The sequence below is a fragment of the Ranitomeya imitator genome, chromosome 1 (assembly GCF_032444005.1).
Source record: "Ranitomeya imitator isolate aRanImi1 chromosome 1, aRanImi1.pri, whole genome shotgun sequence".
In the NCBI taxonomy this organism is placed as follows: Eukaryota; Metazoa; Chordata; class Amphibia; order Anura; family Dendrobatidae; genus Ranitomeya; species Ranitomeya imitator.
The window spans coordinates 539,164,933-539,237,021 of NC_091282.1; positions in this window are offsets into that span (position 1 = coordinate 539,164,933).

The following is a 72,089-nucleotide window of genomic DNA, read 5'->3' on the forward strand; positions in this document are numbered from 1 at the left end:
AAACGAGGTTTAAATTTAGGAGAGGAAACCTTCATAGGAATATGACGAGAAGATAACCAAACCAGATCCCCAACACGAAGTCGGGGACCCACACGGCGTCTACGATTAGTGAAAAGCTGAGCCTTCTCCTGGGACAAGGTCAAATTGTCCACTACCTGAGTCCAGATCTGCTGCAACCTGTCCACCACAGAATCCACACCAGGACAGTCCGAAGACTCAACCTGTCCTGAAGAGAAACGAGGATGGAACCCAGAATTGCAGAAAAATGGAGAGACCAAGGTAGCCGAGCTGGCCCGATTATTAAGGGCGAACTCAGCCAACGGCAAAAATGACACCTAATCATCCTGGTCAGCAGAAACAAAACATCTCAGATATGTTTCCAAGGTCTGATTGGTTCGTTCGGTCTGGCCATTAGTCTGAGGATGGAAGGCCGAGGAAAAAGATAGGTCAATGCCCATCCTACCACAAAAGGCTCGCCAGAACCTCGAGACAAACTGGGAACCTCTGTCAGAAACAATATTCTCAGGAATGCCATGCAAACGAACCACATGCTGGAAGAACAAAGGCACCAAATCAGAGGAGGAAGGCAATTTAACCAAGGGCACCAGATGGACCATTTTAGAAAAGCGATCACAGGCCACCCAAATGACCGACATCTTTTGAGAAACGGGAAGGTCAGAAATGAAATCCATCGAAATATGTGTCCAAGGCCTCTTCGGGACCGGCAAGGGCAAAAGCAACCCACTGGCACGTGAACAGCAGGGCTTAGCCCTAGCACAAATCCCACAGGACTGCACAAAAGCACGCACATCCCGTGACAGAGATGGCCACCAGAAGGATCTAGCCACTAACTCTCTGGTACCAAAGATTCCTGGATGACCAGCCAGCACCGAACAATGAAGTTCAGAGATAACTTTACTAGTCCACCTATCAGGGACGAACAGTTTCTCGGCCGGACAACGATCAGGTTTATTAGCCTGAAATTTCTGCAACACTCTCCGCAAATCAGGAGAGATGGCAGACACAATGACTCCTTCCTTGAGGATACTCGCCGGCTCAGATAACCCCAGAGAGTCGGGCACAAAACTCCTAGACAGAGCATCCGCCTTCACATTTTTAGAGCCCGGAAGGTACGAAATCACAAAATCAAAACGAGCAAAAAATAACGACCAACGGGCCTGTCTAGGATTCAAGCGCTTGGCAGACTCGAGATAAGTAAGATTCTTATGATCAGTCAATACCACCACGCGATGCTTAGCTCCCTCAAGCCAATGACGCCACTCCTCGAATGCCCACTTCACGGCCAGCAACTCTCGGTTGCCCACATCATAATTACGCTCAGCAGCAGAAAATTTCCTGGAAAAGAAAGCACATGGTTTCAACACTGAGCAACCAGAACCTCTCTGTGACAAAACCGCCCCTGCTCCAATCTCAGAAGCATCAACCTCGACCTGGAACGGAAGAGAAACATCTGGTTGACACAACACAGGGGCACAGCAAAAACGACGCTTCAACTCCTGAAAAGCTTCCACGGCAGCAGAAGACCAATTAACCAAATCAGCACCCTTCTTGGTCAAATCGGTCAATGGTCTGGCAATGCTAGAAAAATTACAGATGAAGCGACGATAAAAATTAGCAAAGCCCAGGAATTTCTGCAGACTTTTCAGAGATGTCGGCTGAGTCCAATCCTGGATGGCCTGGACCTTAACCGGATCCATCTCGATAGTAGAAGGGGAAAAGATGAACCCCAAAAATGAAACTTTCTGCACACCGAAGAGACACTTTGATCCCTTCACGAACAAGGAATTAGCACGCAGTACCTGGAAAACCATTCTGACTTGCTTCACATGAGACTCCCAATCATCAGAGAAGATCAAAATGTCATCCAAGTAAACAATCAGGAATTTATCCAGATACTCACGGAAAATGTCATGCATAAAAGACTGAAAAACAGATGGAGCATTGGCAAGTCCGAACGGCATCACCAGATACTCAAAATGACCCTCGGGCGTATTAAATGCCATTTTCCATTCATCTCCCTGCCTGATTCTCACCAGATTATACGCACCACGAAGATCAATCTTAGTAAACCAACTAGCCCCCTTAATCCGAGCAAACAAGTCAGATATCAATGGCAAGGGATACTGAAATTTAACAGTGATCTTATTCAGAAGGCGGTAATCAATACACGGTCTTAGCGAACCATCCTTTTTGGCTACAAAAAAGAACCCTGCTCCCAATGGTGATGACGATGGGCGAATATGTCCCTTCTCCAGGGATTCTTTCACATAACTGCGCATAGCGGTGTGTTCAGGCACGGACAAATTAAATAAACGACCCTTAGGGAATTTACTACCAGGAATCAAATTGATAGCACAATCACAATTCTTATGCGGAGGTAGGGCATCAGACTTGGGCTCTTCAAATACATCCTGAAAGTCAGACAAGAACTCTGGGACGTCAGAAGGAATGGATGACGAAATAGACAAAAATGGAACATCACCATGTACTCCCTGACAACCCCAGCTGGTTACCGACATAGAGTTCCAATCTAATACTGGATTATGGGTTTGTAGCCATAGCAACCCCAACACGACCACATCATGCAGATTATGCAGTACCAGAAAGCGAATAACTTCCTGATGTGCAGGAGCCATGCACATGGTCAGCTGGGCCCAGTACTGAGGCTTATTCTTGGCCAAAGGTGTAGCATCAATTCCTCTCAACGGAATAGGACACCGCAAAGGCTCCAAGAAAAATCCACAACGTTTAGCATAATCCAAATCCATCAGATTCAGGGCAGCGCCTGAATCCACAAACGCCATGACAGAATACGATGACAAAGAGCATATCAAGGTAATGGACAGAAGGAATTTGGACTGTACAGTACCAATGACGGCAGAGCTATCGAACCGCCTAGTGCGCTTAGGACAATTAGAAATAGCATGAGTGGAATCACCACAGTAGAAACACAGCCTGTTCAGACGTCTGTGTTCTTGCCGTTCAACTTTAGTCATAGTCCTGTCGCACTGCATAGGCTCAGGTTTACTCTCAGACAATACCGCCAGATGGTGCACAGATTTACGCTCGCGCAAGCGACGACCGATCTGAATGGCCAAGGACATAGACTCATTCAAACCAGCAGGCATAGGAAATCCCACCATGACATCCTTAAGAGCTTCAGAGAGACCCTTTCTGAACCAAGCCGCCAGTGCAGATTCATTCCACAGAGTGAGTACTGACCACTTCCTAAATTTCTGATAATATACTTCTACATCATCCTGACCCTGGCATAAAGCCAGCAAATTTTTCTCAGCCTGATCCACTGAATTAGGCTCATCGTAAAGCAATCCAAGCGCCTGGAAAAACGCATCAACATTACTCAATGCAGGGTCTCCTGGCGCAAGAGAAAACGCCCAGTCCTGTGGGTCGCCGCGCAAAAAAGAAATAATAATCAAAACCTGTTGAATAGGATTACCAGAAGAATGAGGTTTCAAGGCCAGAAATAGCTTACAATTATTTTTGAAGCTCAGGAACTTAGTTCTGTCACCAAAAAACAAATCAGGAATAGGAATTCTTGGTTCTAGCATAGATTTCTGATCAATTGTATCTTGAATCTTTTGTACATTTATAACGAGATTATCCATTGAGGAGCACAGAGCCTGAATATCCATGTCCACAGCTGTGTCCTGAAGCACTCTAATGTCTAGGGGAAAAAAAAAAAAAAAAAAAAACTGAAGACAGAGCTGAGGAAAAAAAAATGATGTCAGGACTTCTTTTTTCCCTCTATTGAGAATCATTGGTTTGGCTCCTTGTACTGTTATGCTGTGCTATCAGGCAACACAGTGTGCAGTAATCAGCGCACATACAGTGATATGGCAATAACCCAAAAACAATAGAACAAGCTCTGAGACGTGGAATCTCTGCAGACTGCAATACCTGAACCTATCCTCACACAACTAAAAGCAGCAGTGGATTGCGCCTAACACTACCTATGCAACTCGGCACTGCCTGAGGAGCTGACTAGCCTGAAGATAGAAATACAAGCCTGACTTGCCTCAGAGAAATACCCCAAAGGAATAGGCAGCCCCCCACATATAATGACTGTTAGCAAGATGAAAAGACAAAACGTAGGAATGAAATAGATTCAGCAAAGTGAGGCCCGATATTCTAGACAGAGCGAGGATAGCAAAGAGAACTATGCAGTCTACAAAAAACCCTAAAGCAGAACCACGCAAAGGGGGGCAAAAAGACCCACCGTGCCGAACTAACGGCACGGCGGTGCACCCTTTGCGTCTCAGAGCTTCCAGCAAAAGAGAATAGCACAGCTGGACAGAAAAAACGGAAACAAAAACAAAGTAACACTTATCTAGCAGAGCAGCAGGCCACAGGAAAGATGCAGTAGCTCAGATCCAACACTGGAACATTGACAAGGAGCAAGGAAGACAGACTCAGGTGGAGTTAAATAGCAAGGCAGCCAACGAGCTCACCAAAACACCTGAGGGAGGAAGCCCAGAGGCTGCAATACCACTTGTGACCACAGGAGTGAATTCAGCCACAGAATTCACAACAGGGAAGGTCCTGTTCTTGCTGCAGCTATAAAAGGTTCACATGGCCACACGGCCATGTGCTAGTGTACATTTGGAATTGTGTGTGTGTTGATGAGTGCAAGTCGTTCTTTAAATTCCCCTCCCTTGTATATGACTGTTCGCAAAAGGTGGATGCTTGCTGTCTAGCGCCCAACTGAGCTGTCAACATAAAGACACACGATACAGCGTCTATTGCTGTAATCACCAGTGCGGCGCCATACGCTTATAGAGCGCTTTCCTATCCCAAGTCTGAGTGGTTAGTGGCGTCCACCAAAGCGGCACAGCACGCACTCTTTTGCTTTTAGTTATATTTTTTGTTGCTTTGACATCCCAGTTGCGGTGTCGAGCGCAATGGTCTGAACGTACTCTAATCCTGTGTCTTGGGATAGAGTCCTGAGACTCCTTGCTGGCGCTCTTGGTGGGGTACTGCAGCCCTGTGACGCAACAGGGTTTGCTTCCTTCACACAGGGTGAAGTTAACCTATGTGTGTATCCACATTGTACCGCCATATAGTCCGTCATTACTCAGCAGCAGGTTCCATCTCTGCACGGTGGACCCTGGGCTGCGAACGCACCTTATACCATCTCTCTTATAATTTGGTGCGTTCCGCTAGCCCTAACACTAGCTTGAGTTATTAAGTAGACTGTTTACTGGATGAGTGTTCTTCACTATATATCTTTCAGTCTATCATAGGGTCTTCATAGGGTCACTTAGGGACAGCAGCCTTTGAGCGGGAGGACCATCTCTCGTTTATTAATAGGGTGCCAATCTCCGCTGTTAGGCAAACCTAGGATTTTAACAGGGTTTATGTCTATATATGTGTATTGTTTGTTGTTTTTTCTTTTTTTGTTATACTCAGTAAAATTGCAAATTTTAAGGTTTTTTATGTTTGTAGTGTTTTTGACCTTAGTATTACATTTACACTTTTTTAAGACTATGTATAGGTATGCTAGTAAAACATATAATATACTTACAAGAAAAGTGACTTGTACTCTTTTACTCACTGTACCTCCTACTGTGTTTTGTCTTTTATTAAGAAAAGTAGTAATATAGTCTTATAGGAACAAAAAAACATATGCTGTTGTTCTTGGATGAGCTAGATCAATAAAGTCGATCTTAACTAAATTCTGCAATATCATTCAGTTACCTAAACACGATAGTATCCACTGCATTCATTGCTTTGCCTGTTCTCACTAACATCAAATGCATTAATCTTGCTACTTTTGACAGTAAAGTATACAATAAAAACCTTTTGGGATTTGAGAAAAAATGTAAATCATATTTCATATTGCAGAGAAAAAAAAATAATGCACTATACTCAAGGTAGTATACAATTGTCATGATTAAAGTTTTGAAAATAATACATAGATATTTCATTTTCCGTTTAAGGCAATGGTTGATATTGCCAGAATGGTCAACAAATGTCAAAAATATAAGGTTATCTGAGATACAATTTTATTAATATCAAATGCAATTACTGATGTGAGTTAACATTCAAAGGAATTATTCTTAACAAAATGACTGAAGGCTGACCTTTGATCCTTTTAGTTATGCTTTTTTTTCTATATCACGGTATCATCAATTCAATATTGATACCATTTAACTACTTTTGCAAAAGCATTTAACTCTAAATCATTTAAAATTTGTTTCTATTTTAACCCCTTAGTGACAGAGCCAATTTGGTACTTAATGACCGAGCCAATTTTTACAATTCTGACCACTGTCACTTTATGAGGTTATAACTCTGGAACGCTTCAACGGATCCCGCTGATTCTGAGATTGTTTTTTCATGACATATTGTACTTCATGTTAGTGGTAACAATTATTCGATATTACTTGCGATTATTTATGAAAAAAAATGGAAATATGGCGAAAATTTTTAAAATTTGGCAATTTTCAAATTTTGTATTTTTATGCCCTTAAACCACAGAGATATGTCACGAAAAATAGTTAATAAATAACATTTCCCACATGTCTACTTTACATCAGCACAATTATGGAAACAAAATTTTTTTTGTTAGGGAGTTATAAGGGTTAAAAGTTGACCAGCAATTTCTCATTTTTACAACACCATTTTTTTTTAGGGACCACATCACATTTGAAGTCATTTTGAGGGGTCTATATGATAGAAAATAATGAAGTGTGACACCATTCTAAAAACTACACCCCTCAAGGTTCTCAAAACCACATTCAAGAAGTTTATTAACACTTTACGTGCTTCACAGGAACTGAAACTATGTGGAAGGAAAAAAATGAACATTTAACTTTTTTTTGCAAACATCTTAATTCAGAACCATTTTTTTTATTTTCTCATGTGTAAAAACAGAAATGTAACAATAAATTTTGTTATGCAATTTCTCCTGAATACGCCAATACCCCATATGTGGGGGTAAACCACTTTTTGGGCGCACCACAGAACTTGGAAGTGAAGGAGCGCCGTTTGACTTTTTCAATGCAGAATTGGCTGGAATTGAGATCAGACACCATGTCACGTTTAGAGAGCCCCTGATGTGCCTAAACAGTGGAAACCCCCCACAAGTGACACCATGACACCATTTTGGAAACTAGACCCCTTAAGGAACTTATCTAGATGTGTGGTGAGCACTTTGAACCCCCAAGTGCTTCACAGAAGTTTATAACGTAGAGCCGTGAAAATAAAAAATCGCATTTTTTCTACAAAAATGATCTTTTTGCCCCCAAATTTTTCTTTTCACAAGGGTAACAGGAGAAATTAGACCATAAAAGTTGTTGTGCAATTTCTCCTGAGTACGTCGATACCCAATATGTGGGGGTAAACCACTGTTTGGGCGCACCGCAGAGCTTGGAAGAGAAGGAGTGCCGTTTTACTTTTTCTATGTAGAATTGTCTGGAATTGAGATCGGACGCCATGTCGCGTTTGGAGAGCCCTGATGTGCCTAAACAGTAGAAATCCCCCACAAGTGACCCCATTTTGGAAACTAGACCCCCCATGGAACTTAACTAGATGTGTGGTGAGAACTTTGAATGCTCAAGTGCTTCACAGAAGTTTATAATGCAGAGTCATGAAAATAAAAAATATTTTTTTTTCCACAAAAAAGATAGTTTAGCCCCCAAGTTTTTATTTTCACAAGGGTAACAAGAGAAATTGGACCCCAAAAGTTGTTGTTCAATTTGTCCTCAGTATGCTCGTACCCCATATGTGGGGGTAAACCACTGTTTGGGCGCACGGCAGAGCTCGGAAGGAAGGAGCGCCATTTTGGAATGCAGACTTTGATAGAATGGTCTGCGGACGTTATGTTGCATTTGCAGAGCCCCTGATGTACCTAACCAGTAGAAACCCTCCACAAGTGACCCCATTTTGGAAACTAGACCCCCCATGGAACTTATCTGGATGTGTGGTGAGAACTTTGAATGCCCAAGTGCTTCACAGAAGTTTAGAATGCAGAGTCGTGAAAATAAAAAATATTTTTTTTTTCCACAAAAAGATATTGTAGCCCCCAAGTTTTTATTTTCACAAGGGTAATAGGAGAAATTGGACTGCAATAGTTGTTGTCCAATTTATCCCGAGTACGCTGATGTGCCATATGTGGGGGTAAACCACTGTTTGGGCGCACGGCAGAGCTCGGAAGGAAGGAGCGCCATTTTGGAATGCAGACTTTGATAGAATGGTCTGCGGACGTTATGTTGCGTTTGCAGAGCCCCTGATGTACCTAAACAGTAGTAACCCCCCACAAGTGACCCCATTTTGGAAACTAGACCCCCCAAGGAACTTATCTAGATGTGTGGTGAGAACTTTGAATGCCCAAGTGCTTCACAGAAGTTTAGAATGCAGAGTCATGAAAATAAAAAATATTTTTTTTCCCACAAAAAAGATATTGTAGCCCCCAAGTTTTAATTTTCACAAGGGTAACAGGAGAAATTGGACCACTAAAGTTGTTGTTCAATTTATCCTGAGTATGCTGATGCCCCATATGTGGGGGTAACCCACTGTTTGGGCGCACGGCAGAGCTCAGAAGGGAGGGAGCACCATTTGACTTTTTGAGCGCAAAATTGGCTGTCGTGTTTGGAGACCCCCTGATGTACCTAAACAGTGGAAACCCCCCAATTCTAGCTCCAACCCTAACCCCAACACACCCCTAACCCTAATCCCAACCTGATCCATAATCCTAATCGCTAACCCTAACGATAAACACAACCCTTACCCCAAAACAACCCTAATGTCAACCCTAACCATAACCCTAATCAAAACCCTAAATCCAACACACCCCTAATCCTAATCTCAACCCTTACCTCAAACCTAACCCTAATCCCAATACACCCCTAATCACAACCCTAACCTTAACCCTAATCCCAAACCTAACCCTAATCCCAAGCGTAACCCTAATGCCAACCCTAATCCTAATACCAACCCTAATGCAAACCCTAACCCTAATCCCAACTCTAACCCTAACTTTAGCCCCAATCCTAGCCCCAACCATAACCCTAGCCCTAAGGCTACTTTCACACTTGCGTCGTTTGGCATCCGTCGCAATCCGTCATTTTGGACAAGAAACGGATCCTCCAAATGTGCCCGCAGGATGCGTTTTTTGCCCATAGACTTGTATTGCCGACGGATCGTGACGGATGGCCACACGTCGCGTCCGTCGTGCACTGGATCAGTTGTGTTTTGGCGGACCGTCAGCACAAAAAAAGTTCAATGTAACGTTTTTTTTGTACGTCGCATCCGCCATTTCTGACCGCGCATGCGTGGCCATAACAATTTTCACAATGTGCGTCGGTATGTCGGGCCGACGCATTGCGATGGCCCCGTACTGACGTAAGCGTGAAAGAAGCCTAACCCTAAATTTAGCGCCAACTGCTGTTGTCCTGCCGGCCGGCAGATGGAGACAGATGGCGGGCGCACTGCTCATGCGCCCGCCATTTTCTTTTCCCCAGAAGACGCCGGCGGCCAGGAGGAGCAGCAGGAGGACCCAGGGACACCGGTAAGTATGATAGGGTCCCCGAATCCCCCTATTTCTCTGTCCTCTGAAACTCGAAACCCAATGCAGTGCATTGGGTTTCCAATGGTTCCCAGGGTCTGAAGGAGAGTAAACTCTCCTTCAGGCCCTGCGATCCATATTTAAGTGTAAAATAAAGAATTAGAATAAAAAATATCGCTATACTCACCCTCGGACGCGCCCTGGTACTAACCGGGAACCTTCCTTCCTTCGAATCAGCGCTTGCAGGACCTTGCGGTGACGTCGCGGCTTGTGATTGGTCACGCGACCGCCCATGTGACCGCTCGCGCGACCAATCACAAGCCGCGACATCACCGCAAGGTCCTGCAAGCGCTGATTCTTAGGAAGGAAGGCTGCCGGAAAGAAGCAGGGCGCGTCCGAGGGTGAGTATATTCCTATTAGGTATATACTCACCCTCGGATGCGCCCTGTTTTTTTCCGGCAGCCTTCCTTCCTAAGAATCAGCGCTTGCAGGACCTTGCGGTGACGTCGCGGCTTGTGATTGGTCGCACGAGCGGTCACATGGGCGGTCGCCCGACCAATCACAAGCCGCGACGTCACCACAAGGTCCTGCAAGCGCTGATTCAAAGGAAGAAAGGCTGCCGGTTAGTACCAGGGCGCGTCAGAGGGTAAGTATAGCAATATATTTTTTTTTAATTCTTTATTTTACACTTAAATATGGATTCCGATACCGATTTCCGATATTGCAAACATATCGGAACTCGGGATCGGATTTCCGATACCAGATTCAGAAGATCGCCGACTTCAAGGCCGACCCCACACAGGGGTCGGGTCGGGTTTCATGAAACCCGACTTTGCCAAAAGTCGTCGACTTCTGAAAATGGCCGACCCGTTTCGCTCAACCCTATTCAAGACCCCTGATCATTTAGAGGACTTTATTCAACTATGCATCTGAATTCAACAGAGCCTCACGGAACTAAGAAAGGAAAGACTGCGAGTATTTGAAAACACTCCTAACTGTTGCTTTACTCATTCTGCATTAAAAAACAACAGGAAATGGAAAGTTTACCTGAACCTATACAAATTGATGTAATCCATAAACCTCTCTCTGTAGTAGAGAAGGAAAGGCAACGTACAGAGAATCTATGTCTCTATTGTGGGGGTTCTGGAAATTTTGCCATCAACTGTTCTAATGAAAGAACCATAGCTTTCACAAATTCCAAGACTGAAAGTGATTTAGACCTTTTTAAACTGCCAGATCCAGTTATGCAGACCATCTGCAATGCAGGATAAAGGCAAAGAGCAATCACCATAGTCTCATTTTGTCGTTCCTATACAGGTTATAACTGGGAGCCAAAAAATACAGTGCTCTGCCATTCTGTAGCAGGAGGGAATTTCATGGACTTACAATTCACACTTGATAATAACATGGCAAGAAGGATTAAATCCATGTCAATTGATATGGAAATTGTGGATGGATCACCTTTATCGTCTGGACCTGTTACGAGATGAATGAACTGGAAATCTGTATTGAACCGAATCATCATGAAGTAGTTAGCATTCATCTTATTTCATTTCCTAAATTTCCATTTATTCTAGGAATTCCTTGGTTTTAAATCCATAACCCATCTATCAACTGGCATCAAGGACCCGCTGAGTACTGTAAGAACAATTGCCATGCTAATTTTTTTGTTTACAAGCAAATCCATGTTTCTGAGATTTCTCATCAGAATGTTGATACACTACCACCTCATTACCAGCAGTGAGGTCTGCCGTAAGAAGAAAGCCGTTCAACTGCCTGCTCATTGTTCTTACGACTGTCCCATTGAATTACTTCCTGGAGCGTCCATTCCGTTTGGGCAATTTTACAATCTTTCTGAGCCAGAGTTAAAAGTACTAAAGGAATACCTGGACTAAAATTTACAGAAATGTTTTATTTAATCTTCTTCTTCGCCAGCAGGAGCACCATCGATTTTTGGAGAAAAGAAGGACTCAACCACGCAGCTATCTATTGATTATAGAAAAATAAATAAAATTACCATTAAAAATCGCTAACCACTCCCCTTAATTTCTGAGTTGCTGGAGAGACTGCATTCTGCCAGAAATTTTACCAAACTCTATCAAAAAGGGGCTTATAATTTCATACAAATCTGCTTGGGAGATGAATGGAAAACTGCTTTTACAACTAGATGCGGACATTTGGAATATTTGGCTATGCCTTTTGGCGTTAGCAAGGCCCCTGCCATCTTTCAGCACTTCATTTTTTGTAGTCTATCTCGGTGACATTCTTATATTTTCAGATTCCTTGGAGGAGCATAGAAGACATGCCCAGTTAGCACTGGAACATCTACAGGAAAACCATCTCTGTATCAAACTCGAAAAAATGTGAATTCGAACAAACCAGAATTCAATTTCTGGGATATACTGTATCATCTCCCCAGAAGGCCTGAGCATGGATCCCAGTAAAATCAGAGTGGTATTTGACTGGACTACCCCAAGAAATAGGATTTGCAAATTTCTACAGAAGATTCATTAAAAACTTTTCAAAAATAATTTTACCTATTACATTAATGACAAAAAATTTTCTGGTCTTCAGAGGAACAAGTGGCATTCAACAAACTAGTAAAGACACTTTTTACTTCTGCACCATTAGTAGTTCATCAAAATCCTGAACTGATGTTTGATGTTGAAGTAGATGCCTCAGACTCTGCGGTGGGAGCCGTTTTATCACAGCGAGTTAGAGATGAAATGAAGCCTCATCAATGAGCATTTCTTTATCATACCATGTTATCTGCAAAAAATAACTATGACATTGGAAATAAGGAACGTTTAGCAATTAACCCCTTCATGACAGAGCCCTTTTTTCATTTTTGCATTTCTGTTTTTTGCTCCCCTTCATCCCAGAGCCATAACTTTTTAATTTTTCCGTCAATATGGCCATTTGAGGGCTTGCTTTTTGCAGGACAAATTGTACTTTTGAACATCTCCATTGGTTTTACCATACCGTGTACTCAAAAGCGAGAAACAAACTCCAAGTTCGGTGAAATTGCCAAAACAATGCAATTCCACAACTGTTTTTCGGATTTTTTTTACCATGTTTACCAACTGCTAAAACTAACCTTCTATTATGATTCTCCAGGTCATTATGTGTTAATAGATTCCAAACATGTATAGGTTCTTTTTTATTTAAAAAAATTGCATCATTTTCCAAGACACGTAGCGTCTCAATTTTTCATGATCTCAGGTTGGGTGAAGGCTTATTTTTTGCATGTCGAGCTGATGTTTTTAATGATACCATTTTGGTGCAGATAAAATATTTTGATCGCCCGTTATTCCATTTTAATGTAACGTTGCGTCGACCAAAACAACTCAAATCTGGCGTTTTGACTTTTTGGGGGGTTTATCGGGTTAATACTTTTTATATTGATAGACTGGGCTATTATAAATGCAGCAATACCAAATATGTGTATATTTGTTTTTTTATTGTTTTATTTTGAATGGGACGAAAGGGGGGTGATTTGAACTTTTATATATTTTTTATTTTTTTAATATTTTTAAAAACTTTTTTTTACTTTTGGCATTCTTCAATAGTCTCCATGGGAGACTGGAAGCTGCCATAAACTGATCGGCTCTGTTACATAAAGGCGATGATCAGATCGCCTGTATGTAGCAGAATTGAAAACTTGCTATGAGCACTGACCACCGGGCCGTGCTCACAGCAATCTGGCAGTGACTACCATAGAGGTCTGCAGGAGACCTCTGGCTGTCATGCCAACCCATTGGTGACCCGTGATCACATGATGGGGTCACCGATGGGCAGCTATAGGAAGTGCATGTTAAATGCTCCTGTCAAAGTTTGACAGTGGCATTTAACGGGTTATTAGCCTTGGGTGAATCGTGATTCCACCCGTGGCTGTTGAAGGAACATATCAGCTGTGCAAAATAGCTGACATGTGCTGGAAAAGATGTGGGCTCAGTGCCGGAGCCCACATCAAAGGGGGAGACATGACATGCACTGTACTAGTGTGCCACATATCGTGAAAGGGTTAAAGTCGCCTTCTTCAAATGGAGACAACTTTTGGAAGGGGTCATTCAACAGGTGACTGTCCTTACCGACCACAAAAATTTTGAATTTATACATGCAGCTAAGAGGCTGTTTACAAGACAAGCACATTGGCCTTATTTTTCTCCAGGTTTAATTTTATAATTTCTTATCAGCCTGGTTCAAGAAATGGCAAGGCTGATGCTCTGTCCAGAATATTTACTGAACCTGGACGTCAGGAGAGGTCTACCACTGACTGTACCATTCTACGTCGCAAAAATCTTTTGGGAATACTGGGCTCCAAAGAATTTTTGACGAAAATTAAACAGGGATGCGAAACTGACTTCCCCACCCTGCTGTTCTGTTCGTTTCCACTATACACTTGTATTGCTTCGCTCATTTTTGACCGGACCTATTAAAATGCTGTTTTAGCTGCTTAAAATTTTTTTTTGAATACCTGTTGCATTATTATACTGTATGTGAACATGGTTGGTCATTATAAAAACAAAATACGTTAAAATCTCAATTTTTTTTATTTATTTTGTGTTTATAAAGGTTACAAGGGCTTATTGAATTCTGCACAGAAATTACAAATTTGAGCTTAACTAACTAAAACAAGTACTACTACTACTATAACAACTTTAACTAACTATAACTATAACTAAAATTAACTATAGTATAAAATTTAACTGCGTGCAAACATTTTGAAAAAAATAGTAAAAATAATAAAAAAAATAAAAAAATTATTTTTTTTCAGACAATCTTCACATAATTCTTTTGTTTACATTCAGGACAACAATAATACACATGTCTCTTGCACATATATTTTTCGCAACGAAAACAAGTCATGCTTGATTTGTCGTCATTCGAAGGAGGGAAAAAGCAGCATCTCTTTCTTTTTAGGCTGGCAGCTGTGCTGGTGGAGGATGTGGATTCAGTTGCAGTGCTGGTGGAGGCTGTGGTTTGAGCATGCTGCTGGATGCTTTGAACAATGGCAAGTGCTCCTTCACTTCTGGGATTCACATGTCTCTCTTCAATAAAAGGCCTAATTAGGGATTGTCCTAATTCTTCCAGAAACAGTCTTCTTTTATGTAGTTTATTTCTGTTCGATTTGGGATCTGTTTCACACCATAAGACAAATGCGTCGTAGGCGGAAACATCAAGAATATTATAAAAAATAATCATTGGACACCGATTGGTTTTTCGTTTGCAAGTACAAGTAGTTATTAGTTGGTCAAGTGTATCTACGGCCCCTTTTGTTGCATTGTAGTCCATTATCATGTCCGGCTTTCTATCTTCTCATTGCTTATTGCATCATCATTGTGCATTGTCCATCTTCTAAAGACATTGATTTTTTTTTTATGGAGAGATTTTTGTATGCCAAACCACCAAATATATGTCCCTGATTCTGCTTGACTTGAAGTCCTCAAACGTGTCAATGATTCTAAACTTGTAGGACACCCTGGAGTAATGAAAATGCAAGAACTAATGCTTCATTCTTTTTGGTGGCCTAATTGTAAGAAGGAAGTGAGAAAATATGTTTCCTCCTGTTTTATATTAGCACGGAACAAAATGCACAATCTTCTCCTCTAGTACTCCTGAAACCTCTAGCAGTTCCATCCAGGCATTGGGATCAATCTCAATACATTTTATTGTGGATCTACCTCCATCTAAAGAAATGACTGTTAAATGGCCCATTTTATTCCAACTAAAGGGATTCCTACTGCTGAACCAACTGCAGAATTAGTGGTAAAAAAAAAATTAGGCTACATGGAATACCTGATAATATAATTTCTGATAGAGGTTTTCAGTTTACATCAAGATTTTGGAAAAACTTTTCTACAGCTTTAGGAGTTACTCTCAATTTGTCTACCGCCTTCCACCCTCAATCCAAATGCCAGACTGAAAGAACTAACCAAACCCTTGAACAATACCTGTGCTGTTTTATTTCTTACCTACAGGATGACGGAGTGGACTATTTTCCACAGCAGAATTTGCCTATAATAACTCCTAACACAGTTCTACATCCCAAAGTCCATTTTTTGCTAACTATGGCTTGCAATCAGTATTTATTCCTAATCTCCCATTTCTTCGGTTCCTGCTGTTACAAACAGACTGACAGAGTTGAAGAAAGCTCAAAAAGAACTAATGGAGATGTTACAAAAGGCCCAAGAAGATTACAAAGAAACAGCAGATAAACATGGCAAAGCCCATCCTACCCTTCAGGTCAGTGACAAGGTTTTGCTTTCTACCAAAAATCTGAAAACAAACATAGAGTCTTCTAAATAGGGTCAATCATTCATAGGACCTTTTCAAATTTCTGCCTAAATGAACCCAGTTGCTTTTCGTTTAAAACTTCCTAACAGCCTTAAAATTCAACCAGTGTTTCATGTGTCCTTGCTCAAGCCATTCAGTGACAACCTATTTCCATTTTACAAGTCACAATTAACTCTTTAACCTATTTCCCGTTAGAACTCAGCCACCTCCTCTTCCAGAAAAAGTCCATGGTGAAGAAGAATACATTGTGGATGAAATTCTGGATTCTATAAAATTTAGAGGGAGACTACAATATTTAGTGCAATGGAGGGGTTACGGACCAAAAAATAATTAATGGGAGCTGGAGAGCAACGTCTATGATACTTCAATAGATTCGGGCAAGCAGTATATGAGAAAACAAGCAAAAATATTGGCCTAGATTAGTGCCAAAACTAAATTTTTTACCTACAAATATAAGGAAGCAAATGCCAAAAGTATTAAAAAGCTATAATACTTTATTAAACAGATAGTACACTCAAATTTAAAATTCCTGAGGAGACACAGAATACAAAAATAACTGCACACACAGAGATTACCTTATATGTTCCTGTATAACAATAATCCTAAAGTAAACAAAGTGGTCCTTGAGAAATATTAGTCTTTTATACTATAGTTGATACATATGTGGGTGTTAAAGTATACATTAGCCACAACAATATTAAATAGAGATACCGATATAGGTAGTAGTCATGGCTGAAAACAAGCCAGGCGATAATAATTGAATCCCATAGGAGTCACTATGCATAAAGAGATATCCCACCCTTCATAATTCCATAAATCCATAAAGATTTGGGGTCAGCTCTCGGCAGACCTATCATTTCTGGGAGGGGAATTTTTTAGAACATATCAGGTGGATTAATTATTATCTCCAACCATTGGTGCTCTATCTCCCTTCGTTCCTTAAGGACACTGGAGATTTATTGCGTAAGGTCAACGTATTGTGCCTAGAGAGTGATACTCTTTTGGCTTCAGTTGATGTCGAGTCCCTCTACACCAATATTCAACATCATGACAGCCTTTGTGCTGTCCGGATTTTCTTAGGTACATCCACCCTCCCAGTACCGATGAGGGACCTCATCCTGGAGGTTTTGGAGTTCACTCTCACCCACAATTTTTTTGTGTTCAAAGGATCCTTCTACCTACAGCTCCAGGGTACAGCCATGGGTGCGGCCTTTGCCTGTTCTATGCTAATCTGTTCATGGGGCTGTGGGAGAGGGATCTGTTCCTGTCTGACAAATAGGGGTCAATGGATCGTGTCCTTTTGTGAACACGCTACATTGACGATATCTTCTTTGTCTGGCAGGGCACTTCCGTCAACCTTCTGCAGTTCATATCATCCCTGAACAGCAACGATCTAAATATATGTCTTACCCTGCTCTGGATTTCAGAGAAAATTGATTTCCAAGATGTTTCTATTCGTAAGGATTCAGACTGATATCTTTCATAAAAAACAGCTACTAAGAACCTGCTTCATGCCTCTTCCTGCCATCCGCATCACATGATTCTAATTATCCCATTAGGACAATTCCTCCGCTTATGTCAGATTTGCTCTACGGATGCTGATTTTGAAATCCGAGGGAAGGAATTGAAATTACATTTTTTAGCAAGTGGGTAAAGTGGGCGGAGTATGAAAAAAGCATACCATCGTGCTAAATATTCTAGTCGCAATAATTTATTGTATAAAAAAACAACTAACAGGTCCAATGTCAATGGTATAGCAAGATTTATTACATCATATAATCCTCAACATGAGAAAGTGTGTCTAGCCATCAAGAAGGCTTGGCTCATCTTGAAAGTTGATCCGATTATTAAAAAATTTCTCCCCAATAATCCATCAATTACATTTCGACATGCCAGAAGCTTACGTGACCATTTAACGCGTAGCCATTATATTGGCCAGTCAGTACCAACATTTCTTGATGGTGCTTGGGTGGGGGTGGTTGTGTACCGTGCAGCAGATGCGTCGCGTGCCCCAACATTGAGAGATGTACCTCATTTGCGAACTTTGATGGCACTAAATGCTTTGAGAGTAGACAACATATATCGTGCATCTCCAGGTATGTTATTTATTATGCCACCTGTATGTTTGGACTAATAGATATATAGGGTTAACTACTCGGCAACTTAAAGTTCGTGTTAGGGAACATGTGTTGGGGATACAGGCGGCGGCTGTATGCACGGACACCACCACCCTTAAAACCCTTCCATGACATTTCATGGAATTTGACCAATGTGATGATTGTTGTGAATTCTGTTGTCGAACTCCCTCCTGTGGTCATGAATGGTACTTCGGCGAGTTCTGTCCATGGACTCCCTCTGGTGGCTGTGAGTGGAGCTGCTGCTTCTGAGGTTCCTTACACAGCTGACGTGGTTTATCCTTTGGTTGGCTGCTCTATTTAACTCCACTCAGATCGTTACTCCATGCCAGCTGTCAATGTTCCTGCATTGGTTCAGTTCGCTCTTGGATCTTTCTGGTGACCTGTCTACTCCAGCAGAAGCTAAGTTCCTGCTTGTTATTATTTGTTCATTGTTTCCTTGTCCAGCTGCATATTATGATTTTGCCTTGCTAGCTGGAAGCTCTGGGATGCAGAGTGGCATCTCCGCACCGTTAGTCGGTGCGGAGGTCTTTTTGCACACTCTGCGTGGTCTTTTGTAGTTTTTTGTGCGGACCACAAAGATACCTTTCCTATCCTCTGTCTGTTTAGTAAGTCTGGCCTCCCTTTGCTGAAACCTGTTTCATTTCTGCATTTGTGACTTTCATCTTTACTCACAGTCAATATATGTGGGGGGCTGCCTTTTCCTTTGGGGAATTTCTCTGAGGCAAGGTAGGCTTTATTTTCTATCTCTAGGGCTAGCTAGCTCTTAGGCTGTGAAGAGGCATCTAGGGAGTGTCAGGAACGCTCCACGGCTATTTCTAGTTGTTGTGATAGGATTAGGGGTTGCGGTCAGCAGAACTCCCACATCCCAGAGCTTGTCTTGTGTGAGTTTAACTATCAGGTCGTGCCGGGTGCTCCTAACCACCAGGTCCATAACAGTACAGATGTCCCAAAGTATTAATACATCTCAATAGAGGGATAAGAGAAGTTCTGAGATCATTTTTTTTCTTTGCACTGTGTTTTGTCTTTCTTTTCCCCTAAATCTTTGGGTGGTTCAGGACACAGGTGTAGATATGGACATTCAAGGTCTGTCCTCTTGTGTGGATCATCTCACTGCAAGGGTACAAAACATTCAAGATTTTGTGGTTCAGAATCCGATGTTAGAGCCTAGAATTCCTATTCCTGATTTATTTTCTGGGGATAGATCTAAGTTCCTGAATTTCAAAAATAATTGTAAACTGTTTCTAGCTTTGAAACCCCGCTCCTCTGGTGACCCCGTTCAACAAGTAAAAATCATTCTTTCTTTGTTGCGTGGTGACCCTCAAGACTGGGCATTTTCCCTTGCGCCAGGAGATCCTGCATTGCGTGATGTTGATGCGTTTTTTCTGGCGCTTGGATTGCTTTATGATGAACCAAATTCAGTGGATCAGGCAGAGAAAATCTTGCTGACTTTGTGTCAGGGTCAGGATGAAGCGGAGGTGTACTGTCAGAAGTTTAGAAAGTGGTCTGTGCTTACTCAGTGGAATGAGTGTGCCCTGGCGGCAATTTTCAGAAAGGGTCTTTCTGAAGCCCTTAAGGATGTCATGGTGGGATTTCCCACGCCTGCTGGTCTGAATGAGTCTATGTCCTTGGCCATTCAGATCGATCGGCGCTTGCATGAGCGCAAAGCTGTGCACCATTTGGTGGTATTCTCTGAGCATAGGCCTGAGCCTATGCAATGTGATAGGACTTGGACCAGAGCTGAACGGCAAGAACAAAGACGTCAGAATGGGCTGTGTTTTTACTGTGGTGAATCCACTCATGCTATCTCCGATTGTCCTAAGCGCATTAAGTGGTTTGCTAGGTCTGCCACCATTGGTACGGTACAGTCTAAATTTCTTTTCTCCGTTACTCTGATCTGCTCTTTGTCATCCTATTCTGTTATGGCATTTGTGGATTCAGGCGCTGCCCTGAATTTGATGGACTTGGAGTTTGCTAGGCGCTGTGGTTTTTTCTTGGAGCCCTTGCAGTATCCTATTCCATTGAGAGGAATTGATGCCACGCCTTTGGCCAAGAATAAGCCTCAGTACTGGACTCAATTGACCATGTGCATGGCTCCTGCACATCAGGAGGATATTAGCTTTTTGGTGTTGCATAATCTGCATGATGTGGTCGTTCTGGGGTTGCCATGGCTACAGGTCCATAATCCAGTGTTGGATTGGAAATCTATGTCTGTGTCCGGCTGGGGTTGTCAGGGGGTACATGGTGATGTTCCAATGTTGTCAATTTCGCCTTCCACTCCTTCTGAGGTCCCTGAGTTTTTGTCAGATTACCGGGATGTATTTGAAGAGCCCAAATCCGGTGCCCTACCTCCTCATAGGGATTGCGATTGTGCTATTAATTTGATTCCTGGTAGTAAGTTTCCTAAAGGCCGACTGTTTAATTTATCTGTGCCAGAGCACGCCGCTATGCGGAGTTATATAAAGGAATCCTTGGAGAAGGGTCATATTCGCCCGTCGTCGTCACCATTGGGAGCAGGGTTCTTTTTTGTGGCCAAGAAGGATGGCTCTTTGAGACCTTGTATTGATTACCGCCTTCTTAATAAGATCACAGTCAAATTTCAGTATCCTTTGCCGCTGCTGTCTGATTTGTTTGCTCGGATTAAGGGGGCTAGTTGGTTCACCAAGATAGATCTTCGAGGGGCGTATTATCTTGTGCGAATTAAACAGGGCGATGAATGGAAAACAGCATTTAATACGCCCGAGGGCCATTTTGAGTACCTGGTTATGCCATTCGGGCTTTCTAATGCTCCATCTGTGTTTCAGTCCTTTATGCATGACATCTTCCGAGAGTACCTGGATAGATTCATGATTGTATATTTGGATGACATTTTGGTCTTTTCGGATGATTGGGAGTCTCATGTGAAGCAGGTCAGAATGGTGTTCCAGGTCCTTCGTGTGAATTCCTTGTTTGTGAAGGGGTCAAAGTGTCTCTTTGGAGTTCAGAAGGTTTCATTTTTGGGTTTCATTTTTTCCCCTTCTACTATCGAGATGGACCCTGTTAAAGTTCAGGCCATTTATGATTGGACTCAGCCGACATCTGTGAAGAGCCTGCAGAAGTTCCTGGGCTTTGCTAATTTTTACCGTCGCTTCATCGCTAATTTTTCTAGTATTGCTAAACCGTTGACTGATTTGACCAAGAAAGGTGCTGATGTGGTCAATTGGTCCTCTGCGGCTGTAGAGGCTTTTCAGGAGTTGAAGCGTCGTTTTTCTTCTGCCCCTGTGTTGTGCCAGCCAGATGTTTCGCTCCCGTTTCAGGTCGAGGTTGATGCTTCTGAGATTGGAGCAGGGGCTGTTTTGTCGCAAAGAAGATCTGATGGCTCGGTGATGAAACCATGTGCCTTCTTTTCTAGAAAATTCTCGCCTGCTGAGCGCAATTATGATGTTGGCAATCGAGAGTTGTTGGCCATGAAGTGGGCATTCGAGGAGTGGCGACATTGGCTTGAAGGAGCTAAACATCGCGTGGTGGTCTTGACGGATCACAAGAATTTGACTTATCTCGAGTCTGCCAAACGGTTGAATCCTAGACAGGCTCGATGGTCGCTCTTTTTCTTCCGTTTTGATTTTGTGGTTTCATACCTTCCGGGATCTAAGAATGTGAAGGCTGATGCCATGTCAAGGAGTTTTGTGCCTGACTCTCCGGGTGTTCCGGAGCCGGCGGGTATTCTTAAAGAGGGGGTAATTTTGTTTGCCATCTCCCCTGATTTGCGGTGCGTGCTGCAGAAGTTTCAGGCTGATAGACCTGACTGTTGCCCAGCGGAGAAACTGTTTGTCCCTGATAATTGGACTAGTAGAGTTATCTCTGAGGTTCATTGTTCGGTGTTGGCTGGTCATCCTGGAATCTTTGGTACCAGAGATTTGGTGGCTAGATCCTTTTGGTGGCCTTCTTTGTCACGGGATGTGCATTCTTTTGTGCAGTCCTGTGGGACTTGTGCTCGGGCTAAGCCCTGCTGTTCTCATGCCAGTGGGTTGCTTTTGCCCTTGCCGGTCCCGAAGAGGCCCTGGACGCATATTTCCATGGATTTTATTTCTGATCTCCCTGTTTCTCAAAGGATTTCGGTCATTTGGGTGGTTTGTGATCGCTTCTCTAAGATGGTCCATTTGGTACCCTTGTCTAAATTGCCTTCCTCCTCTGATTTGGTGCCATTGCTTTTCCAGCATGTGGTTCGTTTGCATGGCATTCCGGAGAACATCGTCTCTGACAGAGGTTCCCAGTTTGTTTCGAGGTTTTGGCGGTCCTTTTTTTGCTAAGATGGACATTGATTTGTCTTTCTCTTCAGCTTTCCATCCTCAGACTAATGGCCAAACCGAACGAACTAATCAGACTTTGGAAACATATCTGAGATGCGTTGTTTCTGCTGATCAGGATGATTGGGTGTCCTTCTTGCCTTTGGCTGAGTTCGCCCTTAATAATCGGGCCAGCTCGGCTACTTTGGTTTCCCCTTTTTTCTGTAATTCTGGTTTCCATCCTCGTTTCTCTTCAGGGCAGGTTGAGCCTTCGGACTGTCCTGGTGTGGATACTGTGGTGGACAGGTTGCAGCAGATTTGGACTCATGTGGTGGACAATTTGACATTGTCCCAGGAGAAGGCTCAACGTTTCGCTAACCGCCGGCGCTGTGTTGGTCCCCGACTTCACGTTGGGGATTTGGTTTGGTTGTCATCTCGTCATGTTCCTATGAAGGTTTCCTCTCCTAAGTTTAAGCCTCGTTTCATTGGGCCATATAAGATTTCTGAAGTTCTTAATCCTGTGTCTTTTCGTTTGGACCTTCGAGCTTCTTTTGCCATTCATAATGTGTTCCATAGGTCGTTGTTGCGGAGATACGTGGCGCCTATGGTTCCCTCCGTTGATCCTCCTGCCCCGGTGTTGGTTGAGGGGGAGTTGGAGCATGTGGTGGAGAAGATTTTGGATTCTCGTGTTTCGAGACGGAAACTCCAGTACCTGGTCAAGTGGAAGGGTTATGGTCAGGAAGATAATTCCTGGGTTTTTGCCTCTGATGTTCATGCTGCCGATCTAGTTCGTGCCTTTCATTTGGCTCATCCTGATCGGCCTGGGAACCCTGGTGAGGGTTCGGTGACCCCTCCTCAAGGGGGGGGGGTACTGTTGTGAATTCTGTTGTCCAACTCCCTCCTGTGGTCATGAATGGTACTTCGGCGAGTTCTGTCCATGGACTCCCTCTGGTGGCTGTGAGTGGAGCTGCTGCTTCTGAGGTTCCTTACACAGGTGACGTGGTTTATCCTTTGGTTGGCTGTTCTATTTAACTCCACTCAGTTCGTTACTCCATGCCAGCTGTCAATGTTCCTGCATTGGTTCAGTTCGCTTTTGGATCTTTCTGGTGACCTGTCTACTCCAGCAGAAGCTAAGTTCCTGCTTGTTATTATTTGTTCATTGTTTCCTTGTCCAGCTGCATATTATGATTTTGCCTTGCTAGCTGGAAGCTCTGGGATGCAGAGTGGCATCTCCGCACCGTTAGTCGGTGCGGAGGTCTTTTTGCACACTCTGCGTGGTCTTTTGTAGTTTTTTGTGCGGACCGCAAAGATACCTTTCCTATCCTCTGTCTGTTTAGTAAGTCTGGCCTCCCTTTGCTGAAACCTGTTTTATTTCTGCGTTTGTGACTTTCATCTTTACTCACAGTCAATATATGTGGGGGGCTGCCTTTTCCTTTGGGGAATTTCTCTGAGGCAAGGTAGGCTTTATTTTCTATCTCTAGGGCTAGCTAGCTCTTAGGCTGGGAAGAGGCATCTAGGGAGTGTCAGGAACACTCCACGGCTATTTCTAGTTGTTGTGATAGGATTTGGGGTTGCGGTCAGCAGAGCTCCCACATCCCAGAGCTTGTCCTGTGTGAGTTTAACTATCAGGTCGTGCCGGGTGCTCCTAACCACCAGGTCCATAACAGATGATGCATTGTTGAGGGTATGTGGCATCGATCTGTTGAATATTAATATCAGGGTAACATCAGGGGATGTAATCAATTGGGGTCTAGGTGGATCTGAAAACTGCAGACCATCCACCCGAATGGATTAAATGAAAATATGTCCTTTGCTCCCTTCCTGTGAGCCCTACCTGCAGGGCTGGTGTTTGGCACAGGCAGACCAGGCATACGCCTGGGGCCCCTACCTAGAAAGGGGGCCCCCTGCCTCTGCAGTCCCTGTATGAAGTGCCCAGAGGGTGTACAGCAGTGAATAATGTTGTGCATTGCTCTGTTGTTCTGGAATGTCTCTCCCAACCCCCCCTTGAGACCCCCTCAGTGATGTGATTTACTCATGTGGTCCCGGAGCTCTGTGCTGTTTGCTGTAGGATCAGGTTTCACAGTCACATACAGCAAGGATCAGCATGGGCTCGGACCACAGTCACTGAATCACTGCTTGTAATCTGACAGTGCGACCTCCTGTCACTACTGTCTGGATGACACAAGGCAGGAATATTGTCTGCTGAATCAGGGTATTTATTATATAGAAATAAATGAATTCCCACATGAAACAATAAGGGTAAACTATACACATATAGTACAGGTGTGCATATGAATCAGCGTTTTTGGTGCATTTTTTTTTACAGCCAAAGCCTGCTCTCTTGGAAGTAAAAACACTGCTTTCAAAACACCCATTTTTTAGGGTATGTGCAGAGGATCTGGAAATGGCAGCCCTTTGGACGCAGTGGACATGTGCGGTGTCCAAAGTGCTGCCATCTTTTGAACACAGGTGATTCTGCGTGTGTTCATTGATCTGTGCGGAATCCCTGCGTCCTACACATTGCAGGGGTGAGATTTCTCTTGCGGAGACTCGCGTCTACGCAATATAAATTGACATGCTGCAACCTGGACAGACGCACCCCATGTCTGTCTCTGCGGGTGAGGTGCAGGTGTCAGTGCATGCATAGTAGAGATGGAATTTCTTGAAATCACATCCACTATACTGTAACATCTGGCCGCTGCGGGTTGGAAGCTGTACAAGTACGCAGCAGCCGACCTGCAGCGTTTACTGACTGTGTGCACACACCCTTAGAGCTTTTGCTGTTTGTTTTTTACAGTATGCTTTTGTCTACAGTAAATGTTAGTTTTATTCACCAAAAATGCAGCAATAAACAACGTTGTGACATTTGCAGCATTTTTTAAACTTTTTCATTGCTTTCTACGGGTGAAAAAAATTGCTGAAGGAAGTGACACGCTGAAGATTTAAAAAAGGCTGCAGATGTGAAATTCTGTCAGGGGAAATAAAAGGGTGTGCAGGAGATTCCTGAAGATCTCAGTTTTTGCTTGTGCTGTAAAATGCTGTAAACTTCTTATTTGCAGAAGAAAGAGCTACAAAAATTCTGCATATGAACAAGGCGAAAAGCTGCTTTTCAAAATGCTAGCAAAACATAAGAGATTTCTGAAATCTCCTGCACGCGCAAGTTTTTTTCTGACTGGATTTCAGAACTGTAGCACTTTTTAAATCTGCAGCATGTCACTTCTTTCAGTGTGTTTTCACCTGTAGAAAACAATGAAAGAATAAAAAAGCTGCAGATATTGCAACAGCATTTTTCCCTGCAATTTTTTAAGTGGTTTTGGTGAATTAAACCACACCACAGCAGTGGAACAATGAGGCTATGCGCACACGTTGCGGAATCTGCTGCGGATTTTTCCACGCAGATTCCTAAAAATCTGCAGGTAAAGCGCCCTGCGTTTTACCTGCAGATTTAGCGAGGATTTATCATGGAATTACCGCGGTTTTTGTGCAGTTTTCAACAGCATTTTTACACCTGCGGATTCCTATTATGGAGCAGGTGTAAAACGCTGCGGAATCCCCACAAAGAATTGACATGCTGCAGAAAATACACCGCAGCGTTTCCGCGTGGTATTTTCCGCAGCATGTGTACTGTGGATTTTGTTTTCTATACGTTTACATTGTACTGTACAATGCATGGAAAACTGCTGCAGATCCACAGCAAAATCCACAACATGTTCACATAGCCTGAGAAACACGTCACTACTTCTGTAGTTCTCACCCTCCTGGTTTTGGCTTACATATGCTGATTTGAAATACTGACCAAACACACAACATGTGAACGTGGCCTTAAACATACTGTAGACAAAACAAACATCCTCACTCCAAAAAAAAAGTTGAAAAAGTGTGAAGAACACCACAAAACAAGCTGAAAAACAGATGTTTTGAACGCAACATTTTTACTGCTAATAGAAAAGGTTTTGGCTACTGAAAAAAATGCTGCATGTGAACATAGTCTTAGTCTGAAATGCTATGTCTATCTGTCGGTGTTACATAGGACTGCATGTGATATATACTGAATTATCTGTACTCAGAGAATTATCACTGCTATCTCTGGTGTTACATAGGACTGCAGGTGACATCTACTACATTATATGTTCTCAAAGAGTTAGCGCTGTTTTATCTGAAGAGTTAAAAAAAAAATTAAGAGGGGGTTGGGGCAATTCTTTGTCTTGGGCCCCCAATCTTTTCTAACCCTAGCAACGCCCCTGCGTACAGCTAATAGTGGCAGACCCGTTGGCCGATATAAGGCCCCTAAATATGGGGACCACAGTGCAATGTTATCATTTGGGGCCCCCACTTTAAATTTTTGCCTAGGGCCCCACTTTGTCTAAAACCGGCCCTGCCTATATGTCGTGCACCAATGTACGGCTTAAGGCGTGTGCATCTGTTTTTATACTTTTTATTCTTGTTGTCTTTTTATTTATGTTTATGTATGTATATCTACAGAATCTGTTTGACAATGGAGGATGTGTTCGAATAATGAAATACCAAGTGGAGAGATTCTTCAGTTATGCCAACTTTACTTCTTATCTGTGGATTTGTCTTTCTTCATATAATATATTTAATTCGGCTTTCCTTTGAATGTAGTCTTGATCTGTTGAGGGTATGTGATGCAACTTTGTATATATTGCATTTGTTTGCAGGGTTGTGTATAATTGAGTACATTCTAATAAGTTCTTCTGTGTACAATCCTACAATATTGTCTATAAGCTGTATCAATGTAATATGGTTTGTACATCCGATATAATAATTTGCAAATATGGGGCATTGATATATTGTATTTATATCTCTTTTATTGAATTTTTGTCATCTACAGTATTTAACTAACATTTTATTGTCAGATGTATATATACAACTAGCTATTGAACCCGTTCTACGCCCGGGTGGCGAGCATTTATATTGGTATATTGTCTCCATCATGGTATGTGCTGCTCCATCCTGCGTCCCCATCTTGTCATGTGCTGCTCCATCCTGCGTCCCCATCTTGTCATGTGCTGCTCCATCCTGCGTCCCCATCTTGTCATGTGCTGCTCCATCCTGCGTCCCCATCCTGTCATGTGCTGCTCCATCCTGCGTCCCCATCCTGTCATGCGCTGCTCCATCCTGCGTTCCCTTTCCTGTCATGCGCTGCTCCCATCCTGCGTCCCCATCCTGTCATGCGCTGCTCCCATCCTGCGTCCCCATCCTGTCATGCGCTGCTCCCATCCTGTGATGCGCTGCTCCCATCCTACGTCCCCATCCTGTCATGTGCTGCTCCATCCTGCGTCCCCATCCTGTCATGCGCTGCTCCATCATGCGTCCCCATCCTGTCATGCGCTGCTGCATCCTGCGTCCCCATCCTTATGTGCTGCTGCATCCTGCGTCCCCATCCTGTCATGCGCTGCTGCATCCTGCGTCCCCATCCTTATGTGCTGCTGCATCCTGCGGGCATCCTTATATGCTGCTGCATCCTGCGTCCCCATCCTTATGTGCTGCTGCATCCTGCGTCCCCATCCTTATGTGCTGCTCAATCCTGCGTCCCCATCCTTATGTGCTGCTCCATCCTGTGTCCCCATACTGTTATGTGCTGCTCCATCCTGCGTCCCCATCCTTATGTGCTGCTCCATCCTGCGTCCCCATCCTTATGTGCTGCTCCATCCTGCGTCCCCATCCTTATGTCCTGCTCCATCCTGCGTCCCAATACTGTTATGTGCTGCTCCATCCTGCGTCCCCATCCTTATGTGCTGCTCCATCCTGCGTCCCCATCCTTATGTGCTGCTCCATCCTGCGTCCCCATCCTTATGTGCTGCTCCATCCTGCGTCCCCATCCTTATGTCCTGCTCCATCCTGCGTCCCCATACTGTTATGTGCTGCTCCATCCTGCATCCCCATCCTTATGTGCTGCTGCATCCTGCGTCCCCATCCTTATGTGCTGCTCCATCCTGCGTCCCCATCCTTATGTGCTGCTCCATCCTGCGTCCCCATACTGTTATGTGCTGCTCCATCCTGCGTCCCCATCCTTATGTGCTGCTCCATCCTGCGTCCCCATCCTTGTGTGCTGCTCCATCCTGCGTCCCCATCCTTATGTGCTGCTCCATCCTGCGTCCCCATCCTTATGTCCTGCTCCATCCTGCGTCCCCATCCTTATGTCCTGCTCCATCCTGCGTCCCCATCCTTATGTCCTGCTCCATCCTGCGTCCCCATCCTTATGTCCTGCTCCATCTTGCGTCCCCATCCTTATGTCCTGCTCCATCCTGCGTCCCCATACTGTTATGTGCTGCTCCATCCTGCGTCCCCATCCTTATGTGCTGCTCCATCCTGCGTCCCCATCCTTATGTGCTGCTCCATCCTGCGTCCCCATCCTTATGTGCTGCTGCATCCTGCGTCCCCATCCTTATGACCTGCTCCATCCTGCGTCCCCATCCTTATGTGCTGCTCCATCCTGCGTCCCCATCCTTATGTGCTGCTGCATCCTGCGTCCCCATCCTTATGTGCTGCTCCATCCTGCGTCCCCATCCTTATGTGCTGCTCCATCCTGCGTCCCCATCCTTATGTGCTGCTCCATCCTGCGTCCCCATCCTTATGTCCTGCTCCATCCTGCGTCCCCATCCTTATGTGCTGCTCCATCCTGCGTCCCCATCCTTATGTGCTGCTGCATCCTGCGTCCCCATCCTTATGTGCTGCTCCATCCTGCGTCCCCATCCTTATGTCCTGCTCCATCCTGCGTCCCCATCCTTATGTGCTGCTCCATCCTGCGTCCCCATCCTTATGTGCTGCTGCATCCTGCGTCCCCATCCTTATGTGCTGCTCCATCCTGCGTCCCCATCCTTATGTCCTGCTCCATCCTGCATCCCCATCCTTATGTGCTGCTCCATCCTGCGTCCCCATCCTTATGTGCTGCTGCATCCTGCGTCCCCATCCTTATGTGCTGCTCCATCCTGCGTCCCCATCCTTATGTCCTGCTCCATCCTGCGTCCCCATCCTTATGTGCTGCTCCATCCTGCGTCCCCATCCTTATGTGCTGCTGCATCCTGCGTCCCCATCCTTATGTGCTGCTCCATCCTGCGTCCCCATCTTTATGTGCTGCTCCATCCTGCGTCCCCATCCTTATGTGCTGCTGCATCCTGCGTCCCCATCCTTATGTGCTGCTCCATCCTGCGTCCCCATCCTTATGTGCTGCTCCATCCTGCGTCCCCATCCTTATGTCCTGCTCCATCCTGCGTCCCCATCCTTATGTGCTGCTCCATCCTGCGTCCCCATACTGCCTCTGACCCGCTCGGCGCCGAGTGCTGGGGGGCCTGAGCAGGCGGGGACACCGGCGCGCTGTGGGGGTCAGGTGCCGGTATCGCCGCCAGCTCAGGCCCCCCAGCACTTACTATACTCACCTGTCCGGCGTTCCATCGCTGAGCGCCGCCATCTTCCCGGTCTCCTGGCTGTGACTGTTCAGTCAGAGGGCGGCGCCGGCGCGCATTAAGCGCGTCATCGCGCCCTCTGAACTGAAGGCCACAGACCGAAGACCGGGAAGATGGCGCCGCTCAGCGATGGAACGGGGACAGGTGAATATAGGCCGATACTCACCCTCCTGGCGGTCCCTGCTTCTGCGGTGGAAATCGCGGTGTGTGTTCAGTGTGAACGCACACCGCGATCTCCCGGGAGCGTCGCTCTGTGAGGCCCAGACTGCGCCGGCGCTTGCGCTTGCGCAGTCTATAGAGGCTTCGGACAGAGTGACGCTCCCAGCGTTATATTATAGATATTGTTTATAAGCTATATCAATGTAATATTGTTTGCACATCTGATATAATAATTTGCACATATGGGGCATTGATATGTCGTCTGTATATTCCTTCTAAATTGAACCCCTGTCATCTACAGTATTTAACTAACATTTCATTGTCTTATGTACTGTATATATATTAATTTTCTTCATATGCTTTTGTTAGGTTTTGGCTGTGTTCCCTTGTTTCTATATGTAATGAGGGTTCTGGCCGGAGACTTACATATGGACCTTATTATTTTTATTTTCCCACTTCCTTGCCCTCATTCTATATGGCCACTACATGTTTTATGTACTGTGCATGTGCTCTGCGAGTCTTCTTCCTGGGTTGGTATTTTTCTTTCTGTCACCTGATGCCTGATCACTAGTGTTGAGCGATACCTTCCGATATCGGAAAGTATCGGTATCGGATAGGATCGGCCGATATTCAAAAAATATCGGATATCGCCGATACCGATACCCGATCCCAATGCAAGTCAATGGGACCAAAATATCGGAATTAAAATAAACCCTTTCTTGCCTTGTAGGTTCATTCTACATGAAGGAAAACAACTAAGAATAATGCCGGATGTATTTGGGGAGGTGGCGGAGACATTAAAGTCATAGAGGTTTATCCCAATCAAATAGAATAGCATGTTTTTTGTTTTTTTTTAAGACGTTCGGAGTGACAAAGATATTGACTATGTAAATTTTTTTTTTTATTTTGTCAGATATTGATGTTTCACTACTCCACGCCCTTCCCCTTCTTTTTTTTTTTTTTTTTTTTACTTTTCCCACACTTTCATCTTCATCATCATCATCAGCATCTTTGACATCAACTTCTTCTTCACCTTATTCATCTTCTTTTTCATCCTTTACCTTTTTTTTTTTATTACATTCTTCATATTCATTTTATTCAACTATTATTATTATTCCTATTCTACATATTCTTTTTATTCCACTGTTATTATTCTTCCTATTCTACTTCTTCATCATATTCTCATTTGTGACAGGCATTCCCGTAGTTGTTATCTATAAAAGTTTGAAGATTTCACCTTCCGTTCTGCCAGTCACAAAAGTTACATTTGTCCGCGTTCAGTTTGGCCTGCAGCATCAGGCTTTATCCAGGGGCACCACGAGGAGGAACGGACTCACCCCCATACACTGCTTAGTCTTCTTCTGCATATAATTTAGATAATATCTTTTGCTCTGATATTAAGTCTTATGCTTAATGTTCTTCTGCTCTTTGTTCTGCAGCCTCTTGTTCTTCTGCTTCTCGGTCTTCCATGTCGTCGTCTCCAGGGTCGTCGTCTCCAGTGTCGTCATCTCCGCCGTCGTCGTCTCAGCCGTCGTCGTCTCCGCCGTCGTCGTCTCCGCCGTCGTCGTCGTCGTCATCGGGGTGGTCTTCCGGGTTGTCGTCATCGTTGTCATCGGGGTGGTCTTCCGGGTCGTCGACTTTAGGGTCTTCAACTTGGAAATGTAGCAGAAGGTACAAGAAGGCTGAGAAAATGCCAAGAACCAGCTGATGGAACTGGAACTCGGATGGCTACCCGAAGGTTCAAGAGCCTATGGAACTACCGAGGACCAGCTGACGTTACTGGAACCCGGTTACTAAGCAGGAGGTACCCGTGCTAAAAAGCACTACCAAGGACCGCCTGACGTTGGCGGAACTCGGATACCCAGAAGGAGGTACCTAAGCCAAAGGCTCTGCCCGGAACCAGCTGACGGTACTGGGACCAGGATGGGGAGCAGAAGGTACAAGAGCAAAAGACACTGCCGAGAACCAGCTGACGGTACTGGAACCCGGATGGGTAGCCGAAGGTACAAGAGCCAATGGAACTACCGAGGACCAGCTGACGTTACTGGAACCCGGTTACTAAGCAGGAGGTACCCGTGCCTGAAAGCACTACCAAGGACCACCTGACGTTGGTGGAACTTGGATACCCAGAAGGAGGCACCTAAGCCAAAGGCTCTGCCCGGAACCAGATGACTGTACTGGAACCAGGATGGGGAGCAGAAGGTACAAGAGCAAAAGACACTGCCGAGAACCAGCTGACGGTGCTGGAACCAGGTGGTGGACCTGAAGGCCCACAGGAAAGGAGAGAACAGCTAGGCCGCGAGGCAGCCGCAGTTACCGAACCCCAACAGTCCTACAGGGGGAGCTGGGCCTACTGGCACTACAGAACCAGCCTTGACTACCAGTTCACGCAGCCCACATAGGAAGCTCCTAAACTGGAGGCACCCTGGAGTTGGCTAACCCGACAGCACCACGACGGGGCAAGCATAGGCGTCTCAGTGAACTTGACACAACCCGGAAACAGCTGACGGTGCTGAAACCAGGCTTGGCACGAGGGAGTACCTGTGTCAAAAACACTGCCGAGAACCAGCTGGCGTTGCTGGAACCCAGATGCGTTGCTCCAGTGTGCAAGAGCCAATGGCACGACCGAGGACCAGCTGACGTTACTGGAACCCGGTTACTAAGCAGGAGGTACCCGTGCCTGAAAGCACTACCAAGGACCACCTGACGTTGGCGGAACTCGGATACCCAGGAGGAGGCACCTAAGCCAAAGGCTCGGCCCGGAACCAGATGACTGTACTGGAACCAGGATGGGGAGCAGAAGGTACAAGAGCAAAAGACACTGCCGAGAACCAGCTGACGGTGCTGGAACCAGGTGGTGGACCTGAAGGCCCACAGGAAAGGAGAGAACAGCTAGGCCGCGAGGCAGCCGCAGTTACCGAACCCCAACAGTCCTACAGGGGGAGCTGGGCCTACTGGCACTACAGAACCAGCCTTGACTACCAGTTCACGCAGCCCACATAGGAAGCTCCTAAACTGGAGGCACCCTGGAGTTGGCTAACCCGACAGCACCACGACGGGGCAAGCATAGACGTCTCAGTGAGCTTGACACAACCCGGAAACAGCTGACGGTGCTGAAACCAGGCTTGGCACGAGGGAGTACCTGTGTCAAAAACACTGCCGAGAACCAGCTGGCGTTGCTGGAACCTAGATGCGTTGCCCCAGTGTGCAAGAGCCAATGGCACGACCGAGGACCAGCTGGCGGTGCTGGAACCCGGTTACTAAGCTGTAGGTGCCCGCGCTTAAAAGCACTACCAAGGACCGCCTGGCGTTGGCGGAACTCGGATACCCAGGAGGAGGCACCTAAGCCAAAGGCTCGGCCCGGAACCAGCTGACGGTGCTGGAACCAGGAGGTGGACCCGAAGGCCCACAGGAGAGGAGAGAACAGCTAGGCCGCGAGGCAGCCGCAGTTACCGAACCCCAACAGTCCTACAGGGGGAGCTGGGCCTACTGGCACTACAGAACCAGCCTTGACTACTAGTTCACGCAGCCCACATAGGAAGCTCCTAAACTAGAGGCACCCTGGAGTTGGCTAACCCGACCGTACCATGACGGGGCAAGCATAGGCGTCTCAGTGAACTTGACACAACCCGGAAACAGCTGACGGTGCTGAAACCAGGCTTGGCACGAGGGAGTACCTGTGGCAAGAACACTGCCGAGAACCAGCTGGTGGTGCTGGAACCCAGATGCGTTGCCCCAGTGTGCAAGAGCCAATGGCACGACCGAGGACCAGCTGGCGGTGCTGGAACCCGGTTACTAAGCTGTAGGTGCCCGCGCTTAAAAGCACTACCAAGGACCGCCTGGCGTTGGCGGAACTCGGATACCCAGGAGGAGGCACCTAAGCCAAAGGCTCGGCCTGGAACCAGCTGACGGTGCTGGAACCAGGAGGTGGACCCGAAGGCCCACAGGAGAGGAGAGAACAGCTAGGCCGCGAGGCAGCCGCAGTTACCGAACCCCAACAGTCCTGCAGGGGGAGCTGGGCCTACTGGCACTACAGAACCAGCCTTGACTACCAGTTCACGCAGCCCACATAGGAAGCTCCTAAACTGGAGGCACCCTGAAGTTGGCTAACCCGACCGCACCATGACGGGGCAAGCATAGGCGTCTCAGTGAACTTGACACAACCCGGAAACAGCTGACGGTGCTGAAACCAGGCTTGGCACGAGGGAGTACCTGGGACAAGAACACTGCCGCGAACCAGCTGGCGGTGCTGGAACCCAGATGCGTTGCCCCAGTGTGCAAGAGCCAATGGCACCGAGGACCAGCTGGCGGTGCTGGAACCCGGTTACTAAGCTGTAGGTGCCCGCGCTTAAAAGCACTACCAAGGACCGCCTGACGTTGGCGGAACTCGGATACCCAGGAGGAGGCACCTAAGCCAAAGGCTCGGCCTGGAACCAGCTGACGGTGCTGGAACCAGGAGGTGGACCCGAAGGCCCACAGGAGAGGAGAGAACAGCTAGGCCGCGAGGCAGCCGCAGTTACCGAACCCCAACAGTCCTACAGGGGGAGCTGGGCCTACTGGCACTACAGAACCAGTCTTGACTACCAGTTCACGCAGCCCACATAGGAAGCTCCTAAACTGGAGGCACCCTGGAGTTGGCTAAACCGACAGCACCACGACGGAGCAAGCATAGGCGTCTCAGTGAGCTTGACACAACCCGGAAACAGCTGACGGTGCTGAAACCAGGCTTGGCATGGGGGAGTACCTGTGTCAAAAACACTGCCGCGAACCAGCTGGCGTTGCTGGAACCCAGATGCGTTGCCCCAGTGTGCAAGAGCCAATGGCACGACCGAGGACCAGCTGACGGTGCTGGAACCCGGTTACTAAGCTGTAGGTGCCCGCGCTTAAAAGCACTACCAAGGACCGCCTGACGCTGGCGGAACTCGGATACCCAGGAGGAGGCACCTAAGCCAAAGGCTCGGCCCGGATCCAGCTGACGGTGCTGGAACCAGGAGGTGGACCCGAAGGCCCACAGGAGAGGAGAGAACAGCTAGGCCGCGAGGCAGCCGCAGTTACCGAACCCCAACAGTCCTACAGGGGGAGCTGGGCCTACTGGCACTACAGAACCAGCCTTGACTAACAGTTCACGCAGCCCACATAGGAAGCTCCTAAACTGGAGGCACCCTGGAGTTGGCTAACCCGACAGCACCACGACGGGGCAAGCATAGACGTCTCAGTGAGCTTGACACAACCCGGAAACAGCTGACGGTGCTGAAACCAGGCTTGGCACGAGGGAGTACCTGTGTCAAAAACACTGCCGAGAACCAGCTGGCGTTGCTGGAACCTAGATGCGTTGCCCCAGTGTGCAAGAGCCAATGGCACGACCGAGGACCAGCTGGCGGTGCTGGAACCCGGTTACTAAGCTGTAGGTGCCCGCGCTTAAAAGCACTACCAAGGACCGCCTGGCGTTGGCGGAACTCGGATACCCAGGAGGAGGCACCTAAGCCAAAGGCTCGGCCTGGAACAAGCTGACGGTGCTGGAACCAGGAGGTGGACCTGAAGGCCCACAGGAGAGGAGAGAACAGCTAGGCCGCGAGGCAGCTGCAGTTACCGAACCCCAACAGTCCTACAGGGGGAGCTGGGCCTACTGGCACTACAGAACCAGCCTTGACTACCAGTTCACGCAGCCCACATAGGAAGCTCCTAAACTGGAGGCACCCTGGAGTTGGCTAACCCGACAGCACCACGACGGGGCAAGCATAGGCGTCTCAGTGAGCTTGACACAACCCGGAAACAGCTGACGGTGCTGAAACCAGGCTTGGCACGAGGGAGTACCTGTGTCAAAAACACTGCCGAGAACCAGCTGGCGTTGCTGGAACTCAGATGCGTTGCCCCAGTGTGCAGGAGCCAATGGCACGACCGAGGACCAGCTGACGGTTCTGGAACCCGGTTACTAAGCTGTAGGTGCCCGCGCTTAAAAGCACTACCAAGGACCGCCTGACGCTGGCGGAACTCGGATACCCAGGAGGAGGCACCTAAGCCAAAGGCTCGGCCCGGAACCAGCTGACGGTGCTGGAACCAGGAGGTGGACCCAAAGGCCCACAGGAGAGGAGAGAACAGCTAGGCCGCGAGGCAGCCGCAGTTACCGAACCCCAACAGTCCTACAGGGGGAGCTGGGCCTACTGGCACTACAGAACCAGCCTTGACTACCAGTTCACGCAGCCCACATAGGAAGCTCCTAAACTGGAGGCACCCTGGAGTTGGCTAACCCGACCGCACCACGACGGGGCAAGCATAGGCGTCTCAGTGAACTTGACACAACCCGGAAACAGCTGACGGTGCTGAAACCAGGTTTGGCACGAGGGAGTACCTGTGACAAAAACACTGCCGAGAACCAGCTGGCGGTGCTGGAACCCGGATGCTTTGCCTATCAAACATTGTCTTCCTACAGCCCCAACTAGCGGTGTTGGAGCAAAGGGTAAGCAGGGGGAGCAGAGTGTAGGCCGAAGCCTGCACTGGAGTCAGCTTTGTGTCTGCGTTGCGTTTGCAGGACACTTTGCCGGCTACACAGTGGGGGAACAGCAGGTGGTGCTGAACCCCACTAACACATTGGCTGGTGTTTTTCTCTGTGCAGCTAGCACTTCCGGGCAAAAACTAGCGTTGTTACAGCCCAGGGTCAGCAGGAGGAGGAGAGGAGCAGAGTGTAGGCCGAAGCCTAGTTGAACCAATTTCAAAGGTAACCTTTAACCCCCCCTCAGGTGTTACAAAGTACAAGAGCCACACCTTGTGCAGCATTAATGCTGCACAAGAAAAGGTTGCTCTATTAATTTGTCTACTTGCACACGCTGAATGCAACACGTACACAATTTAGCCCATTCTACAGTCAAACTGTAGTTGAGGCGTGACTTGTATTTTTAAGGAGACGCAGCATAGGTGTCCCAAATAACGCCTTTGTGCTAGGCGCTGCTTCCTGAGCGTTGTTTTTTGCTGTACAGGAGTCTGCGCTCTTGTGTTATCCCTTGGCAATGCCCTGTTAGCGCTGCCCGTCTTATGACCTCATTTCATGTTGGCCGCTGCGGTTAACGATGGCCATAAATCCCAGACCCACACTGCCTTTTCATAAAGTCACACTGCGGTGCTGGGATTCGTGGCCTTGAGCAGTAAATATTTTCGACGCTCACACACGTTCTTACACCTGCTTCAGACTGGGCGGCCTCTGCTGATCCCTTTTCGCATGCCGCGGCCAGGAGGCCACACAGTCTGAAGAAGGCGGAAGGAGATGAGTGACGACAGGCGAACATATGCACTGCTCGTGCCCATAAACCACACCCTCGCTGACAAAATAAATAAGACAACGAGGGGCGTTGTTTCACGCAGGGCGGATGCACAGGCGCAGCCAGCTAACCATGATGTCAAAAGACGGGAAGCGCTACCAAGGGGGGTGCTGCGTATCATTACAAAGGAAAGTCACACCTCAGGGACAGTGGAATGGTCTCAATGAGACACATTTTGTACGTGTTGAGTTCCACGTGGGCAAGGAGAAAAAGTCAGCCACCTTGTACAAATGCAGCAGTACTGCTGAACAAGGTGGCTGTTATACATAGAAACACCTGGGGGTGGGGGGCAGGCTCCCTTCAATTTCAGTTCATGTGCCTGCATGACGTTTGCAGGTCACGTTGCCGGCTACACAGCTGGGGAACAGCTGGCGGTGCTGAACCCCACTGACACATTGGCTGGTGTTTTTCTCTGTGCAGCTAGCAATTCCGGGCAAAAACTAGCGTTGTTAGAGCCCAGGGTCAGCAGGAGGAGGAGAGGAGCAGAGTGTAGGCCGAAGCCTGCACTGGTGGCAGCTTTTGATCAGTTGTGCCAGCGTGGCTTGTGCTGGACACGATGCCGGCTACACAGCAGGGGAACAGCTGGCGGTGCTGAACCCCACTAACACATTGGCTGGTGTTTTTCTCTGTGCAGCTCGCATGTCCGGGCAAAAACTGGCGGTGTTAGAGCCCAGGGTCAGCAGGAGGAGGAGAGGAGCAGAGTGTAGGCCGAAGCCTAGTTGAACCAATTTCAAAGGTAACCTTTAACCCCCCTCAGGTGTTGCAAGGTACAAGAGCCACACCTCGTGCAGCATTAATGCTGCACAAGTAAAAGGTTGCTTTCTTAATTTTTCTCCTTGCACACGCTGAATAAAACACGTACACTATTTAGCCCATTATACTGTCAAACAGTAGTGGAGGCGTGACTTGTCTTTTTAAGGAGATGCAGCACAGGTGTCAAAATTTACACCTAGGTGCTGGGCGCAGATTCCTGAGCGTTGTTATTTGCTGTACAGGAGTCTGCGCTCTTGTTATCCCTTGGCCATGCGCTGTGAGCGATGCCTGTCTTCTCACCTCATTTCATGTTGGCCGGTGCGGTTAGCGATGGCAATGAAACCCAGACCCGCAGTGTCTTTTAATAAAGTCACACTGCAGAGCTGGGATTCGTGACCTTGCGCAGTAAATTTTGTCACCTGTCCCTCATGTCCTTACACCTGCATCAGACTGGGCGGCCTCATCTGATCCCTTCTCGCATGCCGCGGCCATGAGGCCGCATATTCTGAAGAAGGCGGAAGGAGATGAGTAAAGACAGGCGAAGATATCCACTGCTCGTGCCCATCAATCACACCCTCGCAGTCAAAATAGGTAAGACAACGAGGAGCGTGGTTTCAGGCAGGGCGGACGCACAGCCGCAGCCAGCCAACCAAAGATGTCAGAAGACGGGCAGCGCTAACAAGGGGGGTGCTGTGTGTCATTAAAAAGGAAAGTCACACCTCAGGGACATTGTAATGGTCTGTAATGAGACACATTTTTTACGTGTTTAATTAAACGTGGGCAAGTAGACAAAGTCAGCCACCTTGTACAAATGCAGCAGTACTGCTGTACAAGGTGGCTGTTATACATAGAAACACCTTGGGGTGGTTGGCAGGGTCCCTTTAATTTCAGTTCATGTGCCTGCGTGGCGTTTGCAGGTCACGTTGCCGGCTACACAGCAGGGGAACAGCTGGCGTTGCTGAACCCCACTAACACATTGGCTGGTGTTTTTCTCTGTGCAGCTAGCACTTCCAGGCTAAAACTGGCGGTGTTATGAGCCCAGGGTCAGCAGGAGGAGGAGAGGAGCAGAGTGTAGGCCGAAGCCTGCACTGGTGGCAGCTTTTGTTCTGTTGTGCCTGCGTTGCGTTTGCAGGTCACGTTGCCGGCTACAAAGCTGGGGAACAGCTGGCGGTGCTGAACCCCACTAACACATTGGCTGGTGTTTTTCTCTGTGCAGCTAGCACTTCCGGGCAAAAACTAGCGGTGTTTAAGCCCAGGGTCAGCAGGAGGAGGAGAGGAGCAGAGTGTAGGCCGAAGCCTAGTTGAACCAATTTCAAAGGTAACCTTTAACCCCCCTCAGGTGTTGCAAGGTACAAGAGCCACACCTCGTGCAGCATTAATGCTGCACAAGTAAAAGGTTGCTCTCTTAATTTTTCTCCTTGCACACGCTGAATAAAACACGTACACTATTTAGCCCATTCTACTGTAAAACAGTCGTGGAGGCGTGACTTGTCTTTTTAAAGAAAAGCAGCCCAGGTGTCGAAAATAACACCTTGGTGCATGGGCGCAGCTTCCTGAGCGTTGTTATTTTCTGTACAGGAGTCTGCGCTCTTGTTATCCCTTGGCCATGCGCTGTGAGCGCTTCCTGTCTTCTGACCTCATTTCATGTCGGCCGTTGCGGTTAGCGATGGAAATGAATCCCAGACCCACAGTGTGTTTTCAAAAAATCACACTGCGTGGCTGGGATTCGTGGCCTTGTGCAGTAAATATGTTTGCCGCTCACACATGTCCTTACACCTGCTTCAGACTGGGCGGCCTCATCTGATCCATTATCGCATGCCGCGGCCATGAGGCCGCATAGTCTGAAGAAGGCGGAAGGAGATGAGTTAAGACAGGCGAACATATGCACTGCACATGCCCATCAATAACACCCTCGCAGCCAAAATATATGAGACAACGAGGGGCGTTGTGTTGGGCAGGGCGGACGCACAGGCACAGGCAGCCAACCAATGATGTCAGAAGACGGGCAGCGCTACCAAGGGTGGTGCTGCGTATCATTAGAAAGGAAAGTCACACCTCAGGGACAGTTGAATGGTCTCAATGAGACACATTTTGTACGTGTTGAGTTCCACGTGGGCAAGGAGAAAAAGTCAGCCACCTTGTACAAATGCAGCAGTACTGCTGTACAAGGTGGATATTATACATAGAAACACCTGGGGGTGGGGGGCAAGCTCCCTTCAATTTCAGTTCATGTGCCTGCGTGGCGTTTGCAGGTCACGTTGCAAGCTACACAGCAGGGGAACAGCTGGCGGTGCTGAACCCCACTAACACATTGGCTGGTGTTTTTCTCTGTGCAGCTAGCAATTCCGGGCAAAAACTAGCGGTGTTAGAGCCCAGGGTCAGCAGGAGGAGGAGATGAGCAGAGTGTAGGCCGAAGCCTCCACTGGTGGCAGATTTTGGTCGGTTGTGCCAGCGTGGCTTGTGCTGGACACGATGCCGGCTACACAGCAGGGGAACAGCTGGCGGTGCTGAACCCCACTAACACATTGGCTGGTGTTTTTCTCTGTGCAGCTAGCAATTCCGGGCAAAAACTAGCGGTGTTAGAGCCCAGGGTCAGCAGGAGGAGGAGATGAGCAGAGTGTAGGCCGAAGCCTCCACTGGTGGCAGCTTTTGGTCGGTTGTGCCAGCGTGGCTTGTGCTGGACACGATGCCGGCTACACAGCAGGGGAACAGCTGGCGGTGCTGAACCCCACTAACACATTGGCTGGTGTTTTTCTCTGTGCAGCTAGCACTTCAGGGCAAAAACTAGCGGTGTTAGAGCCCAGGGTCAGCAGGAGGAGGAGGAGAGGAGCAAAGTGTAGGCCGAAGCCTCGTTGAACCAATTTCAAAGGTAACCTTTAACCCCCCCTCAGGTGTTGCAAGGTACAAGAGCCACACCTTGTGCAGCATTAATGCTGCACAAGTAAAAGGTTGCTCTATTTAGTTTGCTCCTTGCACACGCTGAATAAAACACGTACACTATTTAGCCCATTATACTGTCAAACAGTAGTGGAGGCGTGACTTTTCTTTTGAAGAAGACGCAGCACAGGTGTCAAAATTTACACCTAGGTGCTGGGCGCAGACTCCTTACCGTTGTTATTTGCAGTACAGGAGAGTGCGCTCTTGTGTTATCCCTTGGCAATACCCTGTTAGTGCAGGCCGTCTTATGACCTCATTTCATGTTGGCCGGTGCGGTTAACGATGGCCATAAATCCCAGACCCACAGTGCCTTTCCATAAAGTCACACTGCGGTGCTGGGATTCGTGGCCGTGTGCAGTAAATATGTTCGCCGCTCACACGTGTCCTTACACCTGCTTCAGACTGGGCGGCCTCAGCTGATCCCTTATTGCCTGCCACGGCCATGAGGCCGCACAGTCTGAAGAAGGCGGAAGGAGGGGAGTGAAGACAGGCGAACATATGCACTGCTCGTGCCCATCAATCACACCCTCGCAGTCAAAATATATGAGACAACGAGGGGGGTTGTGTCGGGCAGGGCGGACACACAGGCACAGGCAGCCAACCAATGATGTCAGAAGACGGGCAGCGCTACCAAGGGGGGTGGTGCGTGTCATTAAAAAGTAAAGTCACACCTCAGGGACATTGTAATGGTCTCTAATGAGACACATTTTGTACGTGTTGAGTTCCACGTGGGCAAGGAGAAAAAGTCAGCCACCTTGTACAAATGCAGCAGTACTGCTGTACAAGGTGGCTGTTATACATAGAAACACCTGGGGGTGGGGGGCAGGCTCACTTCAATTTCAGTTCATGTGCCTGCGTGGCGTTTGCAGGATACGTTGCCAGCTACACAGCAGGGGAACAGCTGGCGTTGCTGAACCCCACTGACACATTGGCTGGTGTTTTTCTCTGTGCAGCTAGCAATTCCGGGCAAAAACTAGCGTTGTTAGAGCCCAGGGTCAGCAGGAGGAGGAGAGGAGCAGAGTGTAGGCCGAAGCCTGCACTGGTGGCAGCTTTTGATCAGTTGTGCCAGCGTGGCTTGTGCTGGACACGATGCCGGCTACACAGTAGGGGAACAGCTGGCGGTGCTGAACCCCACTTACACATTGGCGGGTGTTTTTCTCTGTGCACCTAGCACTTCCAGGCTACAACTGGCGGTGTTATAGCCCAGGGTCAGCAGGAGGAGGAGAGGAGCAGAGTGTAGGCCGAAGCCTAGTTGAACCAATTTCAAAGGTAACCTTTAACCCCCCCTCAGGTGTTGTAAGGTACAAGAGCCACACCTTGTGCATCTTTAATGCTGCACAAGTAAAAGGTTGCTTTCTTAATTTTGCTCCTTGCACACGCTGAATAAAACACGTACACTATTTAGCCCATTCTACTGTAGAACAGTTGTGGAGGCGTGACTTGTCTTTTTAAAGAAAAGCAGCACAGGTGTCGAAAATAACACCTTGGTGCATGGGCGCAGCTTCCTGAGCGTTGTTATTTGCTGTACAGGAGTCTGCGCTCTTGTTATCCCTTGGCCATGCGCTGTGAGCGCTTCCTGTCTTCTGACCTCATTTCATGTCGGCCGTTGCGGTTAGCGATGGACATGAATCCCAGACCCACAGTGTGTTTTCTAAAAATCACACTGCGTGGCTGGGATTCGTGGCCTTGTGCAGTAAATATGTTTGCCGCTCACACATGTCCTTACACCTGCTTCAGACTGGGCGGCCTCATGTGATCCCTTATCGCATGCCGCGGTCATGAGGCCACCCAGTCTGAAGAAGGCGGAAGGAGATGAGTGAACACAGGCAAACATATGCACTGCACATGCCCATCAATCACATCCTCGTTGTCCAAAAAAATAAGACACAGAGGGGCGTTGTTTCGAGCAGGGCAGACGCACAGGCGCCGCCAGCTAACCAATGATGTCAAAAGACGGGCAGCGCTAACAAGGGTGGTGCTGCGTATCATTAGAAAGGAAAGTCACACCTCAGGGACAGTAGAATGGTCTCAATGAGACACATTTAGTACGTGTTTAATTAAACGTGGGCAAGGAGAAAAAGTCTGCCACCTTGTACAAATGCAGCAGTACTGCTGTACAAGGTGGCTGTTATACATAGAAACACCTGGGGGTGGGGGGCAGGCTTCCTTCAATTTCAGTTCATGTGCCTGCGTGGCGTTTGCAGGACACGTTGCCAGCTACACAGCAGGGGAACAGCTGGCGTTGCTGAACCCCACTGACACATTGACTGGTGTTTTTCTCTGTGCAGCTCGCATGTCCGGGCAAAAACTGGCGGTGTTAGAGCCCAGGGTCAGCAGGAGGAGGAGAGGAGCAAAGTGTAGGCCGAAGCCTGCACTGGTGGCAGCTTTTGGTCGGTTGTGCCAGCGTGGCTTGTGCTGGACACGATGCCGGCTACACAGCAGGGGAACAGCTGGCGGTGCTGAACCCCACTAACACATTGGCTGTTGTTTTTCTCTGTGAAGCTCGCATTTCCGGGCAAAAACTAGCGGTGTTAGAGCCCAGGGTCAGCAGGAGGAGGAGAGGAGCAAAGTGTAGGCCGAAGCCTGCACTGCTGGCAGCTTTTGGTCGGTTGTGCCAGCGTGGCTTGTGCTGGACACGATGCCGGCTACACAGCAGGGGAACAGCTGGTGGTGCTGAACCCCACTAACACATTGGCTGTTGTTTTTCTCTGTGAAGCTCGCATTTCCGGGCATAAACTAGCGGTGTTAGAGCCCAGGGTCAGCAGGAGGAGGAGAGGAGCAGAGTGTAGGCCGAAGCCTAGTTGAACCAATTTCAAAGGTAACCTTTAACCCCCCCTCAGGTGTTGCAAGGTAGAAGAGCCACACCTTGTGCAGCATTAATGCTGCACAAGTAAAAGGTTGCTCTATTTAGTTTGCTCCTTGCACACGCTGAATAAAACACGTACACTATTTAGCCCATTAAACTGTCAAACAGTAGTGGAGGCGTGACTTGTCTTTTTAAGGAGACGCAGCACAGGTGTCAAAATTTACACCTAGATGGTGGGCGCAGATTCCTGAGCGTTGTATTAGCTGTACAGGAGTCTGCCCTATTGTGATCCCTTGGCCATGCGCTCTGAGCGCTGCCTGTCTTCTCACCTCATTTCATGTTGGCCGTTGCGGTTAGCAATGGACATGAATCCCAGGCCCACAGTGCGTTTTCAAAAAATCACACTGCGTAGCTGGGATTCGTGGCCTTGTGCAGTAAATATGTTTGCCGCTCACACATGTCCTTACACCTGCTTCAGACTGGGCGGCCTCAGCTGATCCCTTATCGCCTACCACGGGCAGGAGGCCGCACAGTCTGAAGAAGGCGGAAGGAGATGAGTTAAGACAGGCGAACATATGCACTGCACATGGCCATCAAGCACACCCTCGCAGCCAAAATATATGAAACGAGGGTGGTTGTGTCGGGCAGGGCGGACGCACAGGCACAGGCAGCCAACCAATGATGTCAGAAGACGGGCAGCGCTACCAAGGGGGGTGGTGCGTGTCATTAAAAAGTAAAGTCACACCTCAGGGACATTGTAATGGTCTGTAATGAGACACATATTTTACGTGTTTAATTCTACGTGGGCAAGGATAAAAAAACAGCCACCTTGTACAAATGCAGCAGTACTGCTGTACAAGGTGGCTGTTATACATAGAAACACCTGGGGGGGTGGGGCCAGGTTCCCTTTAATTTCAGTTCATGTGCCTGCGTGGCGTTTGCAGGTCACGTTGCCGGCTACACAGCAGGGGAACAGCTGGCGTTGCTGAACCCCACTAACACATTGGCTGGTGTTTTTCTCTGTGCAGCTAGCACTTCCGGGCAAAAACTAGCGGTGTTTGAGCCCAGGGTCAGCAGGAGGAGGAGGAGAGGAGCAGAGTCTAGGCCGAAGCCTGCACTGGTGGCAGCTTTTGTTCTGTTGTGCCAGCGTGGCTTGTGCTGGACACGTTGCCGACTACACAGCAGGGGAACAGCTGGCGGTTCTGAACCCCACTGACACATCACCTAGTGTTTTTTCTGTGTAGACAACACTTCCAGGTGGCAACTGACAGTGTTGAAACCCAGGGAATCAAAGAGGAGCAGAGTGTAGGCCGAAGCCTGCAGTGGAGCAAGTTGAAAGGGAACCTTTAACCCCCTCCCCCAGGCATTTGTTGCTGAAAGAGCCATCTTGTACAGCAGTAATACTGCACATGGAAAATGGTGGCTCCGAAAATTATGCTCCTTGCAAACGCTGAAGTACACACTCATATAATGTGTCCCCTCACACCGTCAAACCATCCCGGAAGTGGGACTTTCCTTTGTAATGTGACACAGCACAGCCGTCATTCCAACCCCCTTGGTGCCGGGCGCCACCTCCTCAACGTTGTTTGGTTCTGTCACGGAGCCCGTGCTGTAATGTTATCCCTTGGCCATGCACAGTTAGCGGTGCCCGTCTTCTGACATCATGTAGGTGTCAGGCTGGCAGTGCCTGTGCGTCCAAGCTGCCCGAGATCCAACCTTGCAGTGTAATCTAATGTAGTCCCACTGCGGGCCAGGGATCCATGGGCATGCGCATTGCATATCATCGCCTCTCACTCACCTCCTTCCTGCTTCTTCAGACTGTGCGGCGTCACGGCCGTGGCATGCTATTAGGGATCAGCTGACGCCGCCTAGTCTGAAGAAGCGTGAAGAAGGGGACTGAGAGGCTAGTATATGCACTGCGCATGGCCATGGATACCAGGCCCACTGTGGGATCACATTAGACGACACTGCGAGGTGTGATTTTGGGCAGCGTGGACGCACAGGCGCAGCCAGGACGACAACAAATGATGTCAGAGGACGGGCAGCGCAAACTGTGCATGGCCAAGGGATAACATAACAGCGCAGTGTCCATGACGGAATCAAACAACGCTAAGGAGGCAGCGCACGGTGCCAAGGGGGTAGCAATGACGGCTGTGCTGCGTCACATTACAAAGGAAAGTCCCACCTCCGGGACGGTTGGACGGTGTGAGGGGACACATTACATGAGTGTGTAGTTCAGCGTTTGCAAGGAGCATAATTTCAAGAGCGACCTTTCCCTTGTGCAGTATTAGTGCTGCACATGGTGGCTCTTTCAGTAACAAACGCCTAGGGGGGGGGGGGGACAGGTCCCCTTACATTTTAGTTGTGCCAGCGTGGCGGTCGCATGACACGTTGCCGGATACACAGCTGGGGATCAGCTGACGTTACTGAACCCCAATAACAGAGGAGCGACTGTTGACTGTGCACACATCACTTCCAGGCACCAACTGGTGGTGTTAGAGCCCAGGTACAGCAGGAGGAGCAGATTGGAGGTATTGCCGCACACACAGCTGGGGATCAGCTGACGTTACTGAACCCCAATAACAGAGGAGCGACTGTTGACTGTGCACACAGCACTTCCAGGCACCAACTGGCGGTGTTAGAGCCCAGGGACAGCAGGAGGAGCAGATTGGAGGTATTGCCACACACACAGCTGGGGATCAGCTGACGTTACTGAACCCCAATAACAGAGGAGCGACTGTTGACTGTGCACACAGCACTTCCAGGCACCAACTGGCGGTGTTAGAGCCCAGGGACAGCAGGAGGAGCAGATTGGAGGTATTGCCGCACACACAGCTGGGGATCAGCTGACGTTACTGAACCCCAATAACAGAGGAGCGACTGTTGACTGTGCACACAGCACTTCCAGGCACCAACTGGCGGTGTTAGAGCCCAGGGACAGCAGGAGGAGCAGAGGAACAGAGTGTAGGCCGAAGCCTGATTGGAGCAAGTTGAAAGGGAACCTTTAACCCCCCCCCCAAGACGTTTGTAGCTGAAAGAGCCATCTTGTGCAGCACTAAGGATGCAAAAGGAAAAGGTGGTTCTTTTAATTATGCTCCTTGCAAACACCGAAGTAAACACTAAGAATGTGTCCCCTTATACCGTTAAACCGTCCCGGAGGTGCGAATTTCCTTCATAATGGGACACAGCACAGCTGTCATTCCTATCCCCTTGGTGCCGTGCGCTGCCTCCTCAGCGTTGTTTTAAGCTGTCACGGAGCCTGCGCTGTTCTGTTAGCCCTTGGCCATGCCCAATTAGCGCTGCCTGTCTTCTGACATAATTTGGTGTCAGGCTGTCAGTGCCTGTGAGTCCACGCTGCTCCAGATCCCACCTCGCAGTCTCGTCTAACGTAATCCCACTGCGGGCCTTGGAACCATGGGCATGCACAGTGCATATCCTCGACTCTCACTCCCCTCCTTCCCTCTTCTTCAGACTGTGCGGTGTCACGGCCGTGGCATGCTATTAGGGATCAGCTGACGGCGCACAGTCTAAAGAAGGCGGAGGGAAATGAGCGAGACCCCGAGGGGAAGATATGCACTGCGCATGCCCATGGATCCCAGGCCCGCAGTGTGACTCAATCAGAAGACACTGCGAGGCGGGATCTCGGGCAGCGCGGCCGCACAGGCGCAACCAGCCTGACACCAAATTATGTCAGAAGACAGGCAGCGCAAATAGGGCATGCCCAAGGGATAACAGAACAGCGCAGGCTCCGTGACAGCTTAAAACAACCCTGAGGAGGCAGCGCATGGCACCAAGGGGGTAGGAATGACGGCTGTGCTGCGTCACATTACGAAGGAAAGTCCCAGCTCCGGGACAGTATAACGGTATCAGTGAACACATTTTATAAGTGTTAAGTTCTGCGTGTGCAAGGAGCTAAAAAAAAAGAGCTACCTTTTCCTTGTGCAGCATTACTGCTGCACAAGATGGCTCTTTCAGTAACAAACGACGGGGTGGGGGGGACAGGTTCCCTTACATTTAGGTTGTTGTGCCAGCGTGGCGGTCGCAGGACACATTGCCGGCTACACAGCTGGGGATCAGCTGACGTTACTGAAACCCAATAACACTGGGTCGTATGTTTTTACTGTGCAGCCTGCACTTCTGAGCCGCAACTGGCGGTGTTGGAGCCCAGGAATAGCAGTTCAGGTGGTAGAAAGATGAACACAGCAGGAGACCTGGATGACACCCAATTACTTAATCAGGCAGAGGAGTGGCAAATTCCTGCGAGATCCAGGCCTGGTTCATTTTCAGGAAAGTAAGCCGGTCAACGTTATCGGAGGATAGTCGCATGCGACGGTCTGTTAGTACACCACCTGCGGCACTAACATAGTAACATAGTAACATAGTTAGTAAGGCCGAAAAAAGACATTTGTCCATCCAGTTCAGCCTATATTCCATCATAATAAATCCCCAGATCTACGTCCTTCTACAGAACCTAATAATTGTATGATACAATATTGTTCTGCTCCAGGAAGACATCCAGGCCTCTCTTGAACCCCTCGACTGAGTTCGCCATCACCACCTCCTCAGGCAAGCAATTCCAGATTCTCACTGCCCTAACAGTAAAGAATCCTCTTCTATGTTGGTGGAAAAACCTTCTCTCCTCCAGACGCAAAGAATGCCCCCTTGTGCCCGTCACCTTCCTTGGTATAAACAGATCCTCAGCGAGATATTTGTATTGTCCCCTTATATACTTATACATGGTTATTAGATCGCCCCTCAGTCGTCTTTTTTCTAGACTAAATAATCCTAATTTCGCTAATCTATCTGGGTATTGTAGTTCTCCCATCCCCTTTATTAATTTTGTTGCCCTCCTTTGTACTCTCTCTAGTTCCATTATATCCTTCCTGAGCACCGGTGCCCAAAACTGGACACAGTACTCCATGTGCGGTCTAACTAGGGATTTGTACAGAGGCAGTATAATGCTCTCATCATGTGTATCCAGACCTCTTTTAATGCACCCCATGATCCTGTTTGCCTTGGCAGCTGCTGCCTGGCACTGACTAAAGACACGTTCCGATAAGACACTAGCCGCAGGGCAAGCCAGCACCTCCAATGCATACTGGCTTAGCTCTGGCCATGTACCCAGCTTAGAGACCCAAAACTTGAACGGGGAAGAGCCGTCAGGGAGTACAGTAAGAGGGCAAGCCATGTAGTCTGTCACCATCTGACGGAACCGTTGCCTCCTGCTGACTGGAGCCGCCGGTGATGGTGTAGACATTTGGGGCGGGCACACAAAAGTGTGCCAGAGTTGTGCCATACTGGGCTTGCCTTGGGCAGAGGCACTGCTTCTGCTCCCTCTTTGGGCAGAACCTCCCCCACTGCCTCGACACACTGAGCTGCTTTGTAAAGCACTAGCAGCACTCCTCTCAGTTGGACAGGAGAAGATGATGGAATTCACCAGTGTGTCGTGGTACTCCCGCAATTTACGCTCCCGGGTCAACGCAGGGATGAGGTTTTGGACGTTGTCCCGGTAGCGAGGATCGAGGAGGGTGAACACCCAATAATCAGGCATGTTGAGAATGTGGTCGATGCGGCGGTCATTTCTCAGGCACTGCAGCATGAAATCCACCATGTGCTGCAGAGTGCCAACTGGCCCAGAAACGCTGTCCCCTGCTTGAGACATGATCTCTGCCCGCTCGTCATCACCCCACCCTCGCTGTACACACTGACCACTGGACAATTGTGTCGCTCCCTCCTCTGGACGGAGCTCTTCCTCCTCCATTGACTCCTCCTCATCCTCCTCACAAATTGGCCCCTGCGTACCCCTTTGTGAGGAACCACGTGGCGCTGACTCTCCAGAAGCTGATGGAAAAGGTGACTCCTCATCCTCCACCTCTTCCACAACATCATCCCTTAACCCTTGCAAAGTTTGCTGAAGCAGGCAGACAGTCATGCTGACTAGTGCATCATCTGCACTTGCCATCCGCGTGGAATAATCAAAAGGACGCAAAACCTGGCAGACGTCCTTCATAGTGGCCCACTCTGTGGTTGTGAAGTCTGATCGGCGCTGACTGCGACTTCTTTGCACCTGATGCAGCTGGTACTCCATAACTGCTTGCTGCTGCTCACACAACCGCTCCAACATATGTAACGTGGAATTCCACCGGGTAGGTAGGTCACATATGATGCGGTGTTCCGGAAGGCGGAATCGGCGCTGCAGAGCAGCAATGCGGGATCTGGCCAAGCTGGAACGCCGCAAGTGAGCACACTCTAGGCGGACCTTGTGCAGCAGGGCATCAAGATCCGGATAGTCCCTCAGAAAACTCTGCACAACCAAATTGAGCATATGTGCCAGACATGGGATGTGAGTGAGGTTGCCAAGGGCCAAAGCTGCCACCAGATTTCGGCCATTGTCACACACTACCATGCCTGGCTGGAGATTCGCTGGCAGTAACCACACATCGCTCTCCTGCTTGATGGCATTCCAGAGCTCCTGCGCTGTGTGGCTTCGATGCCCCAATGAAACTAGTTTCAAGACGGCCTGCTAACGTTTGGCCACGGCTGTGCTCATGTCGGTCATAGGTAAACGTTCACGGGTCCATGTGGAGGTGGACTGTGACGGATCCTGCAGAGAGGAATCTGAGGAACTGGTGTAAGAGGAGGAGTCGATGCGTACAGACTGGATTCCTGCAATCCTTGGAGTGGGCAGGACACGTCCTGCGCCACTCGCACGATCTGTACCTGGCTCAACAACATTAACCCAATGGGCAGTGAGGGAAACATATCGCCCCTGTCCATGCTGACTGGTCCACGCATCGGTGGTGAGGTGGACCTTGCTACTGACGGCGTTCAGTAGCGCATGTTTTATGTTTGCCTCAACATGCCTGTGCAGGGCAGGGACAGCCTGCCTGCTGAAGTAAAAGCGGCTGGGCACCTTGTACTGTGGGACTGGCAATGCCATCAAGTCACGGAAGCTGTCAGTCTCCACCAGCCTGAACGAGAGCATTTCCAGGGACAACAGTTTGGCAATGCCTGCATTCAGAGCCTGTGCTCGGGGGTGGTTGGCCGAGAATGCCCGCCTTTTCTCCCATGCCTGTACTACCGATGGCTGTAGAGTAGACTGGGAGTGTGAGGATGACTGGGAAGGTGGTGCTGTGGGTGGAATTACACTAGGTCTCTGGACAACAGTGGAGGAAGAGGCAACACGAGATGAAGAGGTGGTAGCTGCCGCTGTTGGTTGGCCTACGTCTTCACTGTGTTTCTGTAACTCCACCGCGTGCCTGGTCCGCACATGTTTCCACATATTTGTGGTATTGAGGTTGCTGACATTTTTCCCTCTTTTTACTTTCTGATGACACAGCTTGCATTTGACAAAACAAATGTCATCTGCAACTGTGTCAAAAAAGGACCAGGCACTGCAAGTCTTGGGAGCGCCCTTTTTGGCTTTGGAAAGAGACAGGCTCCTAACGGGTGCCAAAGTGGAGGCTACAGGCTCCGCAGTCTTCCCCCTCCCTCTCCCTCTTTGGCCCGTAAGGGGAAGCTCTTCCTCAGAGCTGCTCCCACCACCTTCCTGTTCCTCACGCCACGATGGGTCAAGGACCTCATCATCTCCACTACCCTCTGCCACCAACTGCTCCTCCTGGGTAGACTCGGCAGCACAGTACGCATCAGAAAGCGGCACCTGAGTTTCATCATCAGATGCGTACTGCGCTGTGGTCACCGGAGGCACTGGCCCACCTGCCTCTTCAGAGTCAGAGAGAAAAAGCTGTTGGGCATCACTGCACACTGCCTCTTCTTCCATTTCTCCAATGCTGCTTGGCTGGCCCCCTGTTTCCAAGCCAAGAGATTCAGAGAACAGAAGTAGAGACGGCTCCTGTCCTGGGCTCTCTGACTGCCTGGCCAATTTGGCAGGTGGTGAAGAGACAGATGGCTGCTCTCCAGTGCTCTGTGCCTGAGAGGATGTGGCACTAACTGAAGTCGATGCCGAGGCGTTAGCTGCCATCCACCCGACAACGGCTTCAATTTGGTCTTCACGCAGCAGCGGTGCACGGCGCTCTCCGACAAAGCTGCGCATGAAGGACTGTTCCCTGCTGAAACTGAGTGACGACGAGTCACCGGCGCCCGCAGCAGGCACAGAATCACCACGTCCTCTCCCTGCTCCTCTCCCTGCTCCGCGCCCACGCCCACGTGCCTTACTCCCTGCCCTCTTCATCTTGGTTGACAGATAAAGATAAGCAGAAAAGTACTAAGGCCTTAGTGTGCTTATTCCTGAAATGCTCCTCCTAACAGGTGTAAGAAACACTAATGTTGTAAAGTGTGGACTAAACTTTATTATTTTTCAAATGTGGCCTACACAAGTGTTAAGTTGTGTTTGGTGAACTTTACTTTTTTTTTTGTGCAGATCGGGCTACAGAGCTAGTTTAAATCACACGGAGACCGTGCAGACAGCCGTAAACGGCGCTGCAAGGCCAAAAAACCCTCCTCTAGGTTATCCTATGTAGTGTTTTTCCACTATTTAGCTGGAGACGGGTGGAAAGACACTAATAGGAATTTTTTTTTTAAATTTTAAACAGGCTGCACTATTTGAAAAAAAGGAAATTGTTTTTCAAGGTATGAGGCAGTAACGCACCCTGAGCTGAATCCAACCGGCTATGGCTGCACACAGACTACAGGGCGAGCTGCGCTCACATAGAGACCGTGCAGACAGCCGTAAACGGCGCTGCAAGGCCCAAAAACCCCCCTCTAGGTTATCCTATGTAGTGTTTTTCCACAATTTAGCTGGAGACGGGTGGAAAAACACTAATAGGGAATTTTTTTTTAAATTTTTAAACAGGCTGCACTATTTGAAAAAAAGGAAAATTTTTCTCAAGGTATGAGCCAGTAACGAACCCTGAGCTGAATCCAACCGGCTATGGCTGCACACAGACTACAGGGCGAGCTGGGCTCACACGGAGACCGTGCAGACAGCCGTAAACGGCGCTGCAAGGCCCAACAACCCCCCTCTAGGTTATCCTATGTAGTGTTTTTCCACAATTTAGCTGGAGACGGGTGGAAAAACACTAATAGGGAATTTTTTTTTAAATTTATAAACAGGCTGCACTATTTGAAAGAAAGGAAAATTTTTCTCAAGGTATGAGCCAGTAACGAACCCTGAGCTGAATCCAACCGGCTATGGCTGCACACAGACTACAGGGCGAGCTGGGCTCACACGGAGACCGTGCAGACAGCCGTAAACGGCGCTGCAAGGCCCAAAAACCCCCCTCTAGGTTATCATATGTAGTGTTTTTCCACTATTTAGCTGGAGACGTGTGGAAAGACACTAATAGGAATTTTTTGTTAAAAATTTTAAACAGGCTGCACTATTTGAAAAAAAGGAAATTGTTTTTCAAGGTATGAGGCAGTAACGCACCCTGAGCTGAATCCAACCGGCTATGGCTGCACACAGACTACAGGGCGAGCTGCGCTCACACAGAGACCGTGCAGACAGCCGTAAACGGCGCTGCAAGGCCCAAAAAAACCCCTCTAGGTTATCCTATGTAGTGTTTTTCCACAATTTAGCTGGAGACGGGTGGAAAAATACTAATAGGGAATTTTTTTTAAAATTTATAAACAGGCTGCACTATTTGAAAGAAAGGAAAATTTTTCTCAAGGTATGAGCCAGTAACGAACCCTGAGCTGAATCCAACCGGCTATGGCTGCACACAGACTACAGGGCGAGCTGGGCTCACACGGAGACTGTGCAGACAGCCGTAAACGGCGCTGCAAGGCCCAAAAACCCCCCTCTAGGTTATCCTATGTAGTGTTTTTCCACAATTTAGCTGGAGACGGGTGGAAAAACACTAATAGGAAATTTGAGAAAAAATGTGCAGCAGGCTGCACTATGAGCAAAAAAGGACAACTGTGTGAGGCAGTGTGAACCCCCCCTGAGCTGAATACAACCGGGTATATGGCTGCACACAGACTACAGAGTGAGCTGCACACACACACACACACAGAGACCTTGCAGCGCTGCAAGGCAAGAGCAAGGTGAACAGTGAAGAACACACAGCGTTTTGCTAAATTAGCCTTTGGAAAGGAAAATAAAGCAATTAGCTAGCTTAACTGGCCCTCAGTTAGAACACAGCGTCCTGTCCCTAACTGAAATCACAGCAGAGTGAGCGCAAAATGGCGGCAGCATTTTTTATAGTGCAGAGTGACATCATTTCAGCAGCCAATCACAGCCTTGCCAGTACTTACATGCCCACCATGCTAAACAGGATGTGCCCACACTTCCAATCATTCCTCATTGGCTGCTGCGTTCAGTTTGAATTTTGGGAACTTCCGATTCCGGTATCCGATACACGGGAAATATCGGAATTCGGTATCAGAATTCCGATACCGCAAATATCGGCCGATACCCGATACTTGCGGTATCGGAATGCTCAACACTACTGATCACGTGGGGCCCCACTTGTTTCCGTCATCGGTAGATGGCGGGAGCGCTGGACTCAGCGGGAGTTACGGACAGTGCGACATGTGAGTATGGCACTTCCGGTTTGCGCTAGAAAAATAGACGCTATATGGTGCACTCTTCATGCGTCCCCCGAGGACGGAGCTTGGTGCTCCGAAACGCGTGTCGGGGTGGGATGAGGGTCCCCCACTGCTACACATACCAGGTATTGTTTGACTACTCCATCATGAATAGCTTGCTTTGGATCACTGGTTTGGTATTGACCAATGTATTATATAAGCACTAATTTTGATACACTTGCTGTCCTTTGGCTATTATAATTATACTAGATGGTGGCCCGATTCTAACGCATCAGGTATTCTAGAATATGCATGTCCATTTAGTATATTGCCCAGCCACGTAGTATATTGCCCATCCATGTAGTATATTGCCCAGTGACGTAGTATACAGCCCAGAGCCACGTAGTATATTGCCCAGTCACGTAGTATATTGCCCAGTCACATAGTATATTGCTCAGTCACGTAGTATATTGCCCAGTCACGTAGTATATTGTCCAGCTACGTAGTATATTGCCCAGTCACGTAGTATATTGCCCAGTGACGTAGTATATTGCCCAGTCATGTAGTATATTGCCCAGCCATGTAGTATATTGCCCAGTGATGCAGTATATTGCCCAGTAACGTAGTATATTGCCCAGCTACGTAGTATATTGCCCAGTGACGTAGTATATTGCACAGCCACATAGTATATTGCCGAGCCACGTAGTATATTGCCCAGTGACGTAGTATATTGCCCAGTGACATAGTATATTGCCCAGTTAGGTAGTATACAGCACAGAGCCACGTAGTATATTGCCCAGCCACGTAGTATATTGCCCAGTCACGTAGTATATTGCCCAGCCACGTAGTATATTTCCCAGTGACGTAGTATACAGCACAGAGCCACGTAGTATATTGCCCAGCCACGTAGTATATTGCTCAGTCACATAGTATATTGCCCAGTGACGTAGTATATTGCCCAGTGACGTAGTATATTGCACAGCGACGTAGTATATTGCCCAGCTACATAGTATATTGCCCAGTCATGTAGTATATTGCCCAGCTACATAGTATATTGCCCAGCCACGTATGTCACGTTAAAAAATAAAAAATAAACATACTAACCTTCAGATCCGAGGGCCCCTTGTAGTTGTAATATACTCACCTTCGGATCCGAGGGCCCCTTGTAGTGCGCGGCTGCCGCCATCTTCCGTTCCCAGGATGCATTGCGAAATTACCCAGATGACTTAGCGGTCTCGCGAGGCCGCTACGTCTTCTGGGCAATTTCGAAATGCATCGCTGGGAACGGAAGATGGCGGCCGGCTCTGCGGACAAAGGAGGGTGAGTATAGCAGGTTTTTTGTTTTTTTATTATTTTTAACATTAGATTTTTTACTACTGATGCCGCATAGGCAGCATCAATAGTAAAAAGTTGGGGACACACAGGGTTAATAGCAGCGGTAACAGAGTGTGTTACCCGCGGCATAACGCGGTCCGTTACCGCCGGCATTAACCCTGTGTTAGCGGTGGCTGGAGGGGAGTATGTGGGCGCCGGGCAGTGACTGCGGGGAGTAAGGAATGGCCATTTTCTTCTGGACTGTGCCCGTCGCTGATTGGTCATGGCTGTTTTGCCGTGACCAATCAGCGAGTTGGATTTCCTTGACAGACAGAGGCCGTGACCAATGAATATCCGTGACAGACAGACAGAAGGACAGACGAAAGTGACCCTTAGACAATTATAATTATATGTTAGTATGTTGGTGCAGTGGTGGTTACCAGGGATTCAAGCTTGAGGAGGCTAATTTGCATATTCCAGGTGCCTTCTGGGAAAGCGAAGAGTCTCCCTAAGCTAGAAGATCGTTGGGTACAGCCGGGACCAGCTGCTTGGAAAGAATCACCAAACCAGGGATTCAAGCTTGAGGAGGCTAATTTGCATATTCCAGGTGCCTTCTGGGAAAGCGAAGAGTCTCCCTAAGCTAGAAGATCGTTGGGTACAGCCGGGACCAGCTGCTTGGAAAGAATCACCAAACCAGGGATTCAAGCTTGAGGAGGCTAATTTGCATATTCCAGGTGCCTTCTGGGAAAGCGAAGAGTCTCCCTAAGCTAGAAGATCGTTGGGTACAGCCGGGACCAGCTGCTTGGAAAGAATCACCAAACCAGGGATTCAAGCTTGAGGAGGCTAATTTGCATATTCCAGGTGCCTTCTGGGAAAGCGAAGAGTCTCCCTAAGCTAGAAGATCGTTGGGTACAGCCGGGACCAGCTGCTTGGAAAGAATCACCAAACCAGGGATTCAAGCTTGAGGAGGCTAATTTGCATATTCCAGGTGCCTTCTGGGAAAGCGAAGAGTCTCCCTAAGCTAGAAGATCGTTGGGTACAGCCGGGACCAGCTGCTTGGAAAGAATCACCAAACCAGGGATTCAAGCTTGAGGAGGCTAATTTGCATATTCCAGGTGCCTTCTGGGAAAGCGAAGAGTCTCCCTAAGCTAGAAGATCGTTGGGTACAGCCGGGACCAGCTGCTTGGAAAGAATCACCAAACCAGGGATTCAAGCTTGAGGAGGCTAATTTGCATATTCCAGGTGCCTTCTGGGAAAGCGAAGAGTCTCCCTAAGCTAGAAGATCGTTGGGTACAGCCGGGACCAGCTGCTTGGAAAGAATCACCAAACCAGGGATTCAAGCTTGAGGAGGCTAATTTGCATATTCCAGGTGCCTTCTGGGAAAGCGAAGAGTCTCCCTAAGCTAGAAGATCGTTGGGTACAGCCGGGACCAGCTGCTTGGAAAGAATCACCAAACCAGGGATTCAAGCTTGAGGAGGCTAATTTGCATATTCCAGGTGCCTTCTGGGAAAGCGAAGAGTCTCCCTAAGCTAGAAGATCGTTGGGTACAGCCGGGACCAGCTGCTTGGAAAGAATCACCAAACCGCGCGCCTTACGGCGCGCAAATTTTTGCCTGTAGGACATTATTGCAAGAGAGCTTGGCTGAGTAGATTACACAAGAAGGAAAACACACAGCAAGTCAGCAGGATCTAGGAGCAACATGACAGATGTGACAACCTACATGGTGAGCTGCAGCATGTGCTACATGTTCACAGATCGACCAGAAGAAGAATTAAATTTCACCTGTTAGAAGTGTAGACTAGTGGCCCTTTTAGAAGAAAAGGTGCGGGGTCTGGAAGAAAGAATAGCAACTTTGAAACTCATCAAAGAGAATGAAGACTTTCTAGACAGAACAGAAGCATTTCTACTGGTCACAGAAGGTGAAAAAAGTGTCAGAGAACCTCCAAAAGCAGATGAGTGGAAGCATGTGACCAAAAGAAGCAAGAAGACCATGGAGAAATCACCAACCACACAACTGAAGAACCGATATCAAATCTTTGTAGAGGATGAAGATGGCACACCTAAGGATGAAGCAATACCAGCAAGCAAAAAAGAAAAGGGCACACAGCAACAAGTGACAGCAAAAAGTACAGCCAAGAAGCAACGAAGAGTGGTGGTGGTGGGAGACTCACTACTGAGAGGCACAGAAGCAGCCATCTGCAGACCGGACATAACTGCAAGAGAAGTATGCTGCCTTCCAGGTGCGATGATCAAGGATGTGACCGATAGGATACCAAAGCTCTTCAACTCCAAGGACGTCCACCCATTTCTTCTGATACATGTTGGCACCAATGACACGGCAAGGAAGGACCTACCGACAATCTGCAAAGACTTTGAAGAGTTGGGGAAGAAAGTAAAGGAACTGGATGCACAGGTAGTTTTTTCTTCTATCCTTCCAGTAGACGGGTATGGCACCAGGAGATGGAATAGGATCCTTGATGCAAACAACTGGCTAAGACGATGGTGCAGACAACAAGGATTCGGATTCCTGGACCACGGTGTGAATTACTTGTACGATGGACTCCTCGCCAGAGACGGACTACACCTCAACAAACCTGGGAAACACACATTCGCCAGAAGACTCGCTACACTCATCAGGAGGGCGTTAAACTAGAAGAAGAGGGGACGGGAAGAAAAACATTAGACTTGAACAAAGAAGATCCAGGAAAACATACTCAGAAGGGAGGTAAGAACATTTCTAAAACAATCCACAGCGAGGAGATTGGAACAAAACAAAATCCTCTAAACTGCATGCTTGCAAACGCCAGAAGCCTGACAAACAAGATGGAAGAACTAGAAGCAGAAATATCTACAGGTAACTTTGACATAGTGGGAATAACCGAGACATGGTTAGATGAAAGCTATGACTGGGCAGTTAACTTACAGGGTTACAGTCTGTTTAGAAAGGATCGTAAAAATCGGAGAGGAGGAGGGGTTTGTCTCTATGTAAAGTCTTGTCTAAAGTCCACTTTAAGGGAGGATATTAGCGAAGGAAATGAGGATGTCGAGTCCATATGGGTCGAAATTCATGGAGGGAAAAATGGTAACAAAATTCTCATTGGGGTCTGTTACAAACCCCCAAATATAACAGAAACCATGGAAAGTCTACTTCTAAAGCAGATAGATGAAGCTGCAACCCATAATGAGGTCCTGGTTATGGGGGACTTTAACTACCCGGATATTAACTGGGAAACAGAAACCTGTGAAACCCATAAAGGCAACAGGTTTCTGCTAATAACCAAGAAAAATTATCTTTCACAATTGGTGCAGAATCCAACCAGAGGAGCAGCACTTTTAGACCTAATACTATCTAATAGACCTGACAGAATAACAAATCTGCAGGTGGTCGGGCATCTAGGAAATAGCGACCACAATATTGTACAGTTTCACCTGTCTTTCACTAGGGGGACTTGTCAGGGAGTCACAAAAACACTGAACTTTAGGAAGGCAAAGTTTGACCAGCTTAGAGATGCCCTTAATCTGGTAGACTGGGACAATATCCTCAGAACTAATAATACAGATAATAAATGGGAAATGTTTAAGAACATCCTAAATAGGCAGTGTAAGCGGTTTATACCTTGTGGGAATAAAAGGACTAGAAATAGGAAAAACCCAATGTGGCTAAACAAAGAAGTAAGACAGGCAATTAACAGTAAAACGAAAGCATTTGCACTACTAAAGCAGGATGGCACCATTGAAGCTCTAAAAAACTATAGGGAGAAAAATACTTTATCTAAAAAACTAATTAAAGCTGCCAAAAAGGAAACAGAGAAGCACATTGCTAAGGAGAGTAAAACTAATCCCAAACTGTTCTTCAACTATATCAATAGTAAAAGAATAAAAACTGAAAATGTAGGCCCCTTAAAAAATAGTGAGGAAAGAATGGTTGTAGATGACGAGGAAAAAGCTAACATATTAAACACCTTCTTCTCCACGGTATTCACGGTGGAAAATGAAATGCTAGGTGAAATCCCAAGAAACAATGAAAACCCTATATTAAGGGTCACCAATCTAACCCAAGAAGAGGTGCGAAAACGGCTAAATAAGATTAAAATAGATAAATCTCCGGGTCCGGATGGCATACACCCACGAGTACTAAGAGAACTAAGTAATGTAATAGATAAACCATTATTTCTTATTTTTAGGGACTCTATAGCGACAGGGTCTGTTCCGCAGGATTGGCGCATAGCAAATGTGGTGCCAATATTCAAAAAGGGCTCTAAAAGTGAACCTGGAAATTATAGGCCAGTAAGTCTAACCTCTATTGTTGGTAAAATATTTGAAGGGTTTCTGAGGGATGTTATTCTGGATTATCTCAATGAGAATAACTGTTTAACTCCATATCAGCATGGGTTTATGAGAAATCGCTCCTGTCAAACCAATCTAATCAGTTTTTATGAAGAGGTAAGCTATAGGCTGGACCACGGTGAGTCATTGGACGTGGTATATCTCGATTTTTCCAAAGCGTTTGATACCGTGCCGCACAAGAGGTTGGTACACAAAATGAGAATGCTTGGTCTGGGGGAAATTGTGTGTAAATGGGTTAGTAACTGGCTTAGTGATGGAAAGCAGAGGGTGGTTATAAATGGTATAGTCTCTAACTGGGTCGCTGTGACCAGTGGGGTACCGCAGGGGTCAGTATTGGGACCTGTTCTCTTCAACATATTCATTAATGATCTGGTAGAAGGTTTACACAGTAAAATATCGATATTTGCAGATGATACAAAACTATGTAAAGCAGTTAATACAAGAGAAGATAGTATTCTGCTACAGATGGATCTGGATAAGTTGGAAACTTGGGCTGAAAGGTGGCAGATGAGGTTTAACAATGATAAATGTAAGGTTATACACATGGGAAGAAGGAATCAATGTCACCATTACACACTGAATGGGAAACCACTGGGTAAATCTGACAGGGAGAAGGACTTGGGGATCCTAGTTAATGATAAACTTACCTGGAGCAGCCAGTGCCAGGCAGCAGCTGCCAAGGCAAACAGGATCATGGGGTGCATTAAAAGAGGTCTGGATACACATGATGAGAGCATTGTACTGCCTCTGTACAAATCCCTAGTTAGACCGCACATGGAGTACTGTGTCCAGTTTTGGGCACCGGTGCTCAGGAAGGATATAATGGAACTAGAGAGAGTACAAAGGAGGGCAACAAAATTAATAAAGGGGATGGGAGAACTACAATACCCAGATAGATTAGCGAAATTAGGATTATTTAGTCTAGAAAAAAGACGACTGAGGGGCGATCTAATAACCATGTATAAGTATATAAGGGGACAATACAAATATCTCGCTGAGGATCTGTTTATACCAAGGAAGGTGACGGGCACAAGGGGGCATTCTTTGCGTCTGGAGGAGAGAAGGTTTTTCCACCAACATAGAAGAGGATTCTTTACTGTTAGGGCAGTGAGAATCTGGAATTGCTTGCCTGAGGAGGTGGTGATGGCGAACTCAGTCGAGGGGTTCAAGAGAGGCCTGGATGTCTTCCTGGAGCAGAACAATATTGTATCATACAATTAGGTTCTGTAGAAGGACGTAGATCTGGGGATTTATTATGATGGAATATAGGCTGAACTGGATGGACAAATGTCTTTTTTCGGCCTTACTAACTATGTTACTATGTTACTATGTTACTATAGCCATTTTCTGATGTACTGCCATTGAGTGTTCACATTGTTTCCCACCTTTGCTGTTGTATCTGTCCCTTTTAATATTATTATATATTTTGTACTTAATAAAATTTTCATGTTTTATGGGATTCTATGACTGCTTGTCTGTGCTGTTTGATAATTCCATAGAAAGAAAATTTCACTGGAGTGGTTATAAATAGTGTTGAGCGATACCGTCTGATATTTGAAAGTATCGGTATCGGATGGTATCGGCCAATATCCGAAAAATATCGGATATCGCCGATACCGATATCCGATACCAATACAAGTCAATGGGACACAAATATCGGAAGGTATCTTCTATGGTTCCCAGGGTCTGAAGGAGAGGAAACTCTCCTTCAGGCCCTGGGATCCATATTCATGTGTAAAATAAAGAATAAAAATAAAAAATATTGATATACTCACCCTCGGACGTGCCCTGGTTGTAACCGCTGCAACCGCCATGTTTCCCTTCCTAAGAATGAGCGCGTGAAGGACCTTTGATGATGTCGCGGCTTGTGATTGGTCGCGTGACCGCTCATGTGACCGCTCACGCGACCAATCACAAGCTGCGACGTCATCGAAGGTCCTTCACGCGCTCATTCTTAGGCCGATACCCGATACTTGTGGTTTCGGAATGCTCAACACTAGTTATAAATTGTTACAAACATAAAGTGATACGTGTTTATAGTAAAGAATTCCAAGTGTAAATAGTAGAAACACCTTAGGTTTAGAAGGTAGCAGGGCCGGACTGGCCATCGGGCACTTCTGGCAAATGCCAGAAGGGCTGATGGCAATAGTGGGCCCCCCAGCGCTGACTCACCCCCCCGCCACCGCCTCCACATTCAACTATACCGGCGTCTGTGACACCGATACAGTTGAATGCAATGATGGAGGAGAGAGCGTCTGCTATTGCTCCCTCTCCCATCATTCCACCGCTCTGCCTCTGACACTGCGGGTTTGCGATGACGTCATATCATCTCGCACCAGCTGTGTGTCGGGCAGGCAGACTGCAGCTGCTGAGACCGAAGCCAGGAGCAGCACAGGGCACAAGGAGAGGTGAGGAGAGTGTTTTTTTTGCTTTTTTTAATTATATCAATGAGTGATAACTGGATTGTGGGGCTACTGGGGGGCTGTATTACATTCTATGGGGGCTGTGCTGTGCTACATTCTATGAGGGGGATTTATTACATTCTATGGGGGAATGGCTGCATTACATTCTATGGGGGGCTGGCTGAATTACATTCTATGGGGGGCTGGTTGCTTTACATTCTATGGGGGGCTGGCTGCATTACATTCTTTGAGGGCTGGCTGCATTACATTCTATGGAGGCTGGCTACATTACATTCTATGGAGGCTGGCTGCATTACCTTCTATGGGGCTAGCTGCATTAAATTCTTTGGGGGCTGGCTGCTTTACATTCTATGGGGGCTGGCTGCATTACATTCTATGGAAGCTGGCTGCATTACATTCTATGGGGGCTGGCTGCATTACATTCTATGGGGGCTGTGCTGCATTACATTTTATGGGGGCTGGCTGTATTACATTCTATGGGGGCTGGCTGCATTACATTCTATGTGGGGCTGGCTGCATTACATTCTATGGGTGGCTGGCTGCATTACATTCTATGGATGGGCTGCATTATATTCTATGGGGGAGGGCTGTATTATGTTCTATGTGGGAGGGCTGTATTACATTCTATGGGGGTCTGTATTACATTCTATGGGGGGCTGTATTACATTCTATGGGGGCTGTATTACATTCTATGGGGCTACTGTCATGATCCCAATGGCAGGGGATCACAAAAGGACAAGCACAAAAAACAAAACAAGCTCTAGGGTGATGGAAACTGAGCTGACCGCGATCCTGAACCTCAACACACAACTAGCTGTAGCCGGGGAACGTGCCTACGATGATTCTAGACGTCTCGCGCCAGCCGAAGAACTAACTTTCCCTATTAGAAGAAACACAGACCTCTCTTGCCTCCAGAGAAACACCCCACAGAAATAGCAGCTCCCCACATGTAATGACGGTGAAATGAGAGGAAAGCACATACGTAGTTATGAAAACAGATTCAGCAAAATGAGGCCCGCTAAAGCTAGATAGCAGAGGATACAAAAGTGAACTGCGCGGTCAGCGAAAAACCCTACAAAAAACCATCCTGACATTACTTGAACTCATGTTCCAACTCATGGAACATGAGGAGTAATATCAGCCCACTAGAGCAACCAGCAAAAAGGAATCACATATCTGCAAGCTGGACTAAGACAAAAATTAAGCAAAACGTGGAACAGGAAAATCAAAAACTTAGCTTGTCCTGAAGAATACAGAAGCGGGAAGCAGAGGTAACAAGACACACTGATTACATTGGGGGTCACCGAACCCTCACGAGAACCACCAGGGCGACCAGGATGAGCCCTATGAAATGCACGGACCAAATCAGCAGCATGAACATCAGAGGCAACCACCCAAGAATTATCCTCCTGACCATAACCCTTCCACTTGACCAAATATTGGAGTTTCTGTCTGGAAACACGAGAATCCAAGATCTTCTCCACAACATACTCCAATTCTCCCTCCACCAACACCGGAGCAGGAGGCTCAAGCAAAGGAACAACAGGTACCTCATACTTCCGCAACAACGACCGATGGAACACATTATGAATAGCAAACGATGCCGGGAGATCCAAACGAAACGACACAGGGTTAAGAATTTCCAAGATCCTATAGGGACCGATGAACCGAGGCTTGAACTTAGGAGAAGAGACCTTCATAGGAACAAAACGAGAAGACAACCACACCAAGTCCCCAACACGAAGTCGAGGACCCACGCGGCAACGGTGATTAGCAAACTGCTGAGCCCTCTCCTGGGACAACTTCAAATTGTCCACCACATGACTCCAAATCTGATGCAACCTATCCACCACCATGTCCACTCCAGGACAATCAGAAGGCTCCACCTGACCAGAGGAAAAACGAGGATGAAACCCCGAATTACAAAAGAAAGGAGAAACCAAGGTAGCAGAACTAGCCCGATTATTAAGGGCAAATTCGGCAAGCGGCAAAAAGGTAACCCAGTCATCTTAATCAGCAGAAACAAAACACCTTAAATAAGTTTCCAAGGTCTGATTAGTTCGTTCCGTCTGGCCATTCGTCTGAGGATGGAATGCAGACGAAAAGGACAAATCAATGCCCATCTTAGCACAGAACGTCCGCCAAAATCTAGACACAAACTGGGATCCCCTGTCTGAAACGATGTTCTCCGGAATCCCATGCAAACGAACCACGTTCTGAAAAAACAGAGGGACCAACTCAGAGGAGGAAGGCAACTTAGGCAAGGGTACCAGATGAACCATCTTAGAAAAGCGGTCACACACAACCCAGAAGACGGACATTCTTTGAGAAACAGGGAGATCCGAAATAAAGTCCATGGAAATGTGCGTCCAAGGCCTCTTCGGAATAGGCAAAGGTGACAACAATCCACTGGCCCGAGAACAGCAAGGCTTAGCCCGAGCGCAAACTTCACAAGACTGCACAAAAGAACGCACATCCCTCGACAAGGAAGGCCACCAAAAAGACCTGGCCACCAAGTCTCTAGTACCAAATATTCCAGGATGACCTGCCAACGCAGAAGAATGGACCTCGGAGATGACTCTACTGGTCCAATTATCCGGAACAAACAGTCTTTCAGGCGGACAACGATCAGGTTTATCCGCCTGAAACTCCTGCAAAGCACGTCGCAAGTCTGGGGAGACAGCCGACAAAATCACCCCATCCCTAAGGATACCAGTGGGCTCAGAATTTCCAGGGGAGTCACGCACAAAACTCCTAGAAAGAGCATCCGCCTTCACATTCTTTGAACCTGGCAGGTATGAAACCACAAAATCGAAACGGGAGAAAAACAGTGACCAACGAGCCTGTCTAGGATTCAGACGCTTGGCAGACTCAAGGTAAATCAGATTTTTGTGATCAGTCAAGACCACCACACGATGTCTAGCACCCTCAAGCCAATGACGCCACTCCTCAAATGCCCACTTCATGGCCAAAAGCTCCCGATTACCAACATCATAATTCCGCTCAGTGGGCGAAAACTTTCTAGAAAAGAACGCACATGGCTTCATCACTGAGCAATCGGAGCTTCTCTGTGACAAAACCGCCCCCGCTCCAATCTCGGAAGCATCAACCTCAACCTGAAAAGGAAGCGAAACATCTGGCTGACGCAACACAGGAGCAGAAGAAAACCGGCGCTTAAGTTCCTGAAAGGCCTCCACAGCCGCAGGAGACCAATCAGCAACATCAGCACCCTTCTTAGTCAAATCCGTCAAAGGCTTAACAACACTAGAAAAATTAGTTATGAAACGACGATAAAAATTAGCAAAGCCCAAGAACTTCTGTAGACTCTTAAAAGATGTAGGCTGCGTCCAGTCACAAATAGCCTGAACCTTGACGGGATCCATCTCAATAGTAGAAGGGGAAAAAATATACCCCAAAAAAGAAATCTTCTGGACTCCAAAGAGACACTTTGAACCTTTTACAAACAAAGAATTGGCCCGCAGGACCTGAAACACCTTCCTGACCTGCTGAACATGGGACTCCCAGTCATCCGAAAAAACCAAAACATCATCCAAATACACAATCATAAATTTATCCAGATATTCACGGAAAATATCGTGCATAAAGGACTGGAAGACAGAAGGAGCATTAGAAAGTCCAAAAGACATCACCAAATACTCAAAATGGCCCTCAGGCGTATTAAATGCGGTTTTCCACTCATCACCCTGCTTTATCCGAACAAGATTATACGCACCCCGAAGATCAATCTTAGTGAACCATTTAGCCCCCTTAATGCGAGCGAACAAATCAGTCAACAATGGCAAAGGATACTGATATTTAACTGTAATCTTATTCAAAAGACGGTAATCTATACAAGGCCTCAAGGAACCATCCTTTTTGGCCACAAAAAAAAAACCTGCTCCCAAAGGGGACGAAGATGGACGGATATGTCCCTTTTCCAAGGACTCCTTAACATAATCCCGCATAGCAGTATGCTCTGGCACTGACAGATTGAACAAACGACCTTTAGGAAATTTACTGCCAGGAATCAAATCTATAGCACAATCGCAATCCCTGTGAGGAGGAAGCGAATTGGGCTTAGGCTCCTCAAAAACATCCCGATAATCAGACAAAAATACCGGAACCTCAGAAGGAGTAGATGAAGCGATAGAAATCGGAGGTGCATCATCATGAACCCCCTGACATCCCCAGCTTAACACAGACATCGTTTTCCAGTCCAAGACTGGGTTATGAGTTTGTAACCATGGCAGACCAAGCACTAAGACATCATGTAAATTATACAGTACCAGGAAGCGAATCACCTCCTGATGAACGGGAGTCATACGCATGGTCACTTGTGTCCAGTACTGAGGTTTATTCATAGCCAAAGGTGTAGAGTCAATTCCTTTCAAAGGAATAGGGACTTCCAGAGGCTCCAGACTAAACCCACAGCGGTTGGCAAATGACCAATCCATAAGACTCAGGGCAGCGCCTGAATCCACATAGGCATCGACGGAAATGGCTGATAATGAACAAATCAGAGTCACAGACAGAATGAACTTAGACTGTAAAGTACTAATGGCAACAGACTTATCAACCTTTTTTGTGCGTTTAGAGCATGCTGATATAACATGAGCTGAATCACCACAATAAAAACACAACCCATTTTTCCGCCTATAGTTTTGCCGTTCACTTCTGGACTGAATTCTATCACATTGCATTGTCTCAGGTGCCTGTTCAGAAGACACCGCCAAATGGTGCACAGGTTTGCGCTCCCGTAAACGCCGATCAATCTGAATAGCCATAGTCATAGACTCATTCAGACCTGTAGGCGCAGGGAACCCCACCATGACATCTTTAATGGCCTCAGAAAGGCCATCTCTGAATCTTGCAGCCAGGGCGCACTCATTCCACTGAGTAAGCACCGACCATTTCCGAAATTTCTGACAATATATTTCTGCTTCATCTTGCCCCTGAGAGAGAGCCAATAAAGCTTTTTCAGCCTGAATCTCTAGGTTAGGTTCCTCATAGAGCAAACCCAATGCCAGAAAAAACGCATCCACATTGAGCAACGCAGGATCCCCTGGTGCCAATGCAAATGCCCAATTCTGAGGGTCACCCCGCAGGAAAGATATAACAATCTTGACTTGCTGAGCAGGGTCTCCAGAAGAGCGAGATTTCAAAGAAAGAAACAACTTGCAATTGTTCCTAAAATTCAGAAAACTAGATCTATCTCCAGAAAAAAACTCTGGGATAGGAATTCTAGGTTCAGACATAGGAGCATGTACAACAAAATCTTGTATATTTTGAACCTTAGCAGCAAGATTATTCAGGCTGGAAGCCAAACTCTGGACGTCCATGATAAACAGCTGAGGTCAGAGCCATTCAAGGATTAAGAGGAGGTAAGACGCAGCCAGGCTGCAAATAAGGCTATGCAGCAAACTCTGAGGGGAAAAAAAAAAAAAACTTCCTCAGACTACTTTTCCTCCTACTTCAGCCAATACGATTACCACTTTTTTGGCCGGCTATACTGTCATGATCCCAATGGCAGGGGATCACAAAAGGACAAGCACAAAAAACAAAACAAGCTCTAGGGTGATGGAAACTGAGCTGACCGCGATCCTGAACCTCAACACACAACTAGCTGTAGCCGGGGAACGTGCCTACGATGATTCTAGACGTCTCGCGCCAGCCGAAGAACTAACTTTCCCTATTAGAAGAAACACAGACCTCTCTTGCCTCCAGAGAAACACCCCACAGAAATAGCAGCCCCCCACATGTAATGACGGTGAAATGAGAGGAAAGCACATACGTAGTTATGAAAACAGATTCAGCAAAATGAGGCCCGCTAAAGCTAGATAGCAGAGGATACAAAAGTGAACTGCGCGGTCAGCGAAAAACCCTACAAAAAACCATCCTGAAATTACTTGAACTCATGTTCCAACTCATGGAACATGAGGAGTAATATCAGCCCACTAGAGCAACCAGCAAAAAGGAATCACATATCTGCAAGCTGGACTAAGACAAAAATTAAGCAAAACGTGGAACAGGAAAATCAAAAACTTAGCTTGTCCTGAAGAATACAGAAGCGGGAAGCAGAGGTAACAAGACACACTGATTACATTGATAGCCGGCGAGGAAATGACAAGAAAGCCAGGTTAAATAGGAAACTTCCATATCCTGATAGAACAGGTGGACACCAGAGACCGCAGAGAACACAAGTCACCCAGTACCATCTGTAACCACCAGAGGGAGCCCAAAAACAGAATCCACAACAGGCTACATTATATTCTATGGGGGGCTGTATTATATTCTATGAGGGGTGATTGCATCATACTCTATGAGGGGGCTACATTATATTCTATGGGGAGCTGCATTATACTATAGAAGGAGGGCTGCACTGTATTCTATGGAGGGGCTACATTATATTCTATGGGGGGCTGCATTATATTCTCTGGGGGGTTACATTATACTCAAGGGGCTACAATATATTCTGTGAGGTGGCTGCATTATACTCTGGGGTGGCATCATTATACTATATGTGGGCTGCATTATACTGTACCGAGGACTATGGAGAATACATTATACTATATGAAGAACTATGGGGTGCCTTATACTATGGGAAGTGAATTGTACTACATGGATGACAATGGCGGGGCATTATACTATATGGAGCACTATGAGGAATGTATTATACTATGGAGGAATTGCAGTGTATTTTAATATATGGAGGACTATGAGGGGTGTATCATACTATATGGAGGACTGAGGAGTGTAGTATGCTATATGGAGGGCTGAGGAATGTATTATACTATATGGAGGACTGAGGAATGTATTATACTATATGGAGGACTGAGGAGTATATTATACTATATGGAGGACTGAGGAGTCTATTATACTACATGAAGGACTATGAGGAGTGTATTCTACTATATGGAGGACTGAGGAGTGTATTATACTATATGGAGGAGTGAGGTGCACATTATAATATATGGAGGACTATGGGGTGTATTATACTAAACAAGCAAAATGCTGCCTATTCATCGAGTGATTGGATTGTTTATGTGGGAACAGAAATCTTTGTTCTCAGCAGCACTTCACCGATGTAAACTGTAGATGTGCTGCTGATAACATGATACTGTATGGGGACAGATTGATCTAATTGTGATTGTTCTGTTCCCTTCATTCTTTTTCAGTTGGTGTAAAGAGGCCGGGAAACAAGCGAACGACTTCAGTATTGTCGATTACACTCGTTTAGTGGCCTGAGATCAGTGCATGTAAATACAGCAGAAATGCTTCGCAGGGAGACCAGGCAAGGATGATGATAGTTGTAGTTAGTACCCGATGCCAGGGAATAGCGCTAACTCTTCTGCTTTTCCCAGCCGCAGGAGTATTTAATTCTGGTATGTTTAATGATTTTTAGGGTTGATGTCAGCTGCGTAATGTCAGCTGCTAAAAATCCCTGGTGTAAGTAATGGAGAGGTGTCTATCAGACACCCCCACTACTAGCCCAGACCTGGCGAGATCCAGCGACTCTGGAGCGGTGACGGTAGTAACAATACCACTCTTCACAGTCGCCGAGCTCAGCACAAGACCCGGAATATCTGAAGAGCGGTGACGTTACTGATGTCACCACTCTTCAGAGTCACCGGGTCTCGCGCTCCACAGCGGTACCAAAAGTGGCTGTATTTTTTCAACAGCAGAAAAAAAAAAGGCAGCAACACTTACCTGCCCAGATCTTGGAACAAATGCACTGCAGGGTGCAGCCAGCACATAAAGCAAGATGTTAGCAACACAGGTGCAAAATACCAGATCAACAGCCACTCTCCACATACCCACTCCTGGAGGGGGTGACTGCCCTGTATACAAGTGCACAATAAAGGCCCACATAGGGCGTTGTTCACACAATGGTACTACATAGTGTCTGGTTCACAGCCTTTTATTCACGCTCCTACTTTTTGATTAGGCGGGCTGGCCAGTACACTCTCAATGCATCCCAGTGCGAACACCCCTCATGCGAGACCGAACGTGTTTGGGCTTGGCTGCACCCCGAAAAATATAGTGCAAAAAATATACAAAAATAGTGAGGTATTGGTTGATATTTTGGCCAAAATATCCACGCCAAGGGTCCCCACACTTACGAGTCCTACACTAAACTAAATAGCAAAGCCACTAGAGACTCAAGGTCTAAAAAAATTAAATTAAATTAATTTTTGTAGACCTTGAGTCTCTAGTGGCTTTACTATTTAGTTTAGACAAAAGTGGCTGTAGGCAAAGTTTGGAGCATCAGAATGAGGTTCCATAGCCTTTGTTCATCTCATTCCTTCATTATCTACGGGATCCAGTTATGTAGGTAAAGTAGCGGCTTTTCTTGGTACTGCAACTAAAAGCAATAAATAGGACTGAGCTGTAATGCTGGATAGAGCTTTGATTATATGTTATATAGTCGTGTTACACTCCCCTCACTTCTTGTAACCTACAAGTGTACAAAGATATTATACAGTCACCATGTGACAAGAGGGCCTATGTACCTTCAAATGCCAGGGCTGAATTTTAGTCCCAGTCCGGCCCTGGAAGGTAGTCTATAGTAGTGACTTATTTCTAACGTGAGATACACATGAGGGTTTATAAAAGAATTGGTTGGACTGACCCAGAAGTTATGCCCATAGCAGTTAGTTCCTATGAAAATCAATGTGCAAAGCAATCTGACCCTCTTTGCAAATACCACAATCGCATTATGGTAGTTCAGTAACTTATTTGTTCTGACAGATATAAGTGCTGTGCCCAAAATAAGGTTTCCAAGTGGAGTTATACAGCAGAGATTATATATGAAAATCATCCCACAGTATCGGAGATAAGTGTAGTATTATGTAGTTAATCCCAATGACAATGCTTATGAGGTAAAAAGCAGGAGAGGGGTAATGAGAACTCAAAGAAAGTAAGGTGTACATGACGTGGTTATGCAGTGTGGTGCCCCAGTATAGGAGAAAACTCACCCTGTGGAGTCAGGACTAGCAATACCTTCCGATATTTGGAAATATCGGTATCAGATTGGATGGGTCGATATCCAAAAAATATCGGATATCGACGATACCGATACCCGATACCAATGCAAGTCAATGGGACAAAAATATCGGAATTAAAATAAACCCTTTCTTTCCTTGTAGGTTAATTCTACATGAAGGAAAACAACTAAGAATAATGTACGATGTATTGGGGGAGGTGGAGGAGACATTAAAGGCATAGAGGTTTAGCCCAATCAAATGGAATAGCAGGAATTAATATTTTTTTTAAGACGTTCGGAGTTACAAAGATATTGACTATTTTAACATTTTTTATATTTTGTCAGATATTTATGTTTGACTACTTCCGTGCTCTTCACCTTCTTTTTTACTTCTCCAACACTTTCTTCATCATCATCTTCAGTAGCAGCATCTTTTTCATCAACTACTTCTTCACCTTATTCATTTTCTTCTTTATCACCATCTTCCTATTATTCTTTTTTTTACATTCTTCATATTCTTTTTATTCAACATTATTCTTCTTCATATTCTACTTCTTCATCTTCTTCATATTCTTCTTCTTCATCATATTCTTATTTTTGACAGGCATTCCTGTAGTTGTTATCTATAAAAGTTTGAAGATTACATCTTCCATTCTGCCTGTCACAAAAGATTTACAACAGGATTTGTCCGCGTTCAGTTTGGCCTGCAGGAGCAGGTTTTTTCCAGGGGCACCACGAGGAGGAATGGACTCACCCCCATAGACTGCTTAGTCTTCTTCTGCTTATAATTTAGATAATATCTTTTGCTCTGATTTTTAGTCTTATGCTTAATGTTCTTCTGCTTTTTATTCTGCAGCTTTTTGTTCTTCTGTTTCTTGGTGTTCTTCGTGGTGGT